Below are 71,926 nucleotides of genomic sequence, written 5' to 3' on the forward strand. Positions count from 1 at the left end.
TCTCAACCTCAAACTATCTAGTGAGTCCATTGCATACCATTTGCTAGACCACTTTTCCATACTCTTCATCCCTCCTAACATCACTATTTACCTATTGCTCATCAGGTTGCTCATTAAGTGCATTGTCATCATTATTGTTACCAAATTGTGCTTTATTGTCTCCTTCTTCTACCTATGTCAACGGATCATATGATTTATTACTTTCATCATCCACATCTTCGTTATCATTCTACACCCCTGGCACATCTCAATCACATAATCTACCATCTCCTAGATTATATGGAATAACATCTGAACATAATGGTCTTAGGGATGTTACATCATGACCTATATGACTCTAGGAGGGGTGTGGGGGTTGTGGAGAAGAGGGGTTCGATAATAAGGTAGGAAATGAGGGCATAAGAAATGAGGGTCTCGGAAATGGGTGGATACAAGCTGAGGGAATAGAAATAAATGACACGTGTTGGCCTATATCATATGGAAAAGAATGCATGTAGGTTTCATTCCCATGTACCTACTTTGGCACGGTAGATATATGGATATAAGCAAGTCAATACATCTTTACTGGTAAAATAAAACTTAAGGTCATTGTGATCAGTTATCTCTATTAAAACAACTTCGATTTTAAAATGATAGACCACCTACATAATTCTTTTCACTATCCTTCCATTCTCCACCACATGTTCTAAAAACACGAGACATCCTACAAATAGAATAAAACTAGGTAAGATAATAGACAAAAAAAAAACCATGAGAGGGTGTTGGGCAATCTTAAACGTTGAGCAGAGCATTAAAAAAAGATTCATATCCTGAATTGCCAATGTTGTCTCGGACCAAGATTGCATGGTCGTGGACTAATGTTGGACAATCTTGGTCCGGGACAACATATCTTTCTCGGACCCAGAGGAGACATTATGTATCGGACCTATACACACCGAGATTGAATATTTCACAATCCTGAAGCAAATTTCATCAAAATCCTAAACCAAGTATATGCATTCCAGATTTGGGATTGAACATTCCAGGGTGTTTTTAAAAAAAAAATGCGGCCATTATGGGCAAAAGAGAGGAAGAAGTTCAGATAGGTAAACAATGACAATGCTTAAAAGAAATTCAACAGTTAAAAAGTAAAAAACGTTCCTTGTGAAAATGTGGGGATAGTGATATTGGATAATGTAGAGTCAATTAATGATCAACATGGGGAGAAAACTTGACTATTTGTTTGAGATGAATTAAAAAACGTGAGTTGTGTTTTAGAGTTGCAAAAGAGATGTAAAACATGAGGTAATTGAGAGTTTGAAATTTAAAGTTTGGTGAAGAGTTAGGTCAAGGGTTAGGTGAGACTTTATCTATATCTATAATCTATATTTATAATCTATATACATATATGTATATGTATATATAAAAGTACGGATGTAGAAGAAACATTTTCTGGACCAGTTCACACTTCTACATAAACAATATTAAATACTTTAATAGAAAAATAAAATAAGTATGAAAACTCATTGCTTACCTCTTTTTACCTTTTCACATCTAAAATTTTGAATTCTAAACTTTTATATTATACAATATTGTAATTTTGAGGATTCCAAGCGAAAGTTTATGTTAAAAATACAAAAAAATATTGTGTAAATTATGTATATTTTGAATTACGACAGAGTAAGTCCTATCTTCTTCCTTCCACACTTAAATATTCCCACAACCACATTTGTATAACTTGCTTAAATTGAAAAAATTAAATATATAACGTGTGAAGCACGTCCTAAAATACTAGTTATACCACAAATACTTATTTATTATTCCATGGGGACAAATTCATATTTTCACAATGTTAAAAAATTGAAGGGATAAAAACCAAGTTATCGTGATCACAAATAAGTTTTAAAAAGGAGTAAAAGATCCCGATGTATTTGACAAAGTGAGAATAGCGGATCATTACATATATCTAAAAGAAAAAAGAAAAAGAAAAGATCAAAATGTATTTAGATGGGTCATATATCTAATTTCTCTGGTTGTCATCGCGCTGCTGACATTTGGAGTCGGCGCTGTAACGCCCCACGTTATTCAGGTTAGATTAATCTTAAGTTTCGAGGTTTAATCGAAAATTATTTTAATTGTTCTACATTGTTTTGTTCTGGGGTGTCGTGGATCGTGAGTTTATAATTTTAATTAATGAAGTGTTGTTTTCAATTTTTGTCCAAGGCTCTTGGACTGTTTTATTTTTGTTGTTGGAAACATTTATAGCTTGTTGGAAATTTAGATCCTATTATTTTCCTAAGTCATTCTTTTAACCCATTGGTTTATTTTAAAATTTTTTTTGGATAATTGTTTTTAATTTTAAAACAATAGAAGAAAAGAAAGAAGCCTAGAAACCTTCTGTAACGCCCTGCGTTCTCGGGTACATTAATTTTAAGATATCATTAGTGCTTTTGGATTTTTCCCAAAGTTGATAATTTTAATTCTTGGGTTTTGTAATTTTGGAGTTCTAATTTTTGATTAAATGATAATCTAAGTTTAATTTAGATAGTTAGGATAAATTAAGTTTTCAAATTTGGAGAATGATTTTTAATTAAATCTTAATCCTAAGTTTGGGAGTTAATTATCTCTTTTGGTTTTTATTATTGGATTCTAATTTTAAGTTAATATCCAAATTTTTAAGTGGGTTTCCTTGTAAAAAAAAAAAAAACAAAAGAAAACCCTAGCCATCTCTTTCTCCCCCTCTCCCCACTTCATGTTCCAGCCGTAAGTCACCCCCCTCTTGCTTCTTCTTCTCCAGCAACTCCTCACCGGCGGCGGCACACTCCGACGACGCCTGCAACACGCTGCTCAAGAACCCGACGGCATCTCCACGACGGCGCGACGGATTCTGCATCGGCGTTCTCCACCATCGTCGGCAACACTCCACCCGTGAGCTCGCCGACAATCCACACCCCGACGGCGGCACAGTGAGTTCAACGGCGGCGCGACCTTTCTTCCTCGGCGGCGTTCGTCTACCCCGACGTTCCAGCGGCGGTGAGTTCATAACAGCAGCAGCGGCACCATCTTCGATCCGTTGCACGTCGAGACCAAACCCGAACGGTAGTGACGCGCGGTTTCTGCAGCAACAGCGACGGTCCGAGGGTCATTCGTGACAGATCGTCATTTGGGAACGACTTCTGACGGCTTCGGGTCCAAACAACACTCCTTCTTCACCTAGGCGCGTGTACAGCAGTGTTCGGTACCTGATTTGGTGCGTCTCTCCTGCTGCAACTCGTGGACAGCAGCGTTTCAGTGGCATTCGGGCTTACCCACACCCGTTCGAAGCCCGATCTAAGCTACCCACACCTTGGCGAGCTAGATCTAGGTTACACACACCTATACGAAGTCGATTTTATGGTAATGAGTCATTTGAACCCTCTTAGAATTGATTTCGAAGGCTGAATATTAAATGTAACTTGCTGTTTTTTTTTTTCTGTTTGTGTACCTAGGTGTGAGATCGACGCAAAACTTAGGGACGCGGTTGTGTGTAAGTAGACGAGGGGCTGGTGCGTGCGTTGATGTTTATTTTTTGGTTGTCGTTGTGCTGTTTTATGATGTTTAATATTGATTTCGATACGTTATTGTGCAGTGTAACTCTTGTTTATGTTGGATTATATGCCTGAGTAGTATTGAATGTCCGTCGGTGATAATAATGGAAATTTTGTATTGTTGAGCTGTTGAGATCTGTTGTGGAATGATGCATGTTGCAGGGAATGCTCGTTATGTTGGATTATATAGCTGTTTTTTTTCTCTTGATGCCCAAGTGTTGAATCGACGCAAGTTTTCTCTTGATGCCTAAGTGTTGAATCGACGCAAGGTTTAGGAACATAGCAGTGTGTAAGTAGCACTAAGGGGCGGATGTGTGTGTTAGTAGGTGCTTTTGACATGGTTTCTTTTTCAGCTATCTTATTTTGTGCATCTTATGTATGTAAAAGTTTTTTTGTCATGGTTAAAGGCTTGTAGATGCTATCGATGAGTTACGTTCTTGCTGTAGGTTTGTTTTGAGAATTAATGATGTGATTTTTCATGCTATTAGGTGTTGAACAAAAATTGTTAGGTGAAGTCGGGATATTCTTGATGTGGTTTCTCATGTTGTAATGTGTTGGAAAATTTGTTTGTGATATGTTTGAACTCTCATGACGTAGTCCTTCGCGATATAATGTGCTGAAACTTACTTATCATATATGTTTTGACACTCTTGTTGTGACCGTATATAGTAGAAAGTGTGGGAATAATTTGTATGAATTAGCTGGGCTTTCTTCTCGTAGTTTCTAGGTGTAAGAGCATCCTGAATCAAGAGGGTCATTGTCATTGTATTGCATATGGTGTAGAAAATGCTAGGATCTTGTTGTTGTGACTTGTGACTATGTTAGTCGTGTTATCTCTTGGCTTGGGCTAATGTGTTGGAGTACCTATTGTGGAAATGAGCTGAACAAATGTTAAATTGTGTGTTTTTGTGTTCTGTAATGCGTTACTGTCCTATTGGATGACTTTGATGCGAAAATATGCTGTGGGAAAATTGGAATGGTAGGATAGGCTTTTAACAGAGGACCATGACTCGAATGCGGGGTCGGTTGTGTAATGTGAGGTGGATACACAAGTGTACCAGCTTCGAGGCAAGTGGTCGAGGATGTTACGTCACTACTGGGTATCGAGGCTCTGGGTACAAAAGGATGGGGGTCGGCATGATGAATCTTTGATGAGGAGTATTGGTTCTTGATGTGGTGACGGTCAAGGACCAATACGCTGAGTAGACGTCTTGGCCTTGAGTACAAAAGGTCAAGGGTCGATGCACAGTTTGGGGTCCTGAGAGTAGGGTTCAAGGGTCGATGCACAGTTCGAGGTCCTGAGAGTAGGGGTCAAGGTCGAACGTCAAGCTTCGGTATAGGAGTGTCGGGGTATTGGGTACAAAAGGCTGAGGGCCGATACGAATCAAAGAGTTAGACTTGGAGGACTAACATAATATGATGGGCAAGAAGAAACTCGGGAAGGGTAGAAGGCAACAAGCCTTGCGGTCGAAGTTCTGTGAGGCGTGATGCTTGGACCGTATGTATGTGTATTGACTTCTGTTTTTATTTTTTTTTCCTATTGTGATGGTTACCATATGTAGTCTTGTGATGCGTGTTGCGATGTCGAGCATGATGTCTGTGTTTAGTTAGTGAGGGCTACTTACGAAGTATTTTTACATACTCACGCCCCTCTGCAATTATTGTTTTTAGGTGTAGGCCAAGTGTGTGGCCATGGTGATGACGTGGAGGAGGCTTGACCAAGAAAGGGGCTACGTTAACCTTACTCAGGATAGTTGAATTGTAGTATGACTGTCGGGGGCGTAGGGACTCATTGATAGTAGTGGACTAGCTATGGTTGTTTTTGTTTCGCGTTGAAGTATTTTGTTTCCTTTCCAGTTGAACCTTTGTCGTCACTTGTTGGATTGCTCATTTACCTTGGACTTGTTGGTCAAGTAGAAGTTTCCTTTCTTTATGAACTTATTAGCTCACTGAGGGCAGACAATCTTCATTTAGGAGATTTGGAGTATGAGTTCCCTCATTGTTATCCTTTATTTGTTGTCTTATGCTTTCGTTCTGGGGGAGAGTTGAATAGGGAGTTTGTTCCCTGGGAGCATTGTTGAATTTTTCTGGGGCATTACAGGCACTCTGCTCCAGCATGCTCGTCCGGAGGTTTCATCGGGCTACGACATGGGTAACGCCTCTGTTGCGAGACCTAACTGTAAGTTTACGAACTTGTTTTTCTCCGCATTCATCTCCTAAAATGTTTGAATGCTTGGACTTCAATAGCTCTTTTTTGGGTTCATCTGTCACTTGATTATGTCTTCATATGCATTTCGATTTGTTGATTGGATTGGCAATACACAGTTCTTCGTTTCTCTTTATTTCTGCTTAGTTTTTGGACGGAAGAGGTAGGTTCCTCTTCTTACAACCCTAAATTTATATAAAGAACTCATATGATTGTTTGTTACTTTCTCTAATGTGATTTTTCTCTTATGTGTTGACATCTATTTTGTTTCCGATTCTGGTTTTTCGGATTACAACTGCCTACTAGTTTACCTTTGGGCTCAATTTTATTTTATTTTTAAACTTAAATCCTTTGTTTTGTGTCACTCATGGAATAATTCAATTTGGGCTAAAAACGTTCTCCTTTCCTTATTTATGGTAGTAATTTTATGATATTACTAGAACTGAGCTCCTGTTAGTCTAGTCTGAATTTGGAACGTCAAGACCTTGGTTGGAAATTCTTAGAGTAGAGTTGCGCATTACTTTCTCATATACTGCATTAGCATGTGTTTGTTTCAGATTTATTTTAACGAATCTCAATTCATTATGCTCACACAGGCTGGACAAATAATGGACCTTGGAGTCAGCAGACTGCAAGTTGGGAACTCTTGTTACTGTACAATGGTTCAAGCTCAAATGTGTCAACAGCTTGCTGATAGAGATATGAAAAATAAGGTATCTGACATGCTGCACCTGCCGCTCAAAGTTGTACAGTCATTTCTTTGAAAGTATGGGGCGTACTTTTCTAGTCTATTGATGCCTTAGGAGAGTACATTAGTTCTGTTAATCTTTTAAAGATTTGATTTTTTTTTTTTTGGTATAATTGTTATAGTTCTCACTATTTAAACTGCAGCATTTGGTAGCAGAAGTGATATTAAGTTTGATGAGATATCTTTTATTGAAGGCTTTAAAGAAGGAAAAGAGTTCCATTATCTTTGTTATAATTAGGAGGATAAAAGAGTGCTGGATCTTTTCACTTGTCAAGTTCTTCTGCTCGTAAATCTTTCTGCTTGTTTTTAGTCTCTTCTACTATGGTGCATTAGATTATGTTTAATATTGAGTGAACTTTTGAAATTACAAATGTGTAGTTCTCTTTCTCTTTCTCTTTATTTTGTTTTTATTTTTCTGTCAAACATCCCACAAATCTGATATGCATTGAGTTTCACTTAGACAGAGTAATAGTAATTATTGAAATTATTGTATACGTATTTTATGATAAATTAGTTGAATCTTAAATTGTCTACCAATGATCCAGGATGTTAACAATAGTAAAGCTTTGTGCCAGAGATCAGAGCAAAATGATGGAGACATGAGAAAGCACCAAATTGGGGAAAATGTCTCACGGAAGGACAAAATTAACTTCCTTGTAGCCACAGTAAGTATAAACGGCCAAATATCTTCCTTTTTTAGTTGGGGGTTCAAATTCAACTTCAAGGGTGATGTTTAAAGTTACAGGGAAGACACCTTTATGTATAATTTATACAGTGATTGAAATTATGTTATAGGTGATTTTTCATTAGAGGCTATTGAATTTTATCCAGTGATGTTTGAAATTATGTTGTAGGTGTATTTTCATTTGAACATGAGGCTATTGAATTTTTCATGATAACTAATTCCAAATGCCAAAAACAGACAAAAAAAAAAGAAAGAAAGAAAGAGGCACTTCATGTATAAAAGATCTTCTTAAGAAAGGTCTTGTAAGGTGGACGAGGAACTTTTTAATCTTGTATAGGTCATACCAGTAGAGGCCAAACTAACAAATATTGCTGAAAAATGGAAATTGAAGAGTGTTCTTGTTTCCACAACAATTGCTGAACAAAACACTCCACTGGGGAAAGGCAACTAAATTTTAATTCTGCTTTCATTGATCAATGTGGATTATGCCTTTTCTGGACTTGTGTTTTCTAGGAATTTTTGTCTTCTTTCATTTTTTCTTAATCAAAGTTTGGTTTTTTCTGTAAAAAAATCATCAAATTATAATAAAAAATCTAATTTTTCAGTGAGAAGTCCACTTGCTCTTTGAAATTTGATATTTTGTACTTTGATGCAGCCCAACTAAGGAATAGCTTAACAATATATTATTTGTTCAGCTGTATTCTCTGTCAATATAAGCCCTATGATTTGTATGCAAAATTACTTCTTACAGGAAGATGATTAATACAAGTTCAGAATTACATGACATAAATATATCTGACATTTTTTTATTTAGATGACGCCCATAATAAGCTTTCTTCCATTTATTCAAAGGTCCAATATCAAATTTTGATTTTCTTAAAAGTAATTATATGACCTTGGAGGTTTATCGGTTCTCTTAATCATTCCAATTTTTGAAGCTTGTTGATCTGAGAGGTAGTAAGGAGGCTGTTTATGGTGCTCTTGATGCCTGGGTTGCATGGGAGCAAAACTTTCCAATAGCATCCCTTAAGCAGGTATTAGCTGTTCTTGAGAAGGAACAACAGTGGCATAGAGTTGTTCAGGTATGAACTGTACCAGCCATTCTTTATCTACTCTCTTTTATCTTTCCCCACTCTTCCCATGTTGATGTAGAATCTGTGAGATTAGTAATCTCCCTAGACAAAAGACACGAAGAACATTGAATATATGGGGCAGGAATAAGTGCCTGCAATTAGATGCAAATGCACAGAATCTAAGAGAATGCACAACTGAGCCTTAGTTTGAGAAAGGGTGAATTATAGCGAAGAAACCACACATGAACATCTATTTGATTATTACTCTACAGTTTGATTCAAGTTGTGATCGTGAAATATAGCTTTGTTAAAAATTGATATGTTTACATTATTTTGCATAAACTGGAAAATACTTACACCTGGGTTATAGCATCCAAGTATTATAGATATTACTGAGTTAAACCGTGGAAAAATTAAGTACTAAACATTTTTCTGAAGCTTGCTCCTGTTGGATTTAGATAAAGTTAATGGGTAAAGGTACAGGTTATAGAAACAGTTGGTGTTAGATTCATGTGAATGTCTTCCAGGTAATCAAATGGATGTTAAGCAAGGGGCAGGGAACCACTATGAGAGTCTACGGACAGTTAATACGGGCTTTAGACATGGACCATCGAGCAGAAGAATCGCACAAATTCTGGGTCATGAAAATTGGTGCAGATCTACATTCGGTCCCTTGGCAATTATGCAGAAGCATGATATCAATATACTATCGAAATAAAATGCTAGACAATCTTGTGAAGGTATAATTCTCTCTTTCATTTAGCCAATGTAGTGCGGAAATGACTTTATGTTTGGGATATTGTTTTGTTATTTTCCCTTTTTTCCAATTAAACTATTTGGTATAGGAAGTACATTTTTCCTCCCATCTTAAAAACAAAAAATAGTATGTCTAGACACTTCATGAGGAACTTATCCTAAAGGGCTTCTTGATGGGAAGTAAAAGGGTCCCTTTAAACCTCCTTCAATATGTGGATGACACAATCATTTTCAGTCAAGGAACTACGGAAGATCTATTACAATGGTTTGAGGTCATTTCCATGTTATCTTTGCCTCGGGTTTGTCTCTCAACATCAACAAAACTTCTCTGGTGGGAATCAATATTAGTGAGGAGATGACGCAAGACTGTGCAACGTTTTTAGGGTGCAAGATTGAATCACTCCCAATGTCCTATCCGGTTTTCCTCTAGGGGGTAATCCAAAAACCCTTGGCTTCTGGGATCCTATGGTGGACAAATTCTGAGCCAAGCTGTCTAAGTGGAAAGGCCTCTTCCTTTCCCAAGGGGGTCGGTTAACTTTGGCCCAATCGGTCCTCAATAGTCTACCTCTGTACTATTTTTCCTTGTTAAAAGCCCCTGTGGGAATTACAAAAGAAATGGACCACCTAGTTCGAGATTTCTTTTGGGAAGGAGAGGACTCTCACTCGTGCAGCCACCTTGTGAAATGGGAATGGACCTCTCTCCCCCTCTCTTTTGGCGGATTGGGTATTGGATCTTTTAAACAACGGAACCATACTCTCCTTCTCAAGTGTCGATGGTGTTTCACTCAGGAATAAGATGCCTTATGGAGAAGAGTGATAGATAATATTTATTGGAGTACAACAAACGGTGGATGGTTGCAATTCCAAAAGGAGCCCCTAAAGGTCGCCCTTGGTACGACATAGGCAGAAATACGAATTAGTTCCTTAGCTTCCTTGGATTCAAGGCAAACAACGGTCAAAGAATCAGGTTTTGGAAGGATTTATGGGTAGGTGACTGTTCTTTAGAAAATGCCTTTCCGAACCTATTCCTTTTGTCTTCCAAAAAAAAGGAATCGATAGCTAATTTGCTGGAATGCCTAGCAGTGTGACTGGGACCTTGGCTTTAGAAGAGGCCGTTTTGACAGAGAGCTAGACAGTTGGCTGGGTTTGGTCAACAAGATCGACGTGGTGCAATTGGGAGAAGGGAGAGATGTGATTAAATGGAAAATAGGAAGCTCGGGCCAGTTTACTACGAAGGAAACGTTCATAAACTTGACAAGTCCTGAATTCATTGATTCTGAAGGCTATTTGGAACTTTAGATATCCAAAGAAGATAAAAGTCTTCTTGTGCTCATAGAGGCTTGAATACGCACGAAAGATTTAAAAAACGATGCAAAAACTGGGCCCTCTCCCCATCGGTGTGCTCTCTATGCAACATGGACGAAGAAACGTTGGACCATATCTTTATTCATTGCTCCTTTGCCCAAAAGGCTTGGTATATAATTTTTAATGTCTTCAATATAAGCTTTTGCCTCCAAAACCACATTGAAGACTGGTTGGTGCATTCACTCATGGGGAAGTTTTAGGCATAAAACCAGAAGCCTTTGGAACTATGTCATTGTGGCTACTCTATGTAACCTTTGGCTAGAACGTAATAGAGGACTTTTAAGAATGAGAGTTTGACTTTTGATAGTTTTTGGACAAACGTACAGCTAATGTCCTCCAGGTGGTGTCTTTCTTTGAATAATTTCTTTTTGTAATTACTCCCTCGGTGTAATTCTCCAAAATTGGAGCTCTTTCTTGAATTAGATTTTTTGAAGAGTAGGGGGCTTCCTCTGACCCTGCCCCTAGTGCTGTACCTCTTTTTTGCGAGTAAAACATACACATGTTTCTTATAAAAAAAAAAAAAAGATCTGTAATGGTTCCTCTGGTTGAAGAGATATTTAGACCTCTTTTGATTATTTTTAGCTTTCCTTGTCCTCTTGGGAGGCAAAAGACTTTTCTACGATTTCAATGTGAATAAAAAAGAGTACCAAAAATCGGTGATCTGTTGACCTTATCTCAGGTGTAAAAATGAAGCATGAGGTCATCCATTAAGACTTCATATTATTACGCTTGTTGGATAGTTCCCAATTAAGACTCCAGTTATTTCGGCGAATTAACAAAGGACTATCATGCAACAGGACAAAGGTGATCAAAACAAAGACTATAGATAAAGAAACGATGGAAAAAAAATAGGGAAAAAGTCTCTTATTTGTTTTAATCCTCCCAAAATCTGATACCAAGTTACTAACTTGATTGTGGTAGGGAAGTGATGTGGATATTTCTTCTTGTAGCTCCTAGAGTAATCCACTTCACAACTTAGAGTAAGATAAATGCCCTTGTAACCCAAATTCGCAAACTTTGATTTTATCAATTCTCATGCTAGTTTGTATAGATATGCAATCAACTGATGATTGAAGTCGAAGTAATTCTAGTAAGATGGGGAAAAAGCAGAAGCAATCTAGCTACTATCATTCCAATTCTGACAGGTTTTCGCCTTGAAGATCTAATATCTCTTTATAGGCTGGTTATTGTTATTGCACTCAATACTGCAGAACCTTCACTTAGTCTTGGAGGTAGAAATTGTCAATGAGAAATTCCTGTCTGATAACTACTACTCTTTGATATAGGAATTTCTACTACTCTTTGCTATAAAAGTCCTAGCCACTAGACTAAAGAAAGTTCTTCCCTTGATCATTCACGATTCACAAGCAGTGTTTGTAGAGGGCCGCCAAATATTAGATGCCATTCTAGTTGCCTCAGGGACTGTGGGTCATTGGAAAAAGGAGAGAAAGAAAGGTTTTTTTCTAAAGCTTGATTTTGAAAAGGCATATGACAAAGTCGATTGGGCCTTCCTCGATGCGGTCCTTAAGGCAAAGGTTTTGAGAGTAAATGGCGTATATGGATTCAAGGCTGTCTTACAACCACAGATTTCTCTATGATTATAAATGGTAGACCGAGGGGAAAAATATTGGCTAGGAGGGGCCTTAGACAAGGGGACCCTCTCTTCCCTTTCTTGTTCACCATTGTGGGGGATGCATTGATCAATTTTTGCAAAGAAAGGAACATTATCAAAGGCTTTTCCATAGGATCGCCTGCTGTGGAAATTACCCACCTCCAATATGCTGATGATGTATTGATTTTCTGTCCTTTTATCCCTCAGATGATGGAAAACTGGTGGGGGATGATTCATTTCTTTCTAATAGTATCGGGCCTCTCACTTAACATAGCCAAAACAACCGTGATTGGTATAAATTGCAGCGCCACAGAGGTTAACATATGGGCTTCTACCTTTAGCTGCAAATCAGAAACCCTACCTTTCACTTGTTTGGGCTTCCCTCTAGGAGGCAATCACAGGGAGCCAATTTTTGGGATCCGGTAGTGGACAAAATACATAAAATACTTCAAAAATGGAGATCTCTGATGCTCTAAAGGGGGACGCCTCACCTTGGCTCAATTTATCCATAATAGCATCCCCATTTATTATTTCTCGATCCTAGAAGCCCCCAAAACAGTGATTACATCTAAGGAGAAGCTTATGAGGGACTTTGTATGGAACGGAGGAAAGCATATGCCGATGGGAAACTTGGTTAAATGGTCATGGTCCGCCTTGCCCCATCAACAAGGAGGTCTAGGGGCATCGGATCTCTATCCCTTAGAAACAAAGCCCTCATGAAATGGCTTTGGCATTTTGCAGTGGGAAAAAACAGTTTTTGGAGAAAGGTCATAGCTGCGATCTATGGAGAAGACACTCATGTCTAGACTACTTTGCATATAGGGGGGTCATCGATTGGCATACCATGGATTGACATTCAAGGTACGAGCATATCTTTTACCAACCTCACCTTCTTTAAAGTTTCAAAGGGTGAGAATGTCAATTTTTGGGAAGATACATGGATATATGACCCACCCCTTTCAGTTACCTTTCCTGATTTTTATGGATTATCCTCCAAAAAATGAAAATCGGTTGCAGAATGTTGGGTTTCAGAAGTTGGGACCTCGTGTTGAGAAGAAATCTCTTTGAAAGGGAGGTGGACAGTTGGGCTGCTCTCACGGAGAAGATAGATGGGGTGGTTTTAGGTCAAGGAACAGATAGGATATGGTGGAAAGCTGATAGCACAGGCCTGTTCTTTGTAAAATCTGCTCTGCTGGCTATTACCACCCCTTCTCCTAAGCTAAATTCGGACAAAACTTGAAATTTTAGAGTTCCAAAGAAGGTAAAAGTCTTCCTTTGGACTATTTTCTACCGGAGCACTAACACGGCAGAGAAACTACAAAAGGGACTTCCACATTTGGCTCTTTCTCCCCATATTTGTGCTTTGTGCTTGCAAAATTCAGAAAATGTGGATCACTTCTTGCATTGTTCTTTCGCTACAGAGGCATGGAATTATGTTGCCTCTCTTAGACTTCTCCTTTTGTCTCCCAAGGAATATAGATGACTTCACAGAAGGCTTTGGTGGAAACGCATTCAAAGGAAAAACTTATGTCCTTTGGAACCGTGCGGCGAAGGCTCTCCTTTAGCTTCTTTGGTGAGAAAGAAATAGAACTCTCAAGGACAAAGCAGTTTTGAAAGATTTTTTTTTTTTTTTTTGAATATCAAGCATACAGCTTCTTTGGTGGGCTTCCATCCACAAAAAGATTTTTTGTAATTACAGTCTGCTTTTGATTATGCAAGATTGAAAAGTGAAAAGCTGAAATTGTATAGTCTTGAGAGAGGGTTCTCTACCCTCCGCCTTTAGGTTGTATTCCTCATTTTTGGGTTTCATGGTTAATATACATCCTTGTTTCTTTATAAAAAAAACTACTCTTTGCTATAGAATGATATCTATTATCTATCATCGGTGAATTTAGAATTCTTCTGGATCTGAGATCATTACTCCTGTTTTCTTTTATGCTGATCTTGCCTTTTGTATTGAAAAGCTTTTTAAGGATCTTGAAGCTTTTGGACGCAAACCTCCAGAAAAATCCATAGTGCAGAGGGTAGCAGATGCGTATGAGATGTTAGGCTTGCATGAAGAGAAAGAGAGGGTGTTAGAGAAGTATAAAGATCTTTTTACAGATGAAAGGAAAGGACCCATCCAGAAATATAACAAGATTTCGTTTGAGAAATCGAAGAGAAGAAGAAAATTGACAAAGGTTTCGAAAGACAATGGCGATCTTAGGAAGCCTCAATGAATGAAGTAAACTGTTAGGTTATAAATTTTTTAAGCATCAAAAAGTGATGTAATAGCAGCAGCTGTGTTAATTGCATAAGATTTTTGCTGCACTATTTATTGGTTTTCTTTTCTTTTCTTGTTGTAGTAGGGAAAATTCATTTGACCTGACCTAATTAGAAATTAGTATAGATTATAAATTTAGTCGTCAGTTGTCACACTTTAAATGTTTTAATTATGGAGTGTTTTTTGAATTTCACTATTCTCCACTAAAAGTGTATATTTTAAAACTGAAGGGACCAAATTGAAATTTAGTTTAATATTTTCTCCCGAAAAAAAACTCAAATCACTGCATAAATTAAAAATAAAATTGAAATGATAATGTTGCTAGCTCAGTCAAATTGTTCTTAAAAAATTTTGAACTCAAGTAAATTAACGTGCATGTAAAATCCTGTGTCTAGTAGTAAAAAAAAAAAAACGTGTAAAATGTGGAGAATGTAGTAAAAAGTGATATATTTGGGAAGTGATAAATTAGCCGGTAAAGAAAGGATGAAAACGTGTTTATCAAAGATGTACTTTACGGTTGGTTGATAAAATAATGGTAAAAAAGTTGGTGAGAGTTTATTATGATATATTTAACGAAGAAGAACAAAAATATATTTTAACATTCGACTTGAATTAACAAGGACTTAGAAAAAATTTAATTTAAAGGTTAAATTATAAATTTGTATTTAATAGATTCTTGAACTTTTAAAGTGTCTAGCACGACTTGTAATTTTGAATTTTGTATCTAATAGAGACTTGAATTTTTAACTTTGCATTTAATATGTCTTTAATCTAATCAACATTCTTTAAAATTAATATATTTATTAGATATAATTGATTTTTTTTTTGAATACAACATGTTGGGGAGGGAATACGAACTTACAACCACTTGGTTGGAGGTATATGCCAATTAGTGCTGAACTATGCTCACTTTGACAGATATAATTGAAAATTGAGGGTTCTAGTAGTGGGCACATAATTTAATTTCATGTCAAATTGCTAAAATAATTAAAAAAAATGCCAAATATGTCAAAATGACTTATTAGATAAATTCAATGATGGATCAGATACGAAATTGAAAGTTGTATTAGACACATATTTAAAAGTATAAACTTCTAAGTTAACCTAATTTTAAAGATTGAGTCGGTTTCCTAAAGTCCAAATTTTTTTGAGTTAGTTTTACAATTTCCTTAAATATAATCTTCCGGACTTGCCCTTCTCCCTCAGTTATCTCTGAGAGCAAAAATGGAGTCGGAGGTCCAAAAGCCGCCGGCGCTCGCCGTTGTCTCTCAGGGCACTGAAATCAAGCTCCCATCAAGGTCAAGGCCGCCGCCGAAGCGATTTGTGAAGAACCAAATCCCCGATTCGATACTCAACGATCCGGCCTTGAACGCCGCGATCTCCCTCCTTCCCTCCAACTACAACTTCGAGGTCCACAAGTGCGTATGGCGGATCCTATCCACCGGCGCCTCCCGCGTCGCCCTCCAGCTCCCCGAGGGCCTTCTCATGTATTCCCTCATCCTCTCCGATATCCTCACCACTTTCGGTAACGCTTCTCACTGCTTCGTTCTCGGCGACGTCACTTACGGCGCCTGCTGCGTCGATGACCTCTCCGCCGCCGCCCTCCGCGCCGACCTCCTCATCCATTACGGCCACAGCTGCCTCATCCCTATCGACTCCACTACCATTCCCTGCCTCTACGTTTTCGTCGACATTGCCATTGATGTTCCTCGTCTAGTCAACACTGTTCGTCTTAATGTTGATGGTTTTGATTCCACCAACCTCGTGCTCGCCGGAACGATTCAGTTCGCCTCTGCCATTAGAGTTGCCAAGGTGGAGCTCGAGAGGCATGGCTTCCGGGTCTTAATACCCCAGTCCAGGCCATTGTCTGCTGGAGAGGTTCTGGGCTGCACGGCTCCTAAAATTTTCTCATCTGCTTTCGGCAATAGCGGGGAGACTGTTGCGATTTTTGTTGCCGATGGGAGGTTCCATTTGGAAGCTTTCATGATAGCGAACCCCGGGATGAGGGTTTTCCGGTATGATCCATACGTTGGTAAGTTGTTGCTTGAGGAGTATGATCATGAAGGGATGAAGGCCTCGAGAAAAGGCGCGGTTCTGAAGGCGAGGGAAGCAAGAAATTGGGGCATTGTGCTGGGGACCTTGGGAAGGCAAGGGAACCCCAAAATTTTAGAGAGACTGGAGGAGAAGATGAAGTCTAAAGGATTTAATTATACTGTTGTCTTGATGTCTGAGATCAGTCCTTATAGAGTAGCTTTGTTTGAGGATTCGGTGGATGCATGGATTCAGATAGCTTGTCCCCGTCTTTCAATTGACTGGGGAGATGCTTTTGCGAAGCCTCTTCTTACTCCATTTGAGGCTGAGATAGCTCTGGGACTAATCCATGGTTGGTGGGAGAGAACAAGCTCTGTTAAATTGAGTTGTAATGATTGTGAGGGATGTGGATGTAATGGTGACCAACGTGATGAAGTAGAGGCTGAAGGGGAGTATCCTATGGACTATTATGCTCAGGAAGGTGGTGAATGGAACTCTTCCTACGTAAAGAAGAAAGTGTCTCGCCCAGTCCGGAGAGATGTTGTCTCCTGTACCAGTGACAAAGCCATTTCTTTACCTTAGCCTATTTCATATGAGGTATACAAGATTGCTTATTGGTTTAATAGGTTAGAAGTTTTGCTTGACTTTTATTGCTTATAGGCATCTAACGCAGCTTTCTTCAAATATTGTTCAGAAACTGCATTTTGTAATTTGAAGATTGATAGGTGGCAATTTAGCTTTCTGAAATGTAAACGGTGCATATATCAATCATATACATGCTTTAGAATGGTTGAGTTGTACAAAATCAGCTCCTTCAGATTTTATAATTGGTCAGTTGGATAATTAGTTAATTCAAGTTAGTTGAGTAGTTTGTCAGTTAGGTGTCATCGACTCATTGATGTCTGTTCTTATAGGTGGATCCCTTTTTGTCGGGCTTATTTTTTTGTATGCCCTTTGTATATTCTTTCATTTTCTCTCGATCAAAACTTGGTTTCTCATCAAAAAAGTAGTTTGATGCTTTCCCGGCTAGCTTAACCTGTTAACCAGGCCGTTAAGTGGTTGGTTATTATCTGATTCTTGATTCAATATTGAAGGTATCTTTCCGGGACTAAGCAAGGCACGTATTCTTTTACCAAACTCATTTGTACAAGATCGGCTCCCTTGGATTAGTTCATTCACTATTGAAGGCTTGTATTCTTGAAGGAATACATGAATTTTCATATTACCTAGCTTCAAATTGTATCAGAACATTTTTAGCTTAGTGCTTTACACGTGCAGCCTGTTCTCTCAGTATCCAGAAACTTCTTGGAGTTGCAACCGTATCTTCCTTTACTTAAGTCTTCAGTTGATGAGGTGAGTCCCTACTAACTTCATCACAATGAGAGTCTGGGACCGTATTGGTATATCAAGTTATTGGTGGGCAAAATATCTTATCTCAGATCCATGCAATCCTGTTTTTCTATTTAGTAAAAAATAGAGTAGCTTTCATTGATGGATCAGTTCAACATCTGGGTGACTCTGATCTTTTGTTGAATTCATTATTAGAAAGAACAATATGTCGGTCTTTGGATCCTAAATTCGATTCTAAAGAAATTTTGGCAAGCGTGATATACTGCAATTTAACTTCCTTGATTTTGGAAGATTTGAAAGAGAATATTTCTTAGAGTAAGTGAAGGGGATTGCTGAATCTAACTTAAGGCTAGCTCTCAATTAGCTCATATTTTACAAAGTTGAAGACCGGCCAATTCTCATGCACAATGCACCTGTTGGTGGAATTTAGTCTTTATCTCAATACTATCAGGCTTAATACGTGTGATATCTTTTCTGATGGGATGAAACAAGTTCTTTGTGCAGATGCGAGCTTAGTCCTTCTTGTGGATCCAATTCCTCCCATTTACACACTGTTTTCTCTTGTTGTACAAGAAAACATTAATGTGAGTTTAAAGCAGCAAAGGAGAAAGTCAATGTGCACAAAATGTGGCATACCTGAGCACGTGCACATGATTGATCAAAGTTATTAATTACACAGTTATCCTCCTGGTTAGTGGTTACAAGTTCAAAAAAAGGCAAAATTTTTGAGGAGGTTCCTTTTTCAAGTAGTTGATTACTTGTCTCAGAAACAGTGAAAGTGTTTTGGTAAATCTAGCTTCTACTGGCATGTTTGATAAGAAAGGTAAGACACAAATTTGATGTCAAGTGGTCATCTATCAACTACAAAGGTTAACACTACCATTGCAGCTGAAGGATAAAAAGAATCAGGCAAGTACACAGTTTGTAGCGCCTCTTGATTCTATAACTGCTCTAGATAATAGTTTCGGGCAGGCGCTGCTAGCCTATTTGTTTCAACAAAGTGAAATATATGTTTCTCTCTTGATGCGTATTCTGAATGTTTTTAGTATCTTGTCAAGTTCTAATAGATTTTTCTTAAGAATGTTGGTGAAGTGTTGTACTGTTGTTTGCTTTGAATGTTATATTCATGAATATTCTTTTTGTGACTAGTTTCAAGTTCAATCTTTCAGCAAGTCATTTAACCAAGGATTCTTCATTATATGTGCACTTTTTTTTTTTCTGACTCAGGTACCGTTTAAGATCGTTTGGGTTTGAGGATGATGATTGGTAAGGGTAGAAAGGATGATAATTTCTATGCCATTAGTGTTGCTGATGTTCTGCCTGCCTTTTAAAATCTTGAATAATTCTATTGCAAATAAAGTCACCCTTAGGTTGTGGAATTTTTTATTGGGACATTGTCTACTAAGGTTTTGTTTTGGGTTCAATAATTGCTGGGGAGGATTAGAACCATCGATGGCAATGGCGATGGCAATAGGCAGTGGTGCAAGGAACTGACCCAACCCAAAAAACCGAACCGACTTGGTTTGGTTCAGGTTGATTCGAATTCGACAGTGGTCGGTTTGGTTTATCCCAAAAAAATTGAGGGTTTTGTTTTCTTTTTTATGGGATTGTGTGTCCCTCCTTCGGTGATGGCGACACCAACCCCATCGGCCGAACCTGAAAGCCTAGCGGTGACCATTCTGTTGATTTTTCCATGCAAATAACAGTTGAAATCTCGCTTCTCTAGCAGGCGATTTCCTCTGATTTCTGTTTTATTTGGATTTTCTTTCCCTCTATCTGAACCCGAGAAATTTCTCTTTAGAAAAACACCTAAAAATCTCTGAGTTGGTTTGCTTGGCATTTTTATTTCTTTTTCTAGCGTTTTGCAAATGCATTTCCACTAAAACAGAAACCCTGGAAGAGAGAAAACATTACCAAACTCGACCCAATTTGGGTATAAATCAACATGCTTCATGTCAAGTCAATTTTTCTTCTACGGTCCGAAAACCAACCCGACCCGACATTATTACACCCCTACTAATAGGTTTCTCGATTTAAATGATTTGGTCAGGTCTAAATTCCCAATCGTATTCATTGTGATGAATGGGCTATGGGGGACTATTTTTTATAGCCAGTCACAGATGGAGGTCAAAGATATTTTCTCACCTTAGTAGTTGATTGAACTTTTCTATTGAAATGAAAATTTGAAGTGCTATTATACTTCTGTTATTTTTGTTTGTTCAAACTCAAATTTTTTATGAACATAAAAGAAGTTTTGGTATGATCATGCAACTGAATTTTTGCTGAATCTTTTGCTAACAAAGATGTTTTACTAATTAAACCCAAAAAACATATACATCTTTTTACTTTCTTATTTCGAATAAAAATTAAAAACATTATAAAAAGGGACCAAAACAAATTAAACATACAAAATTACTTCCAAACTAAAATAACAATTCAGAGATTCGAAATACTCTTTAAAGGGAAAAAAAAAGTTGTCCAATAAGGAAGTTCTACAACACTCTGTAATTGCATACAAACTCACGACCTCAAATCACTGACATACAAAAGTATGAATAAAATCCAGCCCAACTATTACAAATTTTAGTTTGGCTTCAAAAACTACTTGTAAAAAAACCTATAAATATCTCTTTTGTTTTTTTTTTTAAAGAAAAAAAAAGGCATTCCAAACTTACAACTCCAAGAATCCAACTTACCAATCTCTTTTATGACAATATAAACAAATCTTCAAAATCAAAAACTAACCAAACTTTACTTGACATATGACACAATATTTGAGTATAGGAAGATCATTGTTTTAACATCACGACTCTTCTTTAGAAGCATTTCCTGTGAACGATAGCGGGACCCGATTCGTCGTATTCAGCCTTTGTTATCCACATCTGCATCAATCAATTATAATCTTAAGCAAATTTTGAAACAAAACCTCCCTTTTTGAGAAAAACAAAAAACCGAAAACAAAAACAAAATCGTTATCGACCAAGGAGTAGATCACAAAAGGTACCTGTTGGAAAGTACTGAGGGATGCTAGGATGGATCCTCCAATCCAAACACTGTACTTCCTTTCTGGAGGTGCAACAACCTTGATCTTCATGCTGCTGGGAGCAAGAGCTGTAATTTCTTTGCTCATCCTATCAGCAATTCCGGGGAACATCGTTGAACCGCCACTAAGGACGATGTTACCGTACAAGTCCTTCCTGATATCAACATCGCACTTCATGATGGAGTTGTATGTGGTCTCGTGGATTCCAGGAGATTCCATGCCGATCAGTGACGGCTGGAAAAGTACTTCCGGGCAACGGAATCTCTCAGCTCCAATTGTAATCACCTGTCCATCTGGTAACTCGTAGCTTTTCTCGATAGCTGAACTAGTCCTGGCTGTATCCAGTTCTTGTTCATAATCAAGGGCCACATATGCAAGCTTCTCCTTTACATCACGGACAATTTCCCGTTCGGCTGTTGTCGTGAACATGTAACCTCTTTCGGTAAGAATTTTCATCAAAGCATCAGTTAGATCACGACCAGCAAGGTCGAGACGTAGGATTGCATGAGGAAGTGAAAACCCCTCGTATATTGGCACCGTGTGACTCACTCCGTCACCCGAATCCAACACGATACCTGGCATAGTTTAAAAAAGGACCAAAAGAAAATAAAAATGTAAAATTATATGTAACTAAGTTTCACCCACAATAGAAGAACCAACCCAGTATATTATACATTTAAAATCTTTATAATATCTTGGTTGTGAAAAAACCTGTCATAAATACAAAATATTTTATCTTCAAAAGGGTGAGAAACATTGCTTGAAAAACCAAAGACGACTCCAATCATATAATTCCTATCAGCAACTTGAATAAATTTAAATTTCAATCTTATTAAAGAATATGTCGCTTTCTTTTATCGATGTTTGCATCAATAATCGACAGATTCATTGCTCTTCAACATCTCATCAAATATCTACTAAGTTAAGTTTCGCCATTTCATGGTTATCAAATGAGAAGTATGGTCCAAAGTTCATCGACACGAACCTGTTGTACGACCACTGGCATAGAGAGATAGAACGGCCTGGATCGCGACATACATGGCAGGGACGTCAAAGGTTTCGAACATGATCTGAGTCATCTTCTCCCTGTTTGCCTTTGGGTTGAGTGGTGCTTCAGTAAGAAGTATCGGATGCTCTTCCGGAGCAACACGAAGCTCGTTGTAGAAAGTGTGATGCCAAATCTTTTCCATGTCATCCCAATTGCTTACAATGCCATGCTCAATTGGGTATTTCAATGTGAGAATACCCCTTTTTGACTGAGCTTCATCCCCAACATAAGCATCCTTCTGGCCCATTCCAACCATCACACCGGTATGTCGTGGTCTGCCAACGATACTAGGAAACACAGCCCTCGGGGCATCGTCCCCAGCAAATCCAGCCTGAAATGTTGAAAAAAGTAGTAGGAATAGGCATCAGCACAACGGCCCCATACACACATCATTGTTACTAAAAAGTAGTTAACAGCTTCAAAGCAGTCAAGAAATCAGGAGGAAAAAAGAAATTCAAATCCTATTTTGATTCTTAAACCTTCCTCCTTAATATTAAAATGCAGTCAATAACGTTTCCGTTGTTTTTTTAATTTCATCCATAATATTTTAAAATTTTCAATTTTGTACTATACATTTTTTTCAATTAATGAAAAAATGTTAAAAAGATTGACAGTATATAAATTTAAAACTGGTTATTTTAATTGAGGTTACAAATATTATTATTTTTAGTATCCGGTTAATAATTGTTCATTAGTATACAAACATTGGATCAATATTTCTTTCAATAATTGCAAGCAATTTCAGCCCAAATTACTAAGCATTAAATCATATAAAGTGAGTAAGTTTTCAACTTTATTCGTGGGTATTATATCTTTCTCATCATATTAAAATGTAGACTCAATTAATCAACTATATTTTGATATCACATCAACTTTTTGTGAAGTTTACAAATAAAGACTTGAAGGAAAAAAGAAAATTCAAAGGAGTAAATTCCAAAATTTTGAAAGATTAAGGACTAAAACATTAAGTATTAAATTATATAATTAGCCCTTCTTATGTATCGATCCACGAGCTTCGAATAAAATTTCATTTTCTCGTTTAGTACAAGTAGGGTGGGAGATTCGAATAAGTCACCTCTTGGTTTTAGAAAAATGTTAATTACCGCTGAACTAAGTTCATCTTCGTATGTGAAACTTTGTTAACTTGTGTTTTAAGCTACATGTATCGAGTTCAGAAACAACCAAAATGAATTACTGAACGGCAACGAAGAACATGTAACTAACCTTGACCATTCCAGTTCCATTATCACAGACAAGAGGTTGAATATCCTCACCATCCGCCATGTTTCAAACTTCACCTGAAACTGATAACATACAACATAAACAAATTTCATCATCAAAACAAACCACATGATCTCCACTTTTGAAGAAAGATTCAGATTAAGAATGATCAAACCAGCAGTTCATCAAGCCCCAAAATCACAAGGCTAAAAATATCATGTTAAGTAGAGAGCATCACAAATTAAGAAAACCCAGCAATCGGCTCAGATATGATCATGCAAAACATTGAAGAGATTGAAGAAACAAAGCGGTAGAGAGATGATCATATTCGATTACTAAAAAAAAGGAACCCAATAAAAAAAGGGGGAAAATCTTGCAGAAAATCCGATGAACAACTAACAGAAGCATATGCAAGAGAAATTGAATTCCATCATCGAAAAGTAAAAGGAACGATCAAAGAGAACTAACCGATCAAAACCCAAAAAGGAAAAAGAAAAAAAACAGAACCCCAGATGGAAGAACTGTAAAACCCCAACTAGGGAGACGTACCTTGATTGCAAATTCGGAAACAGAGCGAAGATGAGAGAAGAAACAGAGAGGGAGAGGGGTTTTGTGGAAATGGGAAATGGAAAATGGGTAGCAGACAAAGGTTTATAAAAGGGGGAAATGAGAGCGAAATGCAAATGCAAATGAGACCCAAATACAGAAATAATTCATTTTGGGCAGAGAGAAAGAAGAGAGAAGAGGAGGAAAATTCCAAATTCCAAATACCAGATTCCAAATTGGAGTGAATGGGGATTTTGCTTGCCATATTCCAAGAGTTTGGTGTTATTAGCACGTCAGCATGGGCGGCTATAAAGGCGAGGACGGTGCCATTTCAGCATGCCAGCTGCCGCCCCTCGTGTTTCTAACTCATGTCTGAGTTGGCCCTTCCCTACTTTTTCATTTCAAAATTTAATAAGCATAATTCTAGATGCATTTCACAACTACTCTAATCCCCCCCCCCCCCATTTGGCTATTAATCTTATGGGTAAGAAAATACTTTGCCATGTAGGCGCTAGCTGGGTCGGTAGAGGTTGACTAGGTGATGCCACGTGGGTATTCAACAAGATGAGTTGAAGATGTGAGCATAGGTGTGTGATACCTCGGAATATCTCGGCAACCATACGAAAGGGTCATCGACATGTCATCCACCTTGGTGTTTGCTATACAATAACAACGCGACAGACGCTCTAGGGTCAAGTACAGATCACTTGGGTATGCAAGTCACATCCTAAGATTCTCTTTAAATACTTGAATCACCATCGAGCATAGATGTGTGACATCACTCTTATTTCTCAGCTTGACAATACTATCTTATTGTGCCACACTAATGTCGGGTCTCTTTGCAAGTTATCACTTTGGTCGAGTATTTCTCTACTTCGAATCTATAGCAAAATTTACTTGGGCTAGAATTGCGCATCAACAATTACAATTCAAATTTGAAATAGAAATTTGAACCTACCTATTATAAATTTTGAATTATTATAAGTGTTTATTGAGATATGTGTGAGAGAATAGAGGGGATTATTAAGCAAATAAGTTGATCTATCAATAATTAATATATGTAGTGAAAAAATTAGCATTGAATTTTTTTTAGAGTATATAACATCTCGGAGTGAGAATTCAAACTTTTGACCTATAAAATAAATAATTAATATCTTAACTGTTGAACTATGTTTAGATTGACAACGATAATAACATAGTTGATCATGAAGTGAGTTATATATATGATTCTAGTATTATAGTTTAGATTTATTAGAGGGTCACTATTTGACTCACCTTCACAAACAAAGAGAAAAAGAGATGAACTAATTTTCAAGACAACCAGGAGTCAAAGGTAGGAGACAAGAAAGTTAAGAGAAGGGACATTATTTGTGAATTTTCCTATCAATAAATTTTATTTTTGGTAAACAAACTTTTTTTGTATTTCAAAATTTGGTTTAGATTTTCATGATCATTTTCGAGCAGCTCTTTCAACTGTCGCCTAATCACCTCATTGACCAATATTGACGTCCTGTAATGTCGTTGAGACCTCTCCACCCAGCTCTATCGACATACCTTTTCTTTTGCAATAATTACAAAGGTCTCTTCCTGAAACAAACACGAAGAAAGAGTTAGGAAATAACTCCTATCATAAGAGGAGTAGGAGACACACCCGAACTATTCTTAAGACCACCAAACCCTCAAGAAACGGTCGGACAGAAAGTGGTTTGTGAACGTCCGGCCAAACAAAGGCCAAGAATAAAAACCTCTTCAATTTGAAAAGTAAAACAAAAATTATTAAGAAACAAACTTAATTATAAAAAGCATAAAATTATTATCAAACGAAGTTTTACCTATTCAATTTTAATCTAAAAATAGTCTCATTTTTTTATGTTAATGAAATTTGAAAAAAACCATCAGTGTCAAAATGGTAGCTTTCACATTTGAATTGAATAAGGTGATTGAAATTTGAAAAATGATGTTGATATTAATATTGTTTTTAGTATATAAATACATGTTGCAATTTGTCTAGTTCAAGAGTTCAAGAACCTTTTTTTTTTTTTTTCTCTAGTTCAATAATTGTCTTAGTCTTACATTAATAAGAAAATTAGTATTTGAATTGAAGAGTTGAACTTCTATATAGATAGATTAATTAGACTCCACCAACCATTGGCAATTATTTTATTTTTGGATTTTTATTTTGGGTGCAAAATTCGAGCTAAGTTTTATATTTGAAAAAATTAATTCTTCTTAACTATTTTGTTTTTAATTTTGAAATTGGGTCAAATTTTGAAAAAAAGTTCCTAAATGTTTGAAAGAAAAAAGAAAAGCTTTCAAACAAGCCTTTTTCTTTTTGGAGGATATTACAACAAACATTTTTTTTAATAACAAATAACTAACAAAAATAACTAGTTTGGAAAGAAATAGAGAAAATACCTAATATTTGGTGGATGTTTTTGTTTAAAAAAAATTTGAGTGGGTAGCTTCTTTTTAAACATATTTATTAACTTATATTCTTATAAGAATAATTATAGATATCGTGTTTTTATTTTATTAAAAGAAAGTAATTACAAAATATGATATAAAAAATTTCATTAATCACTGATACTTAGATGATGATAATTAATATATTTTTATTTTATGTGATAATAAGTCACTTATGTAATGGTAATTTATTAGCTAAATGGTGCGTGTATTTTCAGAATTAGTGATTTAGTTGGTTATTAGGTAAATCTAAGGCTACATGCGTCAAAGCTCCAATTACGCCATTTAGACCAAGTTCATGGAAAGCGAGCGCACCAGGCTCAAACTCGAGTGCACCGGTTTGGTGTACTCAGGCTACCTATACAAGCGATAGTCAACGGGCAAGTTGCTGACACCTTGTGTCGAATTACGATACGCTTTAGGCAATCGCGCAAGATGTTGTCGCGCTCCCCTTTGGTGATGCACGAAGGGAAGGAGAATGTCAATAGTCCCAACTACCCCTGACACGACATTCCACCCTGTGTGTCCTGCTCTTTCTTGGACTACATGTATAAGGAAGAGCGAAATAACCCTAATCGAGGTAAAACAAATTTCCCTACATGACTCATTGTGAGAATTCGACACAGATAATCTCAAGCAGATCACTCTCACTGAGATTATATTATTGCTTCATTCTTCTACTTGCTTCATAACAGTGTGCTCACATCTAATTAAGTTCTAACATAGGCATTGAGAACTTAGGTACGGAGTCGTTCTTGCTCTTTTTTATGTAGCTCTAATCCTTTTGACTTTTTGCTTCTCACGTCTAACTCGAACCTTCCTTTTCCTTGTGCAGTATCAATCAGGCCAATCCCCGAACTCACTCAAGCATCCTTTGATACACTTAAGTTTTACAAGGATCACTTTCCAAAGGGCAGGAAGATCGGAACTCTGGTAACCGACAGGCTACTCCTTGACTTTGGGTTGTTGGATTACTACTCTTTAGTTCGTCCAATCGAAGCTTCAAGGCCGAACTTCGAGCTCGGTAATTCGTGCTCGACCTCGGCTTCAAATCCATTTTTTTAACCTTTTGCTTGTTTACCTTGCAGCCATGGTGTGCGGTTTCACAAGTAATGTGAAGCGCAAGTCTAAGGGTCGTGCTCACGCCCTTAAGACCGTTCAGAGCACGGGGCCAACAACTCCTATTGCGGCTCGACTTGCGGCACAAGGCAATGCTGGTCCATCTTCTGAAGTCCCCACTCCCGTGATCGAACTAGAGTTAACTGGGGATCACTCCGGGGAAAAGCGCCCAAGGGATGAATCTGAGGCGTTGGACGTATCTCCCCTGAACGAGGTGAGGGGAGAGTCTCCTTTGAAGAGGAGAAGGAAGAAGAAGAAGACCACCTCCTCCTCGGAGGCCGGACCTCGTGGGACCCTGCACACGAGCCATGCTAATCTAGTGGACGACCCTGAAGCCAGGATGGAGGGGACGTCCGATGTGCCAATGCGGTTCCGGGTCGAACCATCAAGCTCTAAGGCGAAGGACCAGGTGTCCCGCATCTCGGCATCATGCTTGGATCGCTGCCTTCGCAGGGCATCCAAGTTTGTAAGCGATCCTGGGTCCGTTCTGCAAAGGACCATTGATCACGCTGCTGTGGTAAGACTTGCTTCCTTTACTAATTTTGTTTTCCCAACTTATAGCCTGGTCTGACCTTTACGCGCTTTGTACTCGCAAGCGTTCATCGCCTTTATTCACTCGGCCGTAGTGATGAAGGCCGAGCTGGACGGAAGAGAAACCTTGGCCGCTAGGGAGAAGGAAAATTCCTCTGCTGCCTGGAAGCTGCTACCTCAATGAAGGGCGAGTTATTAAAGGCTCGCTCCGAAGTGGAGATTCTGAAGGCCGAGGTGGAGGCCAAGGCTCTGCTGCTAAAGAAAGAGGAAGAAAAGCACAAGGCCCACCTCCGCGTTGCTCATGCCATCACCAAGGGGCTGGAGAAGGAAAAGTTCCAGCTCCTTAAGGAAAAGGACACTTCGATAGGGCGCCTTGCTACCGAGCTCAAGGAGGTGAAGGAACGCCTCACCAACGGAGTCCTCTTGGAGGAAGCGTTCAGGCAGCACCCAGACTTTGATGGGTTTGCCAAGGACTTCAGCGATGCGGGCTTCAAGTTTCTGATGAAAGGCATTGCTGCTGACATGCCCCACCTCCAGGTCGACTTAGGCGGTCTGAAGAAAAGGTATGCTGAGAAATGGGCTTCTAGGCCTAATAATACCCCAGGCCCTCAGTCGCTGGTGGAGAAGTACGTCAGGGAGTTGGACTCTGACTACTCCGACCTTGAAGAGGAAGAAGCTGCTAGCTAGGAGCAGGTTGAGGTCAACACTACCTAAGATGATGTCCCTTCTCAGCAAGGTGGATCCCAGGAGATGAACCTTCTGGGCTCCCAGGGCGAGCTGTCTTCTCACCTTGGGAGTAGCTGAGGCTTGTCTTATTTTGTTTGTTGTTTTGTTTTTTTTTTTTTTGTAAGTCTCTGGGCAGAGCTGCAAGGTATACAAGCCTTGGCTCTGTCCATTAATCAATGAAATATTTTTTTCTCCACTTCAGCACATCAAGCTCTGTCTTTTCTTTTATTACTTTTTCCTTAAGCTTTTAAACTTGCTTTTGTAAATTTGAACTCATATATGAATAATTTCATCTCGCACATCTAACTCGTAAGCTTAAAGGGTTGAGTTTGGTGAGGAACTCTTTCCACATCGCCCCTTATGTTTGTTTTTAAGGTTTGAATTTGAGAGTTTCCTTCTCTGGTCTTTAATATTTCTCCTCGAACTCGGAAGTCCAAAAGATTGAACTTTTAACATTGCACCTTTAACTTAAACGTTCAAAGGGTTGAATTTTGGTTCACAATTAATTTTGACATCGCACCTCGAACCCGTGGGTTTTGAGGTTTGAATTTAATCACTTTTTACACTTACCTTACCGGTTTATAAGTCTTATGGGAGTCCGTGGCCCCTATTTAATTTCTGATCGAACTCGGAGTCACGAAATTAAATAACTCCGTTTATTAAAAGTTCTGCCCCTTGAAAATTTTTACAAGTCCATTTTAGGACCATTTTGACATTTCAAGGGTAATAGCGCTTTAGGTGCTTTGCGTTCCACGGATGCGCAAGCACGTTTCCTTCCAGGTCGGCCAGCATGTACGTTCCAGGTCGGACTATGCCTTTAACCTCGAACGGTCCCTCCCAACTTGGGTCAAGGGTGCCAACATGATTCTGAATCTTCCTTAAGACCAAATGTCCGACTTGGAAGCTTCGAGGTCGAACTCGGGCGTTGTAATGTCTAGCCATTCTGTTCTGATACTCCGGTAAGCGCAGCTGAGCCATTTCCCTTTTTTCTAAGTGGTTCGTACTGCTCTACCCTGTCGGTTGGCACACCGATCTCAACTGGAACGACAAATTCAGAGCCAAAGGCCAGTGAAAACGGAGTTTCGCCAGTTGACTCTCTAGGGGTAGTCCGATATGACCACAATACTTCGGGTAGCTCCTCGACCCATCTTCCCTTTCTGGATTCCAGTCTCAGCTTGAGTCCTCGTTTTATAATTTTGTTTATCGCTTCAACCTGCCTATTTGCTTTTTAATGCGCAGGGGACGAACTGAGATGGCTTATGCCCAGCTTCCTGCAAAAGTCCTTGAACTTTGCATTGTCGAACTGCTTTCCATTATCCGTCACAATAGCGTTTGGTATACCAAAACGGCATACAATGTTCCTCTATATGAAAGATGTGACTCTGGACTTCGTGATGTGAGAGAGCGCCTCGGCCTCGGCCCACTTGGTGAAGTATTCCACAGCGACAACGATGAATTTGGTTTCCCCCTTGCCAAGAGGAAAATGACCTATGATATCTACTCCCCATTGTGCGAATGGCCACGGGGCCGAGATGGGAGTGAGCAGCTCGGGAGGTTGATGGATAATGTTTGCAAAGCGCTGACAGTTATCGCAGGCTTTCACAAACTGTTTGGCATCCTGATCAACGGTGGGCCAGTAATACCCTTGTTGGACCACCTTGGCCGATAACGACCCGACGCCAGAGTGGTTTCCACACACTCCCTCATGGATTTCCCTAAGGATGTAAATGCCCTCTTCAGGAGTTACACACTTAATCAGAGGCAGGGAGAAGCCACGTCGGTACAGTGCTCCATCCCGGAGTATGAATCGAGCTGCTTTTCGAGCCATTTTCTTTTGCTCTTTTGAATCTAGCAGCGGATTTCCTTTGATGAACTCCACGATTGGGTCCATCCACAAGGGTGCTGGAGTGTCAACCTCCATCATATATGGCTCCAAGATCGAAGAATTGTCCAAGATCTCAACCGGGACTGATCTGGCCAGGTCGGTCTCATATGCTGATGCCAACTTGGCTAAGGCATATGCATTGGAATTTTCCGATCTTGGAACTTGATTCACCTCGTAAGTCTTGAATTGGGCGAGGTGCGATTGATTACGCTTGTTTACATGTGTAAAAAGAAGGTTTTAGATGCTGTTTTTACTATGTTTTAACTTTGTTTCGGACTTTTTCTCGGTCGTTTGAGTTCCAATTCATGCAAAATTCATATATGATGGTTTGTGGTTGGCTTATATTGTATTTATGACATTTTAGGACCATTTGGGAGTGCAAATTAATCAAAAGAAGCAAAAAGACGGAAAAACACCTCAGGAGGCGCCAGGCGCCTGGGAAGGCTGTAGAAAACAGTTTTTCTTCCAACTTTGCCCTTAATGAAATGCGTCTTCCAATGCGTTTTGGTGGTTCCAACCGATGCATACGTGTAGAAGAAGTGTTGCACTATCAGTTTGAGAATGATTTAGTCAGTCAAAGGAGTTGGAAATGGGTGATTCACCATCGTTTTAGGACCTACCTAACCAATTCTGCACAGCTATAAATTCCAGCAGCTTCTCCACCAAATTCATCAAGCTTTGCTTCCTTTTTTTGATCATTTTTAGTGTTTCTTTGTTGCTTTCTAAGTACTTTTGAGTTGCTTTCATTAGTTGCTTTTAGTTTTTAAATCCCGAGCACTTTACATTCCTTTATTGAGCTTTGTTTTGTTTTCGTTTGTACTTAGTTATTTTCTACTTATTCAAATATATAAAAATCCAGCACTTTGCTTATCTTCCCTTTGCCTTTACTTTATTTTTAGTTAAGAGAGTTGTGTTTTTGGAGGAAAGAGCACGTGACACTCCCCCTTGCTTGAAAGAGAAGGGCGAAGCTCTCAATCCCGAGAAAAACTCTCCGTTAGTTAACTTTTGTTTTTCACACATGCATTCCAATTTCAACCATTTTACTTGTTGTATTTTCTTCAATATGTCTTTCTAAATTCCCGTTTCTAGCCCGGTTATGGATAGTTAGCCTTTTATTTCTAAAAAGGGTTGCTAAGAAGTAGTGTTTTTGCTTTTCATTCATTGCTCAACATGTTTTCCCAAAAAGTTAGGATTTAGAGAAGGCCACTGTAAGTCTTAACAAGTCAATACTGAAAAGGTTGCTTATTTGCATTGTTGAGTGGTTAAACCGAGGAGAGGAGTGCCTTAGACATAAGGGTTTCGCTTAAGTAGCCTAGACATAGGACCTTAACCCGAGGTTGCGACTATTTCCATCCTAAAACTAAGATATCTCTCATAATAGACATATTAGGGAATGTCTTAGGACTTTGAACTTGCTTAGACATAAGTCAAGTGAAAAGTGTAGTCGTTGGTTCCTAAAGTAAAATGCATATCGTCCTTAGCATATCCTTGATTCTTTGTTGGCTAACTTGAAGTAATTTGGGCTAGGTTTTACCATTATAAGACCAAATCCCAAATCCAAAACCATTATTTGTGACCACTTCCCATTTTACAAGTATCACTCATTTCAACGTTCACTATTCATTAAAACTTTAGAGTTTGAAAATTATTTAGAAGTCCTTGAGGATCGATACTTGGATACTCCATCCATTTTATATTACTCTGACAGGTGTGCGCTTGCATCTATAGAATTGTTACCACGCTTAGTGCGTGCAGCATAACCACCAGTCAGCGATCTGACTTTGCTTAAATATTTTTCCATCCGGGGGTCTTTTGTTTGATACTCTTCCTTAATCTGATTTACGACCAATTTGGAGTCACTAAAGACCTTGATGTGGATGACCCCTAGTCCTTTTGCAATGCGTAAGCCTGCCAAAAGTGTTTCGTACTCGGCCTCATTGTTTGAAGTCCGAAAGTTGAACCGCAAGGCATACTCGAACCTCATGCCACTCAGTGCGAGCAAGAGGATCCTTGCTCCGCACCCTCTCTCATTGGAAGATCCATCAACGTAGATCATCCACGAGAGATCGGACTCAGCCGACTGAGGCGGTGGGGTGAGCTCCGAGATGAAATCGGCCACTGCTTGCCCTTTCAATGCAGTTCTGGGTTCGAACTGGATGTCGTATTCGCTCAACTCCATTGCCCGCTTCATCAGGCGCCTTGATGTTTCTGGCCTGTGGAAGATGTTCTTCAGAGGCAAGTTGGTAAGTACTATGACGGTATGCGTTTGAAAGTATGGCCTAAGTCTTTGGGTCGAGGTGACTAAGGCGAGGCTAGCTTCTCCATTTGGGGATACCTGGTCTCGGCCTCGGTCATGGCTTTACTTGTGTAATAAATGGGACTTTGGCGCACTCTCTCCTACTTGATTAGGGCCGAGCTGACAGCGCTGTCGGACACTGCCAGGTACAAGTGGAGCTTGTCTCCTGGCAATGGCTTGGCGAGCAGAGGTGCCGAGCAAAGATAGTTTTTCAACTACTCTAGTGCTTGCTCGCACTCTACCGTCCATTTAAACGGTCCATTCTTTCTTAGGACTTTGAAGAAAGGAAGACACTTATCTGTTGACCTCGAAACGAATCTATTCAGGGCTGCAATCCTGCCATTGAGGCACTGAAGCTGCTTCAGAATCTTGGGTGCCTCCATCTCGAGCACGGCCTTTATCTTCTCTGGGTTGGCTTCGATCCCTCGGCTGTTTACCATAAAACCAAGGAACTTTCCTGAGGAGACTACAAGGCACACTTGGCTGGATTGAGCTTTATTTGATATTTCCGGAGAACTTCAAATGCTTCGGCCAGATCGGAAAGATGCGACTTTGACTGCTTGCTCTTGAAAAGCATGTCGTCCACATACACTTCCATATTCTGGTTGATCTGCTTGGCGAACATTTTGTTCACCATTCTTTGGTAGGTCGCCCTCTCGCATTCTTTAGGCCGAAAGGAATAACCTTGTAGCAATACAGACCTTGATTTGTTATGAATACCGTATGATCTTGATCTGGAACATTCATTTTGATTTGGTTGTCTCCGGAGTAGGCATCCATGAAGGTGAGCAGCTCGTGCCCTACTGTTGCATCTACGAGCTGGTCAATCCTTGGTAGTGGGAAGCAGTCTTTTGGGCATGCCTTATTTCAATTTGTAAAATCTACGCACATCCTCCACTTTCCATTAGCCTTTTTAACTAATACAACATTAGAGAGCCACTCGGGATACATAATTTCTCTTATATATTCAGCATTTAAAAGTTTGTTTACTTCTTCAATAATTACATCACTCCTCTCCTCTTTTGCTTTACAGGTCGGAATGATAGGTCTATGTTGAGGCGATGCACCATGATCTTCGGTTCGATGTCTGGCATGTCTTCATGGGACCACGCGAAAACGTCCGAGTTGGACCTGAGGAAGTTGATCAGCTTCTCCCTATCAGTGGCCCCAGCTTGGTTCCTATGCTTACTTATCTTTCAGGGCTAAGCAAAAGAACAAGCTCGAGTTCCTCTGTCGGTGCGGAGAATTTCCTTTTACCTAATTTTGGTAGGTCGGCCTCAGACTTCAGCAACTCATCCCCGTTGGCTTGTCCTAGGGCGCATACTGATGACCCTTTAAGCGCGGAGGCATAACACTCCCTCAAAGTTTTCTGCTCCCCTCGGACCGTGCCCACTCCATTAGGAGTTGAGTACTTCAGAACTTGATGAACTGTTGAGGGAACGACCCGAAACGAATGGATGATGGGTCTCCCGAAGATGGCGTTGTAGGCCGACCTTCCGTCGATCACGACGAACTCGGCCATCTGAGTTACTTGTGTATCATCTTGCCCAATCGTAACCGGTAAGTCGATACACCCTTCTAGAGAGACCGATTCTCCAGAGAATCCAACCAAGGATGTTGGACTCTTCTTCAACTGAGACCTGGTCCATCCCAAGGCCAGGTATGTCGGAAGGGACAAGATGTTGGCAGACGCGCCTCCATATACCAATACTCTTCTGACCAGGACATGATCGATAAGAGGGGCGATCACAAGTGCATCATTATGGGGTAAGTGGACCCCCTCCAGATCGGCATCACCGAAGGTAATGGAGCAAGTCGGTTTCTGCTCCCTGATGATGCACACCTCGCGCTTGGCTTCGCGAGCTAGCTCTTTTCTTTTATTTCTAGACTGGCCCCCATTTGGGCCCCCGAAAATAATGTTGATGATCGTAGGTCGGTCATCTCGACGAGGCGACGTCCTTGAACGCTTCTTCTCTTCTTTCTTCTCTACTGAGTTGAACCTCGGTTTTACAACGAATTTTTTGAAGTAGCCGTCTTGAATGAGGTCTTCAATCTGGCGCTTCAGTTCCCAGTAATTTGATGTATTATGGCCGTGATCGCGATGAAAACAACAATATTTATCTTTATTGCGCTTTTCTAGGTCTCTTCGGAGCTTCTCAGGTCGCTTGAGGAGCTTTTCCATCCCACTTTCCTCGATGTTCGTAAGTATTTCAGAGATGAGGATAGTGGTTGGAGTGTACCACTCATAAGGTCGGCTTCGGCTGTGACCGCTATCCGACCTTCGATAATCAGCTCGGCTGCTAGAGGAGGATGGTCCCTTGTCTTTAGATTTGGAATCACCCTTCCTCTTCTCTTGGCTGGGCTTCCTCTGGTCGATCTGCTTCTCAGGTCGGCCAGTCTTGGTTCGGACGAGCTCTTGTCCATCAATGACTTTCTTCGCTTTTTGCAGAACTTCGGCGAAGGTTGCTGGAGCCTCCTCTCCAAGCTTAACAGTGAGGGTCTCATCGGCTAAGCCGGTGAGGAAGTAGCACATGGCCGAGTCATCGGAGTAGTGCGCGACCTTCAACTGCTCCTCTTGGAACCTTGTGACATACTATCTCAGCGCCTCACTTTCTTTCTGCCTAATGGTGGCAAGATGAGTTGCTATCTTCCTATCGTAGTGCCGAGAAGAGAATTGGCTGATAAATTCTTTCCTCAGTTGGGAGTAGGTCGAGATCGACCTGGCCGGCAGTCTTCGATACCACAGGCGCATGCTGCCGGTGAGCGCGATCTAGAAGGCGCGGCACTTGATTGCATCCGTTGCCGCCTGAAAATCCATGAGGCCTTCGAAGACTTTAACATAGTCTTTTGGGTCCTTAGACCCGTCATAAGGCTTCATGGTGGGAGTTTTGAACTTCGGAGGGATTGGAGCCTCCATGATGTCCGAGGTGAATGGCGATTCTCCCAAGTCGCCATCATCAAACGAGCTCTCTTTTTTCTTGCACCTAGCTTTCAAGGCTTCAACCTGAGCATCAAACTTGCTCTTTAGCTGGTCAAACTCCTCCTTTGTGATTACTCCCTCGGGAGTTATTGGGTTGTAGGAGGACTCGGCATGTTGGTTGGAGTTCTTGTGCGAGCAGGACGGAGATCGTCCCTTTCGGAGGGACGAGCTTCTCTTTCTGTTCAGATGCTCGCGGAGATCACCTCTTTGATGAGTGTACTCTTCGTCCTCATCTCCTCCAAGGCGCTCTTCTTCGACTGGTCCGAGGTGCAGACCTCTTTGCTCGTGCATCTCATCGCGCGCCACCCAGTCTTCAGATCGAGACCCAGCACCCGCGGCTTGCACCATCTCGTTGTACATCTCTTCCATAGTGCGCATCTGAGTGCGCATTGCCTCCATTTCTTTCTGGAGTGCATCGAAGTTCTCCCTAGTAGGAGCTGGGGCTGGTCCACGAGTGGTTCTCCTTGAGGCTCCACCTCGACCGCGATTGGCCTTGGACGGTTTTGGATGTGCCGGTGGCAGAACGAGCGTGGTGATGCGTGCCGACCTACGGAGCGGCTCTGTCCCAAGGCCTTCATGAATCTGGTGTCCATCATTGGCAGCCAGAGCTCTTCGGTCTGCTGTGTTGGTTGAGTTTGCTGGCTGAACCATTTTTGTTCAAGCTTTTAGATCGGGATGACTTAGTTTGTCATTCCCACAGACGGCGCCAAATGTTTATGCAAAGGTTTGCACAACGCTGTTTTACGAACCAAGCTCGAACCCGGTCCCAGGATCGACCTGAACTCAAGAGTGAACCTGCACAAGAGGGTAAACTCTCCGACGCTCAAGTTAGTGTAGGTCAGGCACAATATAAGGTTCGAGATGAGATTCGATACCTGAGCGTGAAATGAGGCCCTCTATTTATAGGTGGTGGATCCGACAGTACTCACGACCGGCGGTTATATGATTTTTCTGTGTCGAACCTGTCGGGTTTGAACATATCGAATCCGTCCAGGTCGGACCGGGGCTTTTTACACTTATCCCCCACGATGGGTGAACCCAGTCTCCTCGGTAGGTTCGAGGTGGACCTAGTGGTAACTTATTCCCGAAACACCAATGAGCGTCCTCCACGTGTCCTAAGTATTTTTACTCCCAAACAGGGGCTATGACAACCAGCCCATAAAGCGACAATTGACAACGATAAGTGCTCTCAGTACTAAGAGACTTGATGATAGCCAACTATAACAAAGAAAATGAGCCTATGACAGCCAGCTCATAGAGACGATAACTAGCAGCGACAAATACTCTCAATATAGAAGCCCTATGCTTCTATTTTGAGAGTGAGAGCTATTGTTATATGAAGAAAATAGAGATCAAACTAAGCAACCGAAAAGAGAAAAGAGAGCCGAAGAAGGAACGGACCCGAAGAGAGGTAAGTGGGTCAGGGCTCAACGACTCGGGCCCGCAGTAACCGTCCCAGGGTCGGCGCCGAGCATACCGAGCAGTGCTCGGCCTAGTAGCCGAGAACCTCTCCAATGAACCCCGACCCCGTGCAAGCCTAGTTCGAGTCGACTTGATCTCGGCCTTGAATAATACAGCATGAGGTCCATTCCGTTTAAAATCTCCTGAGTGCATAAGGATTCGACTAATGTAAATCCTAAAGGGATTAGGGTTCAACTCATGTAAATCCTAAAGGGATTAGGATTCGACCTCTATAAATACGAGGGTAAGCCAAACTCTAGAGGTATGCCAAAAAACCATACTCTCTGTATTCGACTAATCAGATACTAACTTAAGCATCGGAGCCTGTGTGGCAAAAGCCACACTGGTCTGAGGGTTATTTTGTTTTGCAGGTCTCATCGATCCCTTTGTTCTAGAAGATTGGTGCGAATTTGGCGAGATCCCAAGAGACTGAATTCTAGCCTCAACAGTTTTTTCCCTCACTCTTTTAGTAGATTTGATGTAGTTTGTTTGTTAATTTTTTCTAAATTATTTTTTTTTTATATACTACTCTCATGGTTTATTTGGAAATTATACTAAATTGCATAAAACAAATATATTTATTTTGTTGAGATATCTATATATGAATTAAATTTAACTTAATCCATCTGTTGAGTTTTAGAGTTCATCAGTGGTTTATCCATATATTAATTCATATCAGAATAGGAGGTCATATGTTTAAACCCCCAATATTATTTTCTCCCTATTTATTTTGATTTCCATAAATTTATTTTTCTAAAAAAGTCACAAACTTGACTTTTAGTTTGTATTACGTGATCGTTTAAGTTTGCAATGTTCGATTTACCCTTTCTAATTTTACGAAAGCTTTCAGTTTGATTTTGCTTTAATTAAGTACAAATTTGGGTTTTTAAGTCCAAATACAATATAATATGTAATTTTTTGTAAAATTTTAAAATTAATGATATCTTAAAAATAATTGTAATGTTTATGGAATTCTAACATGAAATATAAAATTTATAGTAAAAATTGACTCGGGGTCAAATTCAGGGATAAAAGCGAAATCTTTCTATAAAAACAGAACAAAAGAAAACGTAACTAATTGAAGCTGTTAATTCTACCGCTAATTCAAGTAGTAAAATAGGTGAAAAATGAACTTCCCTAATATATATATATTTTGAAAGTGTTATAACTTATTGGTATCCAGCGTGGCTAATCAAATCAAGTCAAATTTCTTTTTGAAAGGTTGTTTAATTAATTAATTAATTCAAAGGGAATACTTTTCTTTTTCTTATTCTTTATAGGGACTGTTAATTTAAAGATTTGATTTGAATCTATATGGTGGAAAATTGGTTATACCAAAGATTCAAGGAACTTTAATATATAAATAAAACATAATGGTCCAATCATAATCTAAAAGCTTCTTTTCATAAATGTATTCCTCAAATAATCTACCAATTATTCAAACTCATACTTGCAACTTGTCAAACAAATACCAAGGCCACCAAATTGGACCTGGTTTCAATTAGAGAGTGAGAAGTTGATGCTTATAATTTTATAACATCAAAAATTAAATAATAGTTTAAAATAACTTATTTTAATATCTCATACTTTGAAACCAAAAAAAAAAAAAAAAAACTCTCATTAACTAATCCTTAATCATTAATTTAGTTACATCACATGAATGCAAATGCCAACAAGACTACAAGAGATTTACAATAAAATTAATATCGTCCCCAAAATCTAACTAGAAAGTTATTAAAATATAGGTTAAAACACTGGTGTTTTACCTTTAAGTTTGATTCATTTTGGATCCTATACTTTGAAAACATTCTTTTTAGTCCATATGCTTTCAACTTTAGTTTATTTAGTTCTTATACTTTCAAAATGTTCGTTTAAATCCTTATTTTTAATCTTATTTTTTGACCACAAGTTCAACACGACGCTATATTAAATATATTATTGAAACGTAGCCATGATTTTATATTAAAGAGTTTTCGTTATGTGTATATATTTTTTTCAAAATTTACAAATAAAAACCAAAATGGTCACTCTTTAAAAGTACTGTCACCAAAACGAACATTTTGAAAGTATGGGAACTAATTAAAATGAATAAAAGTTGAAAGTACATGACTAAAATGAACATTTTGAAAGTACAATAACCAAAATGAAACAAAACTCAAAGTATAAAAACCAAAATAGTATTTTAACCTAAAAAATATGTAAACTATAAGTTTGTCCCCGGAGCATTTTAGGATTGTTTATTCAATTCTTAGGGTTAAAAAGTTCGAAGAGTGTCTAATAGATTCTTCAACTAATTCTACGTATTTCGTCTCTATACTTGAAAAAATTTCAATAGGTTTTTGATGAGGGGTTGAATCTAGCAAATAATAATTCTATAAATGACTTTAGATTGCAGCAGTAGTAAGTAGAAAAATAGTCTTACTTTAACATTTTTGGAATGTGAAGTTGAATCGAACTTCATGCTTCTTAAAACATCAAGGAACTTACCAACAAGGATAAGCTGGTTAAAAGTTGACTAAGGGAAAGGGATCAAATATCGTGTATAAATTCTTGATACCTACTACGTATCATCTATGTTATGAAGAGCAGCAGGGTGGAACGGAATCATCTAAAGAGAGTAATGGAGAGAATAAGATTTGACTCCATATGAATTGATTTAATTATGAAGAGTGTGGAGTCAGTCAGCTTTTTGGTTCTAACTCAATAGCATTCCAAGAAGAACCTTTCAACTTAAGAGAGGTCTTCACCAAGGTGACCATTTATCCTCTTATTTGTTTTTGTTATGTGCGGAAAGCCTTTGAGCCCTAGTTATTTTCAGGTCTGCGCATCAATAAACATCGTTCTTCTATATCTCAATTTTTTTACTTTTTTTCTTCTGATGATAACTTAGTTATCTTTAAAGTTGATAATACTAATTGTGCTTCAATTCAACGTATACTTCTAATTTATGAGAAAGCTTCTGGTCTAGTTATAAATTTTGAAAGTCTGCTTTTACGGTTAGTAAAAATATAGAACCAGACATACTGAAGCACATCTGGGATGAGATCAACATTCAGCACACAACTTTGCTGGGTCAATATTTGGGGCTCCCCTCCCAAATGGCTCGGAATAGATGCCAGACCTTCAATGCTATCAAGGAGAGAATTTGAAAAGTGTTGTAGGGATGGAAGGAGAAAATCTTCTCAATTGGAGGCAAGGGAGTTTTGATCAAGGCTGTTGTGCAAGCAATACCAAATTACACAATGTCGTGTTTTAAGATTCTAGTGACACTATGTAAAGAAATCAGTTATCCCTGTGCAAATATTTCTGGTGGGGATCATCAGACAGAGCAAGGAAAATTCATTGAAAAAGTGGGTGTGGAAACTGTGTCAAACCAAGGATCAAAGAGAGATGGCCTTCAAATAGATAAGCATCTTCAACCAAGCTATGCTTGCCAAGCAGAGTTGGAGAATGTTAAAGAATGAAAGAAGTTTATTAACTCAAATCATGACAGGGAAATATTTTGTCCATGGTACCTTGATGAGAACGAAATTGGGGAAAAACCCTTCCTATGTTTGGCGAAGTATTATATGGGGTGTTTATGCAGGAATTTGCACAACGGTTCTGCACGAATCGAGTTCGAACCCGATCTCCGGTTCCGACCTAAACAACAGAGTGGACCTGCACAAGAGGGTAAGCACTCCGACGCTCAAGTCAGTATAGATCGGACTCCTTATTTAGTTCGAGGTGAGATTCGATACCTGAGCGTGAAATGAAGTCCTCTATTTATAGGTAATGGATCCAACAGCACACACGACCGGCGGTTACATGTCTTTTTTCATGTCGGACCTGTCGGGTTCCGAGCAGGTCGGACCCCAGTCAGGTCGAACTTTGGTGCCCATACTTCATCTTTTAAGGGGCAAACTCGGTCACCTCGACAGGGCCGAGGTGGACCTAAGCAATCCTTTTTATCTAATTTCTTCAAACACGAATAAGGGTCCCTCCACGTGTCTCAAGTATCTTTACCCCCAAACATTGGCCCCCTCTCTGTCAGGTTCGATCTCGACCTGGCAGAGAAGTTTATTCGAATCTATTTTTGGACACGTGGCGACTTTTCATTTGTAGAAGGAATATGACCGTTGCGCAAGACGTTTCGACCTGTCAGGTTGTCGGAGCACTCAAGCGTTTCGCCGTTGCGTATCCCGAGAAGATCCCAGCCGTTCGTTGATTACACGTGTACGGCGCGGAGGTTTTTCCAATCAGCTATAAATAGTCCCGAAACTTCAGGTCGAACCTTACGTTTCCTGAATTTCTGGAGTTCGATCTGAAACCAGCTCGAACCCTTTCTCTAGGCCAGTCATTTCTCCTTGCTCTTACTCTTCTTTCAAAAATGGTAGTTTTCTTATCTTCCCCCTGCAGTAGTGATAGCCTGGGTAGTGTAGGTCGGACGATAAGTAGTTCGCCCCCCAAACCAAGTGACTCTGAGGAGGTCTTAGCTCGTAGGTTAGAGTCCGAGCTTGAGGAAATAGAGAACTTTAGGTTCTCAGATGACGGAGAGGATAACGATACCTCTACCTCGGGCCAGGGTCTGGAGTACCCTTCTAGGATGCCCGAGCATTATCTTGGACCCCTTCGTAGGGGGTTTAACATTCCGAATGACATCCTCCTTAGGATTCCGGAGGAAGGGGAAAGAGCTGACAATCCTCCAGAGAGATGGGTCACTTTTTATTTGAAAATGTTTGAGTACGGCCTCAGACTTCCTCTTCATCCCTTTGCTCAGGAGTTCTTAAACCGAACTGGACTGGCTCCTGCTCAAGTGGCCCCCAATGGGTGGGGTGTCATTTTTGCTTTAGCCATTCTTTTTTGGTTGCGAGCTCGGGATGAGGACGAGGCCGGGCTGCTAAGTGTAGATCAGCTCCTTGGGTGTTTTGAGGCTAAGAGGATAGCCAAAAAACCAGGTCGGTACTATATGTGTGCGAGGAAAGGCGCATGTGGCATAGTCAAGGGGCCGACCTCCATCAAAGGATGGGTAGGAAAGTGGTTCTTTGCCTCGGGAGAGTGGCTGGCAAAGGATGAGTCAGGTCGTCCCTTCTTTGACGTGCCTGCTAGGTTTGAGAACCTAGGTATGGAGTCTTTCTTGTTTTTCTTTTTTCTTTCAGCTTCTTGATATTCGCATTTAACTCGCACCTTTTGTTTACTTGTGCAGTATCGATCAAGCCGATTCCCGAGCTCAATCAAGCCACTTTTGACACCCTCAAGTACTACAAGTACAACTTCCCCAAGGGCAGGAAGATCGGAACCTTGGTCACCGACAAGCTTCTCTTGGAGTCGGGGCTTCTTAACTACAACCCTCTAGTTCGACCAATCGAAGCTTCAAGGCCAAACTCCAAGCTCGGTAAGTTATGTTCGATCTCAATCTCAATTTTAGCTTCAAGTTTTTTACTTCTAACATTTCTTCTTATTCGTACTGCAGCCATGGTGTGTGGATTCACGAGCAGCGTGAAACGCAAGTCTAAGGGCCGTGCTCACGCCCTTAAGACAGTCTAAAACTCTGACCCAGTTACTCCTGCTGTGGATCAGAGTGCAGCTCAGGACCAGGCGGGTCCATCTTCTGCAGCTCCAACTCCGGTGATTGAGTTGGATTCTACCGGGGAGCGATCCAGGGAGAAGCGCTCGAGGAGCGAGTCCGAGGTCTTGGACATGGGCTTCTGGGCCTAACGGCACCCCAGGTCCTGCATCCTGGTGGACAAATATGTCAGAGATCTGGACTCTGACTACTCCGACCTAGATGAAGATGAGGTCCCAAGTCAGGAACCTACTGAGGTCGGCACCACTCAAGAAGGAGTCCCTTCTCAGCAGGACGGATCTCAAGAGGTCAACCTTCTGGGGTCCTAGGGCGAGCTATCCTCCCACCTCGGAAGTGGCTGAGGCTCTATTTTCTTCAATCTTTATATATATATATATATATATATTTGTAAGTCTTTGGGCAGAGCTGCAAGGTATATAAGCCTTGGCTCTGTCCTTTTAGTCAATGAAACTTCCATTGCTCCATTTCTGTCTGTTCTTCTTCTGCTCTTCCCTTCAAGAATCTTTTTAAACTTGCTTGTATAAATAGGAACTTATGAAGGAACAGATTCATCTCGCACCTCCAACTTAAAGGATCGCACCTCTAACTTAACTTTGGGCTAAGCTTCAAGAGAACTCTTTTCACATCGTACCTCTTACCTAAGGTTTGAATTTGAGAGTTTCTTTTATTAATCTTTAATATTTCTCCTCGAACTCGGAAGTCCGAAAGAACACTAAGCAATTGGAACTTTCTACATCGCACCTTTAACTTGTACGTTCAAAGGGTTGAATTTTGTGTCCATAGTTAATATTCACACCTCGAACCCGTAGGTTTAGAGGGTTGAATTTCTTGAACCTTCAACATCGCACCTTTAACTTAAGCGTTCGAATGATTGAATTTCGGTTCGTAATTGATTTTGACATCGCACCTCGAACCCGTGGGTTTTGAGGTTGCCGATTTTAAGCCTTGCGGGAGTCCGTAGCCCCCATTTAATTTCTAATCGAACTCGGAGTTATGAAATTAAATAACCCCACTTATTGAAAGTTCCGCCCCTTGAAAATTTTTACAAGCCCCTTTTAGGACTATTTTGACATTTCAGGGGTAATAGCGCTTCAAGTGCTCCGCGTTCCATGGATGCGCAAGCATTTTTCCCTCCAGATCGACCAGCATATAAGTTCCAGGTCGAATGTGCCAACATGACTCTGAATTTTCCTTAAGACCAAATGTCCAACTTGGAAGCTTCGAGGTCGAACTCGGGCATTGTAATGTCTGGCCATTCTGTTCTGATACTCTGCTAAGCGTAGTTGAGCCGTTTCCCTTTTCCCTTCCAACAAGTCCAGGTTAAGGAGCAGCTCTTCTTCGTTCTTTGTTGGCTCGTACTGTTCTACCTTCTCTGTTGGTGTGCCGATCTCGACTGGTACAACAGCTTCGGAACCAAAGGCTAGCGAGAACGGAGTTTCGCCAGTTGACTCCCTTGGGGTAGTTCGATATGACCACAGAACTTCAGGTAGCTTCTCGGCCCATCTTCCCTTTCTGGAGTCCAACCTTAGCTTGAGTCCTCACTTTATGATCTTGTTTACTGCTTCAACCTGCCCATTCGCTTTTGGATGCGCAGGGGACGAACTGAGGTGGCTTATACCCAGTTTTCTGCAAAAGTCCTTGAACTTTGCATTGTCAAACTGTTTTTCGTTGTTCGTCACAATAGCATTAGGTATGCCAAAGCGGCACACGATGTTTGTCCATATGAACGACGTGACCCTGGACTCTGTGATGTGGGATAGTGCCTCGGCTTCGACCCACTTTGTTTGTCCTTTGCCAAGAGGACAAGGACCTATGATGTCTACCCCCCATTGCGCAAATGGCCATGGGGCCGAGATGAGGGTGAGCAGTTCGGGAGGTTGATGAATAATGCTTGCGAAACACTGGCAGTTGTCACAAGCTTTCACAAACTGCTTTGCATCCTGCTCGAAACTAGGCCAATAGTACCCTTGTCGAACCACTTTGGCCGACAACGACCTGGCGCCAGAGTGGTTTCCACACACCCCTTCATGAACTTCCCTAAGAATGTAAAGGCCTTCTTCGGGAGTCACATACTTGAGGAGGGGCAGAGAGAAGCCACGTCGGTACAACATTCCTTCTCGGAGCGTGAACCGATCCGCTCTTCGCGCCATCTTCTTTTGCTCCTTCGGATCTTGCGGTGGGTTTCCTTTGATGAACTCCACGATTGGGTCCATCCAAGTGGGTGATGGAGTATCAACCTCCATCACATCTGGCTCCAAGATTGAAGGAGTGTCCAAGATCTCGACCGGGACCGATCTAGCCAGGTCGATCTCGTACGCTGATGCCAATTTAGCTAAGGCATCCGCATTAGAGTTTTCAGATCTTGGAACTTGACTTACCTCGTAAGTCCCGAAATGAGCGAGGTACAATCTGACCTTGCTTAGATACTTTTCCATTCGGGGGTCCTTTGTTTGGTACTCCTCCTTAATCTGATTCACGATTAGCTGGGAGTCACTGAAGACCTTAATGTGACTGGCCCCCAGTCCTTTGGCAACGCGCAGGCCTGCTAGGAGTGCTTCGTACTCGGCCTCATTATTTGACGTCCGAAAGTTGAACTGCAGAGCATATTCGAATCGCTCACCTCCTGGTGCGAGCAAGAGGATTCCTACCTCGCACCCCCTCTCGTTAGAAGATCCATCAACGAAGATCGTCCACGGGAGGTCGGAATTGACCGACTGAGGTGGTGGAGTGAGCTCTGCGATAAAATCGGCTACTGCTTGCCTTTTCATCGCAGTTCTGTGCTCGAACTGGATGTCGTACTCGCTCAATTCCAATGCCCACTTCATCAGACGCCCTGATGTTTCAGCCTTAAGGAAGATATTCTTCAGGGGCAAGTTTGTAAGTACTACGACCGTGTGCGCTTGGAAGTACGGCCTAAGTCTTCGGGCCGAGGTGACTAAAGCGAGGGCCAGCTTCTCCATTTGAGGGTACCTGGTCTCGGCCTCGGTCATGGCCTTACTGGTGTAATAAACGGGGCTTTGGCTCGCACCCTCCTACCTGATCAGTGCCGAGCTGACAGCGCTAGCAGATACCGCCAGGTACAAATGGAGTTTTTCCCCTGGTAATGGCTTTGCGAGTGGAGGTGCCGAGCAGAGATAGTCTTTTAACTGCCCTAGCGCTTGCTCACACTCTTCCGTCCATTCGAACGGTCCCTTCTCCCTAAGAACTTTGAAGAATGGAAGGCACTTGTCCGTTGATCTCGACACGAACCTATTCAAGGCTGCAATCCTGCCATTGAGGCACTGCAGCTGTTTTAGAGTCTTGGGTGCCTCCATCTCGAGCACGGCCTTTATCTTCTCTGGGTTAGCTTCAATTCCCCGGTTATTTACCATAAAACCAAGGAACTTTCCCGAGGAGACCCCAAAGGCGCACTTGGTCGGATTGAGCTTCATTTGATACTTGCGCAGCACTCCAAAGGCTTCGGTCAGATCGAAAAGATGCGACTTTGACTGCTTGCTCTTGACAAGCATGTCGTCCACATACACTTCCATATTCCGACCGATTTGCTTGGCAAACATTTTGTTCACCATCCTTTGGTAGGTCGCACCCGCATTCTTTAGGCCAAAAGGCATCACCTTGTAGCAGTACAGACCTTGTAGCAGTACAGACCTTGGCGCGCGCTGCCGGTGAGCGCGATCTGGAAGGCGCGGCATTTGATCGCATCTGTCGCCGCTTGAAAGTCCATGAGGCCTTCGAAGACCTCAACATAGTCTTTAGGGTCCTTAGACCCATCATAGGGCTTCATGGTAGGAGTCTTGAACTTCGGAGGGATTGGAGCCTCCAGGATGTCCGGGGTGAATGGCGATTCTCCCAAGTCGCCATTGTCGAACGAACATTCTTTCTTCTCGCACCTGGCCTTAAGCGCCTCAACCTGCTCACCGAACTTGTGCTTCATCAGGTCGAACTCTTCCCTAGTGATCATAGCTTCTGGTGCTAGAGGTTTGTATTTTGATTGAGCCTTTAGGTTCGAGTTGGAGAATTTTCGGGAGTAGGAAAGAGAGTCTTCCGGCTCCCGAGATGCTCTCTTCTTCTTTTCAGTGAGATGCTTTCTCATATCGTTATCCCGCAAGCTGTAATCCATTCCTCCATCGTTGGGAATGGGCTCGCGATCGCCAGGTTGGATAGACGGAGCTCCCTTTTCACCGGGTGCGCCCGGGGCTATAGAGGGAGACGCAGTTCGGTTAGCACGTGTTGCCTCGGCGTACATTTTTTCCATTGTGCGCAATCAATGACGCATATCATCCAACTCGCGCTGGAGAGTAGACAGAGCTTCAGGGTCTGCTTCCTGGTTGGCCCTTTGGGAGGTCTTTCTCGACGTCCCTCCTCGGCCTCTGTTTGCTTTTGAGGGTTTCGGGTGAGCAGGTGGTAGCTCTTGGTTCGCATGACGGGCAGATCTACGCGACAGATCTCCCTCTTGCCCTGCTCGGACCTGGTCCTCGACTATCCTTGCACCGAGGTCTCGCTGAGGGTCGTTATCAGCGTTCACACCCTTCTGTTCTGTCGTATTGGCAGAGTTTGCTGGATGCACCATCCTTGCCTATATATTTTTTTTAGATCGGGATGACTTAAGATGTCTCTCCCCACAGACGGCGCCAAATGTTTATGCAGGAATTTGCACAACGGTTCTGCACGAATCGAGTTCGAACCCGGTCTTCGGTTCCGACCTGAACAACAGAGTGGACCTGCACAAGAGGGTAAGCACTTCGACGCTCAAGTCAGTATAGATCGGACTCCTTATTTAGTTCGAGGTGAGATTCGATACCTGAGCGTGAAATGAAGTCCTCTATTTATAGGTAATGGATCCGACAGCACACACGACCGACGGTTACATGTCTTTTTTCATGTCGGACCTGTCGGGTTCCGAGCAGGTCGGACCCCAGTCAGGTCGAACTTTGGTGCCCATACTTCATCTTTTAAGGGGCAAACTCGATCACTCGGCAGGGCCGAGGTGGACCTAAGCAATCCTTTTTATCTAATTTCTTCAAACACGAATAAAGGTCCCTCCACGTGTCTCGGGTATCTTTACCCCCAAACATGGGGAAAGAAGTTGTTCATGAAGGGCAGGTGGCGAGTAGAAACTAGTTCGACAATCATGTTTGGAAAGGATCCTTGGATCTCAAGGGCGGGTAATTATTTGTCGGTTTATGTGAGTGATGATGTTAAAAGCAACCCAGTGGCGTACCTTTTGAGTCAGCCAGGTCGATGGAATGAGGAACTCATTTGGGACCACTTTTGTGAGGAAGAAGTCGAAAAGATATTGCAAATTCCACTTCCTCGAAACGGCAGGGAAGACAAAATTATGTGGAATATGGACAAAAGAGGTTTATTTTCTATCAAGAGTGCCTACCAATTATGTCGTAAGCTAGACAAGGGAAACTTATGCTCTACCTCCTCAGCGTAACTGACTCACAGAGAAAGTGGTGGAAATCATTTTGGAATACATTGATCCAACCCAAGGTGAAGATTTGTTGTTGGAAAACCTACCAGAAAATCTTTCACACTAAGACAAATCTCGTCTCTAAGGGCATTACTATTGACTTAATTTGTGTTTTTTGCAGGCACTGTGAAGAATCAATAACGCATATGATTTGTTAGTGCAAGGTAATGAAAGGGTTATGAAGATGTTTGAATTATGATGCAAATTTCTTCTCTTGCAACAGGACAGCATGGGCCACTAAGGAACTTTTGGAGTGGACTGTTACAAGGTCAAACAGCAAGGAGAGGCACACGATTTTGATTACAGCATGGCAAATTTGGTAAGTTAGGAACTAGGCAATTTTCAAAGGAGAAATTTCAAGCACTACAGACATCCAACACAAAATAAATATTTTTCTCAATTAATTTTCATCACTACAGGAAACTATTCAGAGAACCACACCAGCAAACGCTGATACCAACACAGGAAATCATCAAGATCCAACGGGGGAATCCATGGCAAAAGCACACCGAATGTGTAGAAAGGAAATTTCACCAATTGTCCGATGGAATTCTCCCCGACCAGGATTGTGGAAGCTCAATACTACAGCCTGGAATGCGGATAGGGGAACTGGTGGGTTGGGTTGGATACTCATAAATGATAAAGGAGAAATTTTGAAGGAGAACTTATTAGAGGAGACAGAGGGATTACTTACTTCGAAATGCTTGCGGTTTGCAAGGGTTTTGATGCAATTGAGACTAAAAATCAAAATCCCATATACTTGGAGACTAATTCTCTTGAGGTGATTGGGCATCTACACAGGCGAACTCAAAATCTGACTGAAATCTGATGGCAACTCCGAGACGCGAAGAGACGAAAGGAAGAGATCCAGCTGGTTTTGAAGGAGCATGTTCGACGAGATGCAAATGGTGTGGCCCATGGTGCACACTTTGACAGTTGAGTGGTTTCTTGAATTTCCCACATTACATGAATTTTATTTTTTGGCGACGCATTGAAATTTTGTCGACTTGGTTACTTTTAGCGACGAAATGTAACTGTCAGTCGCCAAAAGTACCCTATGGCGAACTGGTTGTTAGAGCTCGTATGGAATGAATTGCTTTAGCATGTTTTCTATTTTGTTACTTAAAAGAAAAAACTTCACATTTATTATGCATGTAATTCTGCCAGAGCGAACATATCTCAGCAGTAATAAACATGTATCTCCAATCAAGAGATTGTAAGTTCGATCTCCTACTCCACATGTTGTAGTAAAAAGAATAGTGTAATTTTAACTTAAAACATTTTTTAACCTATTGTTCACGTCCAAGTGTTTTTCTTAATAACTTTTTAAAAATATTAATTTCGTACTATTATGGGTAAAATTAAACCATATAAATCAAGACCAGAAATGGTCGACCCTCCCATATACCGATCTGACTGGCCTAGGGCCATTGCTTACTGTAAGCCAACTAGGTTGAGGTCTGGATAAAAGTGACTCGAAGATGCATCTGAGTTGGGAGATTCCCTAGGTAATGGATTGTTTAAGCTATCAAATTCGAATCCCCTTGATCTAAGGAATTCTATTGTTAGGAAAACAAAAGATAGAAATTGAATAAGATGAATAGCAATTGGTCTAGGCTGAAGCTAGAACTATTGATGCTTGAGATTTTGTAATATTTTTTTCAAAAATGAAAAACTGCTTCATCCATACAGCATAAAACAAGGGTTGCAAATGACTAGGTCTAAAATAAAAGCCCAAAAGAGAACTTAGAAAAAATAAAGACAAGCAAATAAAGAAAGAAGCCCAAACATTAAGACACAGTCTGGAAAATAAGAAACAGCATAACAAAATAACTCAAAACCTACATCTTCCGTAAGATAGTGTTTTAGTTTGTCTTCTACCAAAAGAAAAAAGGAGTATCCTAGCATTCTGACTCATCCAAAACGTCATTTTTGGCGGCAGATCTAATCCTCCAACACGTGCATGTCCTCCTCCGACGTGGGATCCTCTTCGTCTGTGGCGACTCTCGTGTACATGGCGTACAATGTGGTATAGTAATACTGGCTTCGTCAATCGATGCCGAGCTTTCTTTCTCTTCTTCAATTGTCACGACAGAATCCGACAGGTGATAGACGAAAGATCGACAACATTAAAGGTAGGTGAAGTGTGTATTTCTGGTGGTAGCTCGAGAACATAAGCATTGTTGCCTTTTTTTTTTTTGTAATTTTATGTAGGGCCAATTTTGTAGGGTTTCTTTCTACTCATCCTTTGTACAGTCTGTTGGCTTGTTGAAGATTATGTTGAACTGTGTCTCAGATTCATTTCATTTCATTTGTCATGCGAATTGTTTTTTACAAGTCTGATATCTTGGTTGTATGAAATCTACTATATGATTTGAAACTTTGGTGTAAACAATCTGAAATGGGATGAATATTGTAGATGTGTTAGGCATATCATTATATGAAAATTCTCCTTTTAAGTAAAAATAGGTCCAGCTATTTAGGATTGTCCTCAACCAAACAACATAGCATATTTCCAAAACTCTCCAAAACTCTCCAGCTATTTAGGATTGTCCTCAACCTCCTGTCGGTCAGTTTGTGGATGATAAGGACCTAGTGAACTTTAAGGTTGTGTTAAATCAACTTCATAAAACTCTCCAAATTTAGGACTAACAAACTTTACGCCACTATCCGATGTTACAAATTTAGGAATCCCATATAGCCGCACAATCTCATGCAAAAAAAAAAAAAATTGCAATAGTGCTAGCATCAAATATATCTTCTTGCACGGCAAAACATGTGTCAGTTTTTAGAATCTATCAAGTACCACAAAAATAGAATCCACACCTCTCTGTGTTCTAGGCAACCCAAAGAATAAAATCCTCCCAAATATCATTAAGAATGGGTAAAGGGGTGTAAAGTCCTATATTTTGTGAGCCTCCCTGGCTCATAGAAAAGTCCCACATGTTTGCACAAATTTTCTAACATCCCTTATAAGACGTGGCAAACAAAATCGAGCTTTCACAAGCTGAATAGTTTTGTCTCTTCCTGTATGAGCTGATAATTCACCCGAGAATGCATTTCTTTGATAAGTTGTGTTCTCGAGAAAGTGTTTAAGATACATAGCAAAGTTCCTTTAAATAAAAATTCTTGGTGAATAAAAAAATCTCCACATCTTTTTATTCTTTCTTTTTTACATAAATCCTATATTTTCTCAAAATCACAATCATTGGCATATAAATCTTTCAGGCAATCAAACTCAATAACCTCAGTTTGCAAAGTAACAATGAGACGAGTATTCCTACTTAATGCGTTAGCTAGAACATTTTGCTTATCGGGTTTATGTCGAAAAACAAACTAAAACTTCTGTAAATATTACCTAATGAGCAAACATTTTTTCAAATGCTTTGCTTTTGAGAGTCAAAGAGCTTAAGAGCATGGTGATCACTATGAAGAATGAACTCTCATTCAATTAAATAGTGCTCCCAATGTTGAAAAGTACGAATAATAACATAATAGGTAAACCATATTTGCCTAGCTTCATTTAGCTTTTCATTAAAGAAAAAATAAAACAACCCCAATACGTGTCAAACATGCATAGTTTCAATCTAAAAAACTTTATCAGAATTTGGTAAAACAATTAAGGGAGCTGAATCTATTTTCAATTTAATTAAATGAAAACTATCTTCTTCCTCGTTTTCCCATTTAAATTTTCCTTTCTTCAAACAATTTGTCAAGGGAGCCACAATACTACTAAAATTGTGGATTAACCTTCTATGAAAAGTAGCTAAACCATGCAAGCTACATAGCTTAGTGATATTGTCAGGTGACGACCACTCCACAATAGCTTTAACTTTAGTCGAGTTCGTTTGAATCTCATTCTTCCCAACAATAAATCCCAAAAATAGCAAATACAAAATTCACACATTTTCTTATTTAGATAATAGTTTATATGTCTGAAGTGTCAAAAAAAATTTCTATGGGTGATCATAGTGTTCAGCTTGAAACTTACCAAAAGTTAGGATGTCATCAAAATAAACCACTAATGTCTGACCAATAAATGGTTTCGAAACATGATTCATTAATCTAAAAAATATGCTAGGGGCATTGCTTAACCCAAATGACATTACCTTCCACTTATATAACCCTTCTTGGATTTTAAATGTCGTTTTCCACTCATCTCCTTGTCTAATACAAATTTGGTGGTAGCCACTCTGTAAATTCAATCGAGAAAATAAGCAAGAACCCTCAAGTTTGTCAAGTAAGTCCTCTGAGCGAGGGATTGGAAAATGATATATTTCACTGTTATCTTGTTCAGAGCCCTACTATCAACACACATACGTCATGAACCATCTTTCATTGGAACTAATAGGACCGAGACGACACAATGGCTCATACTCACTTGAATAAACTATTTCTCCAGCAACTCATTAACCTGTTGTTTTAGTATTTCATGATCTTTTGGGCTCATTTGATAATGAGGTAAAATAGGAAGATTCGCCCCAGATACCAAATCAATACCATGCTGAATATCACGATATGGAGGAAATTCCATAGGTAAATCAGCAGCTAAAACATCTAAAAATTCCTCCAAATAAGCCTTCTATTATAGTTTCAATAAGTTTTGAACCCACATTTTCCCCTACCATGAGAATATATAGGGGAGACGACACATCTTGGAGTTGATATGAAAAGTTACTTCCACGAACACCCAATATAAATGCTTTGGTTGCTTAGGTGGTGGGTTGGGTGGTGTTAAGGATCCCACATTGATAAAAGAAGGGACCCTTACATAGATTTATAATAGACATGAGTTACTTTTCTCATTGTTAATAAGTTTTGAGATGTAACCCATGAATATTGATATGGTATCAAGCCCTTTATCAAATTGTCACGACCTCCCTAACAACAAATTACATGCAACCATATCAACTACGTCATATTTTATCGAGTCTCGGTAAGATGGTTGTGGATGTTTTTCAACGGGTAACTTTAGAGCAATTTACTAAGGAACGAGCAATAATATTTCTCGTGCTACCGTTGTCCACCATCACATCACAAACTTTTTTCTCTGAATCTTGTATTGAAAATTTGACTGCTCTGTGATTTCACCGGTTGCTTTGGTAGTAAAAGAACTTTTTTAATACACATGACACTCTATCCCCTTTATCACCAAAAACTTCATCAATGTCATTTTGATCTAGACTTTCACTACTTGCTGATTCATTCTCTGTAGGAGTCTCAACCTCAATTAAGTTGACTTGTTTGCACAAAGGACACTCACTTGAATGATGGCCTTGTTGGTTACATTTATAGCAACAAACCAGGTTTGCTTTAGATATGAATTATTATTTTGTTGCTGCTTTTTTCCTGTCTTTCCGTATTGTTTTAAAGGTTCTCCCATATTTCTTCCTGCTACTTCCTGATTTTGAGTGCCGATTTATTTTCCTTTATCCGAACCCTTTTTTATGATGAAAATAGCGGTTGTTTGTTTTGGTGCTGGTTTTCTGTACTTTTCGTGCAAGTGTCACGACTTTGGACAATGTGTTCATCAACTTTAAAAACAAATGATAGAAGTTGAATGAGATGAAAAGCAATCAATGTAAGCTAAAGCTATAACTACAAATGCTCTGTAATATTAGTTTCAAAAATGAAAAACTACTCCATTCATCTCTACCAATAGCATACAACTAGGGTTGCAAATTACTGGGCCTAAAACAAAAGCCCAAAAATAACTTAAAACAACGGAAGACTAAAGACAAAAGCACTTTTTTAGAAACTTATTTACATAAATGTCTAAATTTCTAAAAATTTACACTTTTAGATTTATGTAATTAGGATTTTAATTTAATTCCGTATTTACTCCTATTGATTTCATTTTCATTTATTAATGAATTTAGATTTTTTGAAATATAAAATTGTTATTTCCATAAATTAATATCACAATCATTTAATAAATGTGGGCCCATAGATATTATCTGAATTCAAATTCATTAATTCTCTCCTCCAAATCCCTCAAAAAAGATTTATTTCATGTCTCCTCCATTGTTTCCGATTTTCTTCTTCATTCACTTCCAAGTTTTCTCGTTTTTTCTTCCGTTTTTTCTTCCATTTTTTCTTCTTCGTTCACCGCCCAGCACAACGTCCTTGTCGTCTGCTACGCTACGGTGCTACGAACAGTTTCCCTTCGATTTCTGCTATGGTGCACGGTACTACAATGTTTCAAAATGGTAATCTAAATTTTCTGCACTCCTCTCACATTCGCACTTGTTCAAAAGAACAAAAAAAAAAAACTCAGTATGCTGTTTGCACGCCACTGCCAAGAAAAAACCTGAATTCAGGTTTTTCCATTATGCTCCAATATTATTTGTCAATTTGATCAGAACAAATGAGAACTCCTTCCACTCAGGTCCTGCACCTCCTCCACCTGGTATGCCTCCAGCCACCAGAAGGAACCCAAATCGCAATTCTGGTAGCAATAGTCCATCAAATGGTGGTTCTGGTGAAGGCGATAAATCATGAATTAGTGGTGGTGGCATTGCAGGAACTATCATGATTGAGGAATTAGTTCCCATTTGTCCTGATGAAATTGACAAATCATATTGAAGCCTATTGCCGCACTTCGTATTATTATCTTGTTTTAAATTACATTTTAGCTATTCATATTTATGGGTATAAATTATGTTCATGTTGTCTCGTTATTATAAGATAGGGATTAGTACTATTGAAATCTCTACTATTAAACATTATGTATAAACGGCTATTAGTAGTATATAATCTATACCCACGTAAGTAAATGTACTTTTATAAATGTCATGTAGGTTGCACTTCTATTACCGTGAGCATGTTTCATGGTGGGTTTTGGAACGACAGAGATAATTACATGGAATACAAAGTATCAGAACTAATTATACATCAAGAAATGTCATATGCCAATTTGATGAAAGTTATAATGGAACAATTGGGATTGGTAGGTAGTTCTGATTATCCTGATGTCTTTTCTTGCATTGGAACCATTCAGTTTGTTAAGAAGGACATGAAAATATCAGACGACAATGATGTGCATTGGTTATACAACATAATTTTTAATGGTGCCGTTCAATGTTGTAGTTTAGTCGTTGATTGTAGAAATAGTCTTTCTAACGTATTAGACCGCATGCCTATTAATACCAAGAGTTCTATAAGACATGATATAAAGTATAACATATTGAATATATAATATATCCGATATAACATAAACCTTATGAGATATAAAATTTATCGTAATACATACGTTACTCATAACAAACGAATAAAGAAAAATATACTCGTATATACCAATATGTAAACTTGAGATATATTACATATCCCAATACATTTTCCTTTAATAGCTTTTACGAATTGAAAATTTACATTTAACCCATACTCCATTTGTTTTAGTTGCAGTTGTTCGATTAACTATTTTCTGCTTCTTATTTCATTTTACAAAGGTACAAATAAGCAATCGAATACAGAAGCATAAATAAACTCCCCAATACAAAGGTACTATTGCTTAAGGATGACACCCTAAAATTGAGAAATGGTACCAATACAGGGGTACTGTTAATCGGCAATGGCAAGTTGAGACCAATAAATAGTCATCCTCGTAATGCTACAATACCAAGAAACTGCAGCAAAATTTAAATGAAAGCCATGTGATTAAGGATTAAGATGCTAAATATCTATCGAATATAGTGATCCAACCCAAGTCCTCGTCAGTAGACAGAATTAAAGGTAATCAAAGTTGATATCAAAACTTTAACCTAAAACAGTGAAAGAAATGATTATTAGTGTGTAGTGTGCTTTTGAACCGCTGAAAAAGGCTTGTGTGATATTCAAGTTGTAGCTTGCTAGTTGCTATTTAGCAATGATATTTCCTATTTTTCATGCTTGAAACTATATATTTTGGTAGTGGTTTGCACTTGACCATGTTAACGTAATTCAACTGATATATATCCACCTAAATCATGTAAAATATTAAAGGCTCATTACAGGGCAAACAATCCTAGCTGAAGGCCAAAACGAAGTTCGATATAAAGTATAACATATTGAATATATAATATATTCGATATAACATAGACTAAACCTTATGAGATATAAAATTTATCCGTTTGTATTGATGTAAATCCTTAACGGTATATATCCAATAGATTTTTAACTTTGAATCACCATCAGTATATATCGACATACATAAATCTTGAGATATAATATATATCCTTATCTAAACACTATATATCACCACACATACGTTACTCAGAACAAACGAATAAAGAAAAATATACTCGTATATATCAATGTAATACCGAAAGTCCTATGTAAACTTGAGATATATTATATATCCTAATACATTTTTCATGGAAATTGTTTCACTGTTATATATGGAAATATTTTAATCTAGATATATATTATATATCCTAATCAGTATGATTATTTTATATATACTGAAAGATACACGGTTATAAAGGATAATAGCAGATAGGAAGAGATAATGAGAACCAAAGAGTAGCAGATTCTGTCAAAAAAAGAAATCTAAATTGAGCATATACAATAAGAAATATATACCTTGATTCTGTGCAAAATTGAAACGATGTTACCCTATAAATGCGACTGAGGCTGCCGGAGATGAGAAGTTTGGGTATGTAGCCAGTGACGGAGAAGTAGCCGGTGACAATAAAAAAGGAAGATGTTGCCCTATAAATGCGATGGAGGATGCCAGAGTAATATTCTGAAAGAACGGAGATGAGAAGCTTGAAGATGAGAAGTTTTCTGAAGCAACCGCCGGAGATGCAAACCTTGGGTTTTAGTCGAAGCGGTGAAGAGGGAGATGAAGTGATTACGAAAAATGAGTTTCTAAAAATCGTGGGTTACCAAATTCGTGGGTTCTAAAAATCTCAATTTGCTTAATTTTAGGGATTTGGTATATTTTGATAAATATTAACCAATTTCATATTTTATTAATGATTTAATATTGAGATGGATATATTAGTAATTTCTATTATGGGTACCATCTATTTTGGAAATTATGTTAGATAAAAGTGTAAATTCTTTAACTTTCAATCGTTTTATGTAATTAGGTCTCCTAAATAGACCATCTATGTACTAATTCCAATAAAAAAAAAGGGCCCAACATTAAGGCCCAATCTATAAAATAATAAAAGAGTAACATAAAATAGGCAATTTCAAAATATGACAAAACAACTTACACTTTTCAACAATGGCCAACGTAAATGTAGGAAGATCTGTACTAATATTTTAGGTATGAAATTACCTTCTTCTAAAATAATTTTAAAATGAATGTTATTTTTCCTTTTTCATAGGAGAATCCTATCTAACCATCTTTATAGTCTAAGGAAAAAAAAATCTAATAAACAAAATGTAATTAGAAATAGAAATACTAACACTCCAGCTATAACAATGTTGGATGGATAAATACAACAAATATAGTGAACAAAGAAACAAATACAACAAATACAGTGAACAAATGAACAAAAACAACAAATAAAAAATATAGTGAATAAAAAAATAAAAATACAACAAGTATGCTGAACAAAGAAATAAAAGTATTATAAATATGGACAACAAATATGGTGAACGGAGAAACAAAAGTATAATAAATACGAACACAGAAATACAACAAATACCGATGAAGAGAAGAACAAATACAACAACAAATATGGTGAAGAGATGTGTATCTTTGTAAACAATTAATACAAAAATATAAAAATAAGGAGAGAGTGACAAATTGAACAAGATTAACTAAAAAAATACAAATAGTGTGAAGAAATAAGGTACATTTTTGTGAACAATTAATACAAAAATATAAAAATAAGGAGAGAGCAACGAATACATGAAATACAAATAGTGTGAAGAAATAAGGTATATTTTTGTGAACAATTAATAAAAAAATATGAAACACTCTCTAACCTCAAACAAAAAAGATATACAAACTATAAAAACTCAACATATAGGCCTCCATCTCCTTTACCCTCTACCTCCCGCCGTCCCACTTATATCTCATTTCTATCACCCGCTTCCTTGCCTCACTGTTGTTCCCTCGCTCGATTTCCCTTTGTTAACTCGACTCCGATAGATTCCCTCTCTGATTGTCTCTCTCACTGTGATGTCTCCTTATAATTGGTGAATTCTATCTCCATATATATCTAAGTTTATACTAAATAGAAGGGTAAAAGTGTCAAATATCACACTTGTAAAACAGTTAGAAGAATATAAATGGACATTTTTCATTATCGAAAATGATTTGGCCATTTTTCAATATCGGGTGACAAATAGGACACTTGCTATAAATTCTCAATAATAAACAACATGACATAATAACTCAAAACCTAAATCTTCCATAAGATACTAAGATACTGTATCAAATTGAAAAGTAGAAGATATCCTATTGACCTTAGGTTTTCTATTCAATTAAAGGATAAAGACATAATCAAGATCCACTACAAAACTGTATTTCTTACTATGCTTCACCTAAATCTGGTCTAATTTAAGCATGGAAGTGTGTGTGGCTAGCACCACACCGGTGCATAATTCTACATTGTTTTGTAGGTCATTTTTTTAGAGAGAAAAAATAAAGTTTGTGGAGAGAAATTTAGAAATAAAAAAATTTTAAAATGAGAAATAAATTTTTTAAAGATAAATACGAGAAAGAAAAAAAGTTGAATATTAGAAGAAAAAATAGATTTTGAAAAACAAAAACCTGTTTTTGAAAACTACTTTTTGTTTTTGTTTTTAAAATTTTCTTAGAATTTCAAAATCGTTTTTGAAAAACTAAAAACCAAAAACCAAAAACCGAAAACGAAATGGTTATTAAACGGACACTTAAAGAATACACGGTCCATCCATCAAATGAATAAAGTACATTTCAGCTTATCTTCAAAATTATCAGATACCCCACAAACAATATTAATATACGATGACTATGAACAACTACCAATTCCAAAAACTATATCTGAACAATTCCAAAATTTATACCTCGCTTTGTAAATCTTCCAAAGTAATGTTGCAGGGGCTTTGTTAAATCACAATACACTAGTGTTTTTTTTTTTTTTTTTTTTTAATTTAACCTTCACTTACATTCAACTAGTTTATTGTTTAAAAATGTAAAACAGGTTCATGTTGGCAAACATGTTACTACCAAATACAAATAGTTATTAATTTTATTAGATCTATATATACTTTATCAATATAAAATAAAAATTGAATATCAATCATATTTAATTTCATTTTGTCATCCTATACAACTCCGGCTCATATGCACAATAAGGCTAAAAAAAGTAAGTTGATGCAGGGGCGAATCTATCAAGGGACCGGGTCACGTCCCCTGAAATTATTGTACATATAATACATAATGTGTGTTAATAGTAGGAAATTAGGCATTTGGTTCATTGGCTACTCGTTCTAATTTTGATTCTCAGCTTTTACAAATGTTTCTTTTTTCATTTCTTTATAAAAACACTGTTTCCTTTTGTATTTTTTTTTTAAAAAATAGTTTTTTTATTCTTCCAATCTACAAAATTATATGATAAATTATATTATTTTATTTAATTAAATTTTATAATAATAATTCGTAAGATAAAAACATGAAATAATAAATATATAGTTTTTATTGTTGTGAAATTGAGGAGTGAAATCAGGGTGATATTAAACAATAAAATATCAAAATAAAAGAAAAGAAGATGGAAGAAGAATAGTCAGATTTTGACATGATTTCTTCTAATTTCTTTTCATGGAGTTTCCTCTTCTTATCACACACATTGTTATGAGATTGGATCCGGCCAAGGAAATGAGTCTCTACACACCAGAGAGGCCCAAACCCAGTGACAGATCGAGCGAGTCGGGGCTCAATCCCCCCGGCTCGGCACCGACCAGGGCTCGGCCATCTCTCCTCTCCCATTGGTCAAGGTGCCCCGGTCCACGAATGTCTGTGATCTAGTGACAATGGATAGATGGGCTCAACGAGAAGGTTCCAGAGGCAAAACTACTATAAATGGAACCACTGGCTGAACCCTAGAGGTAAGCAAATAAACCTTAAGTACTTCACTTAGTAATCCTCCTATTGCTGACTTAAGCATTGGAGCCAGTGTGACCGAAGTCACATCGGGCTAGGGTTGTTCGGTTTTGCAGGTATTCGGTCCGGTGATTATCGAGCTTGGTGCACGTTTGGTGAGAACCAAGGAGGCCAAATTTCCAGCATCAAAAATTGGCGCCGTCTGTGGGGACGATACAAACCACACGACCGTGCAACATGGATCTGGAGGAAAGTTCGCAATGCTCTTATGAGAATTGCCCTACAAGGAGGAAGCTGAACATGGATAACCCCCTGTTAGGATGAGTGAAAGGACAAACTCCTGGAGAGAATGATCGACAAGTTCCAAAACGTATAGATGAGTTGGTCGAGATCCCTACGTTTGAAGTTCCTGGGCAGGTCGAGGGTAGGTTCGCGGCTCTAGAAGAGAAGGTTGAGGGAATGTATCAACACATGTCCCGACTACTCCAGCAATTGGAACAACGAGAAGTGAAGTCGCCGCCCCTCGTCACGGATCCTTGGAAGAGAAGTCCCGGAGTTGAACGAGGTAGAGGAATTGACTACAAACGCCCAAAGCAAGCTGAAAATTGGAGGGAATGACAAATGTTGTACTCGAATTTTCTACTTGCTACGGCAGCAGCAAGTCGTCAGGCAACCGAAGTCCCCGATACCCACGAGAGGCAATGAACGCCAAGATAACCGAGGAGACTTCGGACTTATTGACATTGATAAGGAACGGCCGCGAGATTGACCCGAGTCATCAGAGAAGCGGTTAAGCCAGAAGGAGAAGGGATTCGACCTCAAAGAATTGATAGACCAAGCCGACTCTCTGTTCACAGAGGAAATAATGGGAGAAAAGGTCCCTCCAAAATTTAAGCTCCCGGCCATAAAGCAATTCGACGGGTCGACCGACCCGAAAGACCACCTCGACGCCTACCGAGAAAAGACATCTATGGAGTGATCGAGGCCATTAGATACCGAGTGTTTTCCTTTACCCGAAGTGACTCGGCTAGGGTATGGTTTCGACAGTTGAAGCGAGGGTCAATTTCAAATTTTAAAAACCTGGCTAGGGCGTTTATGACCCAGTTCGTGGGAGGGCGAAACCGAAGTCGACCAGTAGCTTATCTCCTAACCAAGAGCAATGGAGAGCCTCAAAGACTACGTGGCTCGATTTAATAAGGAAAAGCTACAAGTCGAAGGACTAACTGACGCGGTGTCGCAGCTAGCCTTCATGTCTGGCATAAAAGATGAGCACTTGTCGTTCTCGTTCGGAAAGAAAACTCCGAGCACCTTTTCAGAAGCACTGAGCCGAGCCCTAAAATATATGAGTGATGGGGAATTCTTTCACTCAAAAAGAACTCCTGAGAGAAAACAGGCTGAGTAGAAAAGAGAAAGATCAGGGGAAAAGCAACATGATCAAGATGGGACAGAACAGAAGCTAAGCGAGATCAGACTAACCAACGGGATCAATCCCGAAAGTTCGAAAAATACACTCCGACTACGATCCTACTCAAACGAGTACTGATGGAGATTAAAGACCAAAGACTGCTCAGATGGCCGGAGAGAATGAAAGCACCGTCAAACAAAAGGATCAAGGGGCGATATTGTCTCTTTCATTGAGATCATGACTATACGACACATGACTGCTTCGACCTCAGGGAATAAGTGGAGGATCTCATCCGAATGGGATAGCTCAAAGAGTATGTAGATGATCCCAAGGCGACCCCGAGTGACAAACGCGACAGCAAATCCCCTGCCAGGGAGATACGGATAATACTGGGAGGTCCAACGGAGAGATAGTCTGGCAGCAAGAGAAAGACGAGTGTTTAGGGCAAGCCTGGGGCAGCACGACATTTATCATACATTTTTTTCAGGTCAGGTTTCCAAGATCGAGTTCTTAGAGGATGAGGTAACCCACCTCTTCCACCCACACAATGACGCCTTGGTCATTGCTCTTAAAATAGCCAACACGAAGGTACATCGGATCCTGGTAGATGGGGGCAGATCGACTGATATCATATCACTAATAGTCTACAAAGCTATGGATTTGGGTGATAGAATGCTGAAGAGCAGCCCGGCCCTGCTGGTAGGGTTCGGAGAAGAACGGGTCATTCCAGAAGGAAAAGTAGAGCTACAAGTGACTTTTGGAAGTGGGGCGAAAAACATCACTAAGATGGTGGAGTTCTTAGTTGTTGACTACTCTTTATGTTATAACGCGATATTGGGGAGGCCGACCATACACATGCTAAAGGCGATACCCTCAACCTACCACCAATCCATGAAGTTCCCAACGCCAGAAGGTGTGGGTGAAGTTAAAGGGGAACAATTGGTATCGCGTAAGTGTTACTACATTTCATTAAAAAGCAACGACAGTAGAGCCTCTACCTGAAAATGACCACTGCTGCTTGAAGTTGATTGACTAATGAGGGGCACAAATGGTCAACAAGGGCTGGAAACAGTTAAAGACCACAATCAAGACCAGACCAGAAGCGGGCTACCGAGCCTAGCAAGGTTAAAATGCAAGGTAGAGCACAAAAGCTAAAGCCAAAAGAAAAACAACGAAACCAAAAGGTAACCATTGGTCACAGCCAATGTGTTTGAAACCTATGGAAATTGGGGGCATGCGAATCAGCTCCGCCAAAGTTAGAGCCTTAGGCTAATATGACTAATGGTGAAAGCAAACCAATAGTAATGCCAAAGGAGATTTAATTGAAAATTCCCAGACTCTAGGGCACGATTGGAACCAACGCATGACTAGGTCTGAGGCATGAGCAGGTCTCGGCGGAGCAAGTGTCTGCTGGCTAAGTCTCTACTGTCGCCAAGTGTCTTCCACCGACCAAGCTTATTCTATCTACCAGGCCTATTATGCCAACCAAGACAATTCTACGAACCAAGGCTATTCGGCTGACCAGGGCTATTCTGTCGACCAGGGCTATTCCGTTGACCAGGTCTATTTTACCGACTTGGCATCTTCTGCCGACCAGGTCTCTCCCGCCGACCAGATCGGAGAACTGCACGATAGCAAAAGACAGCAGCACGTAGCACCAAGAACTACTTGGAAAAGTCGACCCAGTCTCCAGAAATTGTGCTCGGCAAGAGGAAGTCACTTAGTCGACATGAGCAGATAGAAGAAAACAACATAAAAGAATGATCACTAAACTCGAATTGAGACAAACCTAGAAGCAGACTGATAAGCTAGAAGCAAGTCAGTGAAACCAGGGAAAAAATCCTAAAGGTGTTGAAAAAGGAATGCGTACAAGCCCAGCAAGGTTGAAACAGAGAATAGGCAAATCAAAGAAATCAAAGAAACCTAGGGTATAAAACCATTTGACAAAAGCCAAAATAGGTTAGAAACCCAAGGGTGTTGATTAAACTCAGGGTAAAAAACTGGCAGAAGCCGAACAGGTTAGAAACCCAAGGGTTCCGAATAAACTCAAAGTATAAAACCATTGGTGAAAGCCAAATAGGTTAGAAACTTAAGAGTAAGCCCTGGGGTATAAAACCATTGGCAAAAGCCAAACAAGTTACAAACCCAAGGGTGGTACCGCTGGCCCAGCTAAAAGTTAGATCTCGCGGCTAAAAACTAACGGTTAAAACTAACCGTATTATAGAGCTGAAGAAACTTGACTACAGCCAACTAGGACAAGAGTATGGGGGCGTAAAACATGACTTCCCCGGGCAAAGATCTTGTCAATAAAGGCCTAGCATGGTCAAAACATAAAACAAGAGCCCCGGGGTATAAAATCATTTAGCAAAGCCAAACAGGTTCAAGAGACTTGATCATAACCAGACATCTTAAGAACATGAAAGCCTTAGATGATGCAACCAGATAATAAGAATTCTTAAAATAGAGGTTTCGACATTGTTACTCACCATCCATCTTGAAAGAAGGGGGCAATTGTTATGAGATAGAAATCGATCAAAGAAATTGGCCTCTCCATACCAAAGAGACCTAACCAAGCAATAACGAAGGGAAGACTGAGCCGACCGGGTCGGCTCCAACCCCTCCTCTGCACCAAGCAGGGCTCAGCCTATTGGTCAGGCACACTTTCCTGGTGGTTGAGGTGCCCAAGTCCATGTACCCCTGTGATCCAGCAGCGATGAATTGGATGGGCTCAATAAGAAGGTAGCATTGGCCTTCTCCAACACCTGTAATGGTAGTTTTGGCAAAAGTCGATCCCGGATATTCCAACACCTGCAGATGTACTCTCGAAATGATGAGATCAGACGACCGAAAGAGCACATCTCGAGAGTGGGGGCAACTGTTATGGGATTGGATCCGACCAAGGAAATGGGCCTCTATATAACAGAGAAGCCCAAACCAAGAGATAGACCTAGCGAGCCGAGGCTCGATCCCGGCCCCGGCTCGGCCCATTGGCCGAGCCCACTTTCTCTCCTCTCCCATTGGTTGAGGTGCCCCAGTCCATGAATCCGTGTGATCCAGTGATGACATACATATGGGCTCAACGAGAAGGTTTTAGATAGCAAGACTCCTATAAACGGAACCATTGGCTGAACCTTAGAGGTAAGCAAATAAACCCTAAGTACTTCACTTAGTAATCCTACCATCACTGACTTAAGCATCGAAACCAGTGTGATCGAAGTCACACTAGGTTAGGGTTGTTCGATTTTGTAGGTATCAGGTCCCGTGATTATCGAGCTTGGTGCACGTTTGTCGAGAACCAAAGAGGCCAAATTTCCAGCATCAACACACATATTCCATAAAACATCACAAGCATTTTATAGGCAATTTGTACATCATCATTTGTGATCATTTTAGACATTAAAGATAGGTTACAAATTGACAAGTGGAGTTTTGGGTATTGAGATATGTGTGTTGTTTGTGCAACAAACACATGGGCATCTAATTTATCTAATATTTATTATACTCCCCCTTAGATGCCCATTATTTATATGATATGTGCCTCGACAAAACCTTATAAGGAAAAAATCCAATGGGAAAAAATTCTAGTGAATGAAAAAGAGTACATAGTTCATATAATTTTAATAAACCCAAAAAATAAAATGTATTTGCTCCCCCTCATAGAAACATCACTTGAGATCTCTGAGTTGTCGCATTCTAATATTTTGTATCTAATTTTCAAATGTTGTAGTAGGTCATGTCTATGTAAATATATCTGTCAGGTTATCCTGCAAACAAATTTGCTGTACCATGATGTCACCATTTTCTTCAAGATCATGAGTATAGAAAGGTTTTGGTGAAATACGGTTTGTTCTATCCCCTTTAATATATCCTCTTTTGATTTGAGCTATACATGCTGTGTCGACTTCCTATAATATTGTTGGAAGATTTTTACTAGAAGACAAGCCATATGTTCTACAAATGTGCTGAGTCATTGATCTTAACCGTACACATTCTCGACTAGCCTCATGAATTGCAAGATTTCCAATATGATTTGAAAAGATGGCTGTTATGATTTGTTTCACCGATCGCCATGATATAGTTGTTCCTCCACATGTGAATAGATAACCTATTTGAGATCTAGTTTTGTGTGGATAAGATAAATATCTAGCATCTGCGTATACCAATTATTCCTCTGAGATAACGAAGTATATGCTTAACTCCATTCTAATGTCTTTTTGTTGGAGAAGAACCAAATCTTGCTAATAAATTTACTGAAAATGCTATATCTGATCTTGTATTATTAGCAAGATACATAAGTGCACAAATTGCACTAAAATATAGTACTTCAGGACGAAGAAGCTCTTCATTATCTTCTCGAGGTTACAATATATCTTCTTCACATCAAATGAACGAACTTCAGTTGGAATGTTCAATGGATGTGTTTTGTCCATATAGAATCTTTTAAAAAATTTTCCAGTATAAATTGACTGATGAACAAATATCTCATCTGCTAAATGCTCAATTTGCAAGCCAAGACAAAATTTTGTTTTTCCCAAATCTTTTATTTCAAATTCTTTCTTAAGATATTCTATAGCCTTTGAAAGCTCTTCAGGAGTTCCAATTATATTCAAGTCATCAACATATACATTTATAAGGGCAAATCTCAACTGTGATTTCTTCATTAAAACATAACAACAAATTGGATTATTTTGATATCCTTATTTCAACAAATATCCACTCAAACGATTGTACCACCACCACAAAAAATAGGGTTTTCAGCGACGAAATATTGTTTTCGCTGAAAAGAAAAATTCGTCGCAGAATGTTATTAGAGACGAAACTCTTTTCGTCGCAAATTTCATCGCTGAAGGGTTTCGGTGACGACTACACATTTTCGTCGCTTTTTTATTATTATTTATATTGTTTTTTATTTTAATTATTTTTTTTTAATTTTCCTTATTATTGTGTTAATTTTTAATTTTTTTCATTTTAATTTTCCTTATTTGCAAACCTGAATTTCCACCCAATCTAAAATCAACCTCAAAATTCATGGATAATAATGTAAATTTCATTAAACAATAGATGTCATTAGTACATTTACAAGTTTCTGAAAATAAAAACAACTAAATTTCTTTCTAAATTTAGAAATAACATTCTTCATCTCCATCTAAACCAAGGTAAAAAATATGTTTCCACCATCGTTGCATCGAAGTGCAACAAATCTTGTTGTACTACCGTTGCACACTCGACGACTATTGTCAAGAATTCACCACATATTTTCCCAAGACCCCGCGTGATTCCGGCAATGGTTGCATCACCTTCATTTTTTATGACATTATGATTACAAAAATATTCATGGCCGATAAATAATTCCGAACAAATATTTCTTCTACTCACAAACATATTTTCAAACAGTTAGTTCCCAAGAGCGACTTAGAAGAATTAATGCTAAATTTCTCCTTGAGAATAAAACAAAAGTAATTCTCAAACTATGCAAGAAAAATGAAGAACATAAAGTCTCATAAAGCAACGTATTCTATCCATTCGTTTCAATGTCATATTCATAGCACGCAAAAATGGATATGGGTATCAGTTCCACAAATATGCAAACAGATATCATCAACTTTTTACATTGCCTCCAACTAATTTCTAGAGGAACGAGAGCAAACATGAGCAGTCACGAGAGCGAGAGAATGAGATTTAAGCAAAATCGAGCAACCACGAGCACGAGAATGAGATTTAAGCAAGCTCGAGCAACCACGAACAAAGACTCTTATGATGAGACCATAAAAATTAAATTCTATAATACAGAGGTTTGGACTATTCAAGAGATGTAATTAATCAATTTAGATCTCAATCTCAAGAACTCACCAAAACTTGTCTGGAAGTTGTCTACTAAAAACCATGAATCCAAAATATCAAATACCAAATAATACATTTTTCTTTATTCCTCTAATTTTGCACTTGCATCACTACAAGCAAACACCCAACACTTTTTTTAAAGGAGGGAATAGGGATAATGGAATCCTACTATCTCTGTCTCTCTCTTTTCTAATTGCATTCTTTTAAAATTGGTCCTTTCCTAAGTCACTATTTTGCAACCTCATATACTTGGTTTGGTTGGTTTGGTTCCTCGTAAAGAACTGTCCATATACCACTAAACTTAAAAGAAATAGTGAATTGAAAGACCTCTAAATCCATCTATATACCATAGTCAAATTTCCCAGCATTTTGAATTTGGCTTAGACTTCATTAAAAAGACAATAAACTCATAAGAAAGCTCATGAAATGTCAATCTCATATACTCACATACTTAATCATTTTCATACCAATTTGGGTTTATGAAAACATAATCAATAAGAAAACTGAGTTCTGTTTGGTTAAACAGAAACATAGAGAAAATTTTGGAAATTAGATCCCGTTCAAATTAAACTTTCAAACTTTCACAAGCGATATTTTCAATTGATGAAGTTTTTTCAATTCCTTCCAAAGTTGTGATCATCTCATCCAGTAATCTCCTACGAGCATAAAAAATCTCCAATCAAAGAAACAAAAAAAAATAGAGAATGGACATGAATTCTCTACCACAACACGTCACACATATTATTCGAATTCCCTCAATTACAAAAAACCGTAGAAAGAACAAAAAAAAAATCAAAACTCAAACAAGGAACGAGAATGGACAAGAATTCTCTGCCACAACACATCACACATCTTACTTGAATCATCTTACTTGAATTCCCTCAATTAAAAAAATCGTAGAAAAAACCCAAAAAAAAAAATCAAAACTCAAACAAGGACACATAAACTTCCAGAAGAAAAAGTGAATTGCGAGAATATCCCAGAACCCAACACTAGATACCTAGAAATAGATCAGATAAAAAGCCCAATAAAAATCGCCTAAATTCATAAATAAAAAAAATTAACTTGTTTGAAGTACACCAACCTCGTAACACACAGACTTCACCGAAATCGCGTGGCGAGTAGCGACGAAATGTGAAGTAGAGGCGGAGGAGACCGGCAAGGCAGAAGCGATGGTAAGAGCCACCGAAATCACGTGGCCAACGACGACCATGTGAGATCGAGTTGGAGGACGATGGCGAGGAAAAAATGATGGGCAAGCAGATCGAAGGCGGTGCAAAGAGAGGGCAGAGAGAATTTCGATTTGGAAAGGAAGGAGAGGAAGCGAGAAAAATAGTTAGGGTTTGGAATAAAGGAGTACGCGACAAAATAGGTTTCATTGCATAATTTTAGGATGAAATGAACTTCCATCGCATAGTTATGCGACGAAATAAGCTTCCGCAGCATCAATATGCTACGAAAGTACATTCTGTTGTATATTTATGCTACGAAAGAGGATTTTGTCGTAAATTTCTACGACGAAGCTTGAAAATGTGACGTTACCTATTTTCGTCGCATAGAATGCGACACAACCTATTTTCGTCGCATTTTATGCGATGAATTTATTTCGTCGCTGAAAGCCCTATTTTTTGTAGTGCACATTTGTCCTGATTGTTTTAATCCATATAATGATCTCTGTAAGTTTATTGAATACAGTTATCAAGAACTTTGATTATAGTTTCAGGTACCTTAAGTCCTTTAAGGACTTTCATATAAATATCATTATTAAGAGATCCATATAAATATGTCATGACTACGTCTATAAGATGCATGTCAAAATTTTCAAACACAGTCAGACTAATTAAATATCTCAGTGTAATTGCATCCACCACCGGAGAAAATGTCTTCTTATAATCAATACCATGATTGTTAGCTTTATGACTTCAATCAAACGAAATATCTTCATGATTACAAACCAAGAATAAACTAACAATTTGAATATTTCAAAGTATCTATAGTGTAGAGCTCAAAAAGACAAAACCAAGGCCTGTCGAATCACTCAAATTGGAGTTCAAACGAAGAAGTTATGTTCAAGAGAAAAATCCTACGTGGAGGGTGACATGGACAGGTGGACAACTCAAAAGTTGACATGTGGCATCAAGAGGACACGCTTATGCTGATGTAGCATCCAACAATCGAACAAATGAGAAGACTACATGCGACGTTTTCAATTTCTACAATTTAAATTCCCACAAATCTCTCAATCTCTACGATCACTCCAATCGCCATAAATTTGATATCAATTTCCACCAATTTCTTTAAATCTCCAGAATTCTCCTTATTTCATTTTCTTACCTCACCTCTTAATCTACACTATTCATCATTTGTTGCCTTAAATCCAATGGCCAAGTTTCATTCACGAAACTCTATTTAAAGTCTCTACATAATTCATCCTTCTCTACACACCAATTATCAAAACAAAATATTTCTCTATTCAAAATTTTCTCTCAACTTTTTGCAAAGTATTCATTCTCTCCTACACACAACTTGTTTATTTTTTGTGAGAGATACATTAGAGTGTGGCTCTTTAGCAATTACTTTAGTGCAAAATTTTGTGTAATCCACTATTTTTGCATTCTTTATTTCACACTTTGGGTTTTGTATTAAGTTGTGGGTACACCTTGGGTTGTGAGAAAACACAATTGGTTAGATCCTGAACTAGTAAAAGGGATCGTGAGTTTCTCTTTAACCTAGGACAAAAAGAGGATCGATCAGTTTGGTTCTCACCCGTAAGAGAGTCGTTGCAGTAAAATACTCAAGAAGGAGACTTGAGAAGTGGAGTACGAATTTCAGAACCACTATAAAAATTCTTGGTCTCACTCACTCTCTTCTATTCTCTTTTGAAATTCAGTACTTATCATTTTTTAATTATTTTGCTATATTACATATATGTTTGCTTAAATATTTTGTTCAATGATTCTTGTTCTTGATTAATTTTCTTTTGTTGATTGCATAATTGTTTGCTATTCTTGAATTCATTCTTAATTTTAAAAAGTGGTAGGCAACACGGCAACCCTATTCACCCCCTCTCTAGTGTTGTCATTCAATCCTACAAATACCAAGTCTTTGCGAAAAACCTTGTGCAACTAATCTTGCTTTATATCTTATGACCTCATTATTTTTATTTCTTTTTCTTACAAATACTCATTTGTATCCCACAGGCTTAACGTCTTCTAGTGTTCGGACTACTGGTCTAAAGATTTTATGTTTTGAAAGTGAGTTTAGTTCTGCTGGATTGCTTCTTTCCACTTAAAGCCAATCATTTCTCTGTCGACATGATTCAAAATCCTCACTTTCAGATACAATGTCAAGAGCAACATTATAAGAAAAAATATTGTCAATAACTACATTAGCTCGATTCCATTTTTTCTGTCATGACATAGTTTATTGAGATCTCATTATTATCCTTAGGTACTTGATCTTTCTTAATATCTCTATGAGTAGTCATGTTTAGGATTCTCAATTGAGTCATTTCGATTATTGACTACTTTTCTTTTCGAGGATTTTTATCTTTGGAATCCATTGGTCTACTACGCTTCTAGCGTGTCGCAGGCTCATTAGTTATGACAACATGCTATGTTGGGATATCAATTTTCGATGGAGTATTTGCAGCTGGTATATATGACTTGATCACTTTTTTACCATCTATAAATGCATCTGGTAATTGATTTGATATATTTTGTAAATGAATTATATTATGAACTTCAAGTTCACATTGATCTATATGAGGATCTAAATGAGCAATAATGATACATTCTATGTAATTTCTTTTTCCAACTTCTTCATTCCTTCCCCTAATGTTGGAAAATTTGTCTCATTGAAATGACAATCAGCAAATCGTGCAGTAAATACATCACCCTACAAGGGTTCAAGATATTTAATAATTGATGGGGAATGAAATCCAACATATATTTCTAGCCTCATTTGAGGACCCATCTTAGTATACTTTTAGTGGAGCAATTGGAACATATATTACACATTCAAAAGTTCACAGATGGGAAATATTTGGCTCTTGGCCATAATCTAATTGTAACGGGGAATACTTACGATTGGCTACTGACCTAATGCATGTAAATTACGCTACATACAAGATAGCATGACCCCATACAGATGTAGGAAGCTTAGCTATCATAAGCAATGGTCTAGCAATTAATTGCAATCGCTTTATAAATGATTATGCTAAACTGTTTTGTGTATGAACATGAGCTATAGGATGTTCAATACTTATTCCAATTGCTATGCAATAATAATTAAATGATTGTGATGTAAATTCACTAGCATTATCTAGATGAATTCTATTGATTGTATAATCAGGAAATTGTGCTCGTAGCTTTATTATTTGAGCAAGTAATCTTGCAAAAACAAGTTTCTACTTGATAATAAGTACACATGTGACCATTTACTAGATGCATTAATTAACACCATAAAATATCTAAAGAGTCCACTTGGTGGATTAATAGGTCCACATATATCACCCTGAATTCGTTCTAAAAATGCAAGTGATTCAGTCCCCACTTTAGCTGGTGATGGTCTAATGATTATTTTGCCTTGAGAGCAAGCATCACATGATAATTCATTAAATTGAAAAATCTTCTGGATCTTC

General features: G+C 39.0%; 3 protein-coding genes across 12 annotated transcripts; 2 read left to right on the forward strand and 1 right to left on the reverse strand.

The window, feature by feature from the left end:
* The first annotated feature begins 2,673 nt into the window (after nucleotides 1-2,673).
* On the forward strand, nucleotides 2,674-14,419 carry LOC111021690 (PPR containing-like protein). 6 transcript variants are annotated; one of them, XM_088122536.1, is made up of 9 exons: nucleotides 2,675-3,375; nucleotides 3,468-3,505; nucleotides 5,238-5,550; nucleotides 5,668-5,745; nucleotides 6,369-6,485; nucleotides 7,066-7,185; nucleotides 8,144-8,287; nucleotides 8,806-9,018; nucleotides 13,976-14,419. In XM_088122536.1, the coding sequence occupies exons 4-9, from the start codon at nucleotides 5,683-5,685 to the stop codon at nucleotides 14,228-14,230; spliced, it is 912 nt and encodes a 303-aa protein (XP_087978662.1). In that variant the 5' UTR covers nucleotides 2,675-3,375; nucleotides 3,468-3,505; nucleotides 5,238-5,550; nucleotides 5,668-5,682; the 3' UTR covers nucleotides 14,231-14,419. The 6 variants fall into 6 exon arrangements, with proteins under 6 accessions (XP_087978666.1, XP_087978662.1, XP_087978661.1 ...); XM_088122540.1 differs by having other exon boundaries at nucleotides 2,674-3,375; nucleotides 5,238-5,745; nucleotides 7,096-7,185; XM_088122535.1 differs by having other exon boundaries at nucleotides 3,468-3,524; nucleotides 5,238-5,745.
* A 999-nt stretch (nucleotides 14,420-15,418) lies between these two features.
* Nucleotides 15,419-20,325, forward strand: LOC111021686 (diphthamide synthesis DPH2 family protein). 4 transcript variants are annotated; one of them, XR_002602864.2, is made up of 3 exons: nucleotides 15,421-16,902; nucleotides 17,400-17,658; nucleotides 18,160-18,803. XR_002602864.2 is itself a non-coding variant. In XM_022298718.2 (2 exons), the coding sequence occupies exon 1, from the start codon at nucleotides 15,499-15,501 to the stop codon at nucleotides 16,885-16,887; it is 1,389 nt and encodes a 462-aa protein (XP_022154410.1). In that variant the 5' UTR covers nucleotides 15,419-15,498; the 3' UTR covers nucleotides 16,888-16,902; nucleotides 18,883-20,325. The 4 variants fall into 4 exon arrangements, 3 of the variants coding, with proteins under 3 accessions (XP_022154410.1, XP_087979537.1, XP_022154409.1); XM_022298718.2 differs by lacking the exons at nucleotides 17,400-17,658; nucleotides 18,160-18,803 and adding an exon at nucleotides 18,883-20,325 and having other exon boundaries at nucleotides 15,419-16,902; XM_088123411.1 differs by lacking the exon at nucleotides 17,400-17,658 and having other exon boundaries at nucleotides 15,419-16,902.
* On the reverse strand, nucleotides 20,080-23,673 carry LOC111021666 (actin-7). 2 transcript variants are annotated; one of them, XM_022298691.2, is made up of 5 exons: nucleotides 23,517-23,673; nucleotides 22,971-23,050; nucleotides 21,684-22,077; nucleotides 20,660-21,273; nucleotides 20,080-20,537 (listed from the first exon to the last, which is right to left on the reverse strand). In XM_022298691.2, the coding sequence occupies exons 2-5, from the start codon at nucleotides 23,028-23,030 to the stop codon at nucleotides 20,472-20,474; spliced, it is 1,134 nt and encodes a 377-aa protein (XP_022154383.1). In that variant the 5' UTR covers nucleotides 23,031-23,050; nucleotides 23,517-23,673; the 3' UTR covers nucleotides 20,080-20,471. The 2 variants fall into 2 exon arrangements, with proteins under 2 accessions (XP_022154383.1, XP_022154384.1); XM_022298692.2 differs by having other exon boundaries at nucleotides 22,971-23,044; nucleotides 23,517-23,613.
* Nucleotides 23,674-71,926: the final 48,253 nt, after the last annotated feature.

Source organism: Momordica charantia (assembly GCF_013281855.1).
Source record: "Momordica charantia cultivar OHB3-1 chromosome 4 unlocalized genomic scaffold, Mcharantia_2.0 BLBB01000004.1, whole genome shotgun sequence".
Lineage (NCBI taxonomy): Eukaryota > Viridiplantae > Streptophyta > Magnoliopsida > Cucurbitales > Cucurbitaceae > Momordica > Momordica charantia.

Coding starts and splice junctions, on each gene's coding strand:
- LOC111021686 (XM_022298718.2), top strand. CDS start 15,499: ATGGAGTCGGAGGTCCAAAAGCCGCCGGCGCTCGCCGTTGTCTCTCAG.
- LOC111021666 (XM_022298691.2), bottom strand. CDS start 23,030: ATGGCGGATGGTGAGGATATTCAACCTCTTGTCTGTGATAATGGAACT. Junction 22,078..22,970: donor ATGGAACTGGAATGGTCAAG/GTTAGTTACATG, acceptor TCAACATTTCAG/GCTGGATTTGCTGGGGACGA. Junction 20,538..20,659: donor CCCTCAGTACTTTCCAACAG/GTACCTTTTGTG, acceptor TGATTGATGCAG/ATGTGGATAACAAAGGCTGA.
- LOC111021690 (XM_088122535.1), top strand. CDS start 5,683: ATGCTCGTCCGGAGGTTTCATCGGGCTACGACATGGGTAACGCCTCTG. Junction 8,288..8,805: donor AGTGGCATAGAGTTGTTCAG/GTATGAACTGTA, acceptor AATGTCTTCCAG/GTAATCAAATGGATGTTAAG. Junction 9,019..13,975: donor TGCTAGACAATCTTGTGAAG/GTATAATTCTCT, acceptor TGTATTGAAAAG/CTTTTTAAGGATCTTGAAGC.